Raw genomic sequence first — 69,722 nt, 5'->3', positions numbered from 1 at the left:
TGACCATGGCCTCATTGGCCTTTGGGTTCCTCATATGTAAAGAGAAAAGACCAGAATCTGACCAATGTGCGTCAAGGATTTTTCTTCCAAGAAAAAGGACTCTTGGCCTGAAGGGGGAAAAATGAGCCAAGTGTTTTTAGAAAATGAAGACATAATTTTTGTGGGAGGGGGGAATGCGCCTCCATCAACAGCACACCTAGTGTGATGGGATGCGTAACTTCCCTTCTGGTGTGATCGGTGTTGGTGGTGAGAGCAGGGCTGTGTGTAGAACTCACTATAAGCCAAGTGTTTTTCGTGTGTGAACTCATTCATTCCTCACCTCAGTCCTGTGAGGGAGGGAGGGCCGTCCCCATTTTACCGGTGAAGGAGCCAAGACACAGAAGTTCTGTAACTGGCCCAAGGCCACACAGCCAGCAGCAGGAGCGTAGGATCCGATCCCGGGCCCTTGGGCTGCCCCCCCCCCCCCGCCCCACCGAGCTCGAAACCACCAGAGCCACAAGGCAAGACACCTCTCCTGTCCCCCAGCCGCACCTAGGCCTCCCTTTCTGTTTGTGAACGTTGGGATCGGAAGTGTGAGAAAGTGACTCGAAGAGTTAATCATTCATAAGAACTAACTTTTCTGGAGATGTTTGAGTTCTCCTGGGAGATTCCGGACAGCGGGAATGGATGTAGGAAGCAGATTCCCAAAGGGAGCTGTTTTGGGGCAAAGCTCCCTTCCCAGCAGCCTTAAATCACATCCAGTTGGAAGCCGGCCCCTGAAGGTGGCTTTTTAATGAAGTCTGAAAATGTGTTCAGTGTTATGAAACAGGAAGCCCATTTACTGTGGGCATGAGGAACGTGCAGTTGCTCCCGAAAGCATAGCTGGGTCATGGCTCCCCTTGGCCACTGAGGAGACACCCCACCCCCTTTCACGTCTGAAGGCCATTTGTCACTTTTACAAGCTGCTGAGAGACCTGGGCCCCTTCCCTCTCATGCCCTACTCCAGCCCAGTACTAGATCTCTTCCCTCCTGGAAAGCCTACAAAAAAAAAAAAAAAAAAAAAAGGAAAGAAAGGAAGGAAGGAAGGAAGGAATGAAGGAAGGAACAAAGGAGAGAGGAAGGAAGGAGGGAAAGGAGAGAAAGAAAGGAAGGAAGGAGTGGAGGAAGGAAGGAAGAAAGAGGAAAGAAAGAAAAGAGAAAAGAAAAGAAAAAAGAGGGAAAAGAAAAGAAATAGGAAAAGAAAAGAAACTGTGGTTTGCTTTTACATGCCTTTTAAATATAGTACCTTTCCTGAGAACGTAACTCACAGACCATGCGATTTACCCATGAGAAGTATACAATTTGAATAAAATACACAAATGTACAGTTGTGCAGCCATCAGCATGGGTAAATTTAGACCATTCTCATCACCCCTAAAAGAACCCTGTGCCCCGTGGCAGTAACCCACATCTCTCCCTAGACCCTGGCAACCACCCAGCTACCGTCTGTGTCTCCCTAGATTTGCCTGTTTTGGACCTTTGGCAAAGACGAAGGCAGACAGCAGGGGCTCCTCTGTGACTGGCTGCTTTCACTTAGCATGTTTTCAAGGTCCAGCCACCGTGTGTCGTGCGTGTCAGTCCGTTGTCTTTCCTCCTGGTCAGGTCGTCTTCCGTTGTCTGGCTGTGCAGACAACTCATCAGCTCATCCGTACTGGGATGGTTTCCAGCTCGGGGCTGATAGGAATAATGACGCCACGAACATTTGTGTTCAAGTGTTTGCATGCACGTGTCTTTCTTTCTCTTGGGGGGACACCTGTGTGTGGGACCACTGGGTCATACGGTTACCCTGTTTAACTTTGTGATGGTCCTCAGAGCTAGTGCTTCTGTCCCTGGCTCAGCCATGCCCCTCACCCAAGCCCCTGTTCACTTCTGGCTCCTCTTTTAAACCACTTCTGTGGTTTTTTTCCCTCTGTAGAGCTCACTACAGTGATAATTAAACTATTAAGTTATTAGGTTGGGTTTTTTGTTTGTTTGTTTGTTTTTTTAATGTTCGCCTTCCCCACTGGACCATGATGTGGAGGGTGGCCCATCTACTCACCAGACTGTAGCGTGGTGTCTGGAATAGAGTCAGGTCTCAGCCACTATTTGTTTAATGAATGAAGGCATTTGGACAGCGTGGTCAGCGAGAACCTACCCAGAATGTCTTTACGGTTTCGACAGAGGGTAACCCCTGACTCCTACGGGTCCAGAGAACGTGCCTGTAGCTTGAATTCAGGGAGGAAGACAAAGCACGGACGTTAAGTTGTATGCTCTGTGCTTGGAGAGTCTGCGGCTGGAGTTCTTCCTCATCTGTTCCCTGGGATCTCCTAAAAGCAGTCCGGTCACCGGCCGGCCGGCCGTGGTGCCTGGCAGTGTCCTGCCTTCTGGGGCACCAGCCGGCTCCCCAGAGGAGCTCTGCTAAGGTCTTCAAAGCAGAGGACCCACGGGAGTAGAAAGCGGTCAGGAGGGGCCCTTGGCAGTTTGAGTGAAGCCTACTGTGTTTCTAGTTAATCATTTACCTGGAAGAGAATTAGAAGAGGAAAACTGTTCATCAGTTTCCTGCCTGCCTTCCTCCTTCCTCCTTACCCCCTTCCACAAAATCAAGCAATAGAACCCCCGTAGGGGAGGGACTTTGTTTTGTTTTCCCCTGTATCCCCAGCACTTAAGAACAATGCGGGCTCAGAGGGTGCCACCATGTGTTGGAGGGAAGGAGGGAGGGAGTAACTGCCCAGAGCACCTCCCGGGGGAGCGAGGGCAGCCCTGTCTTGCATCTGGGGTGAAGTCTGTGTGCACCCGTGTTCCTTCCTGTGCCCTCCCCACCTTTAGCAAGCACAGGGTAGCATGGCAGCAGCCCGGGAACCGACTTTCTCTCCTGGGCACCATCACTGCCCCCCCACTTTGGTCACCTCCTCCCCATACTGGCCCCAGGGAATGGTGGGGGCTGAGGAGAGACTGGAAACCAGAGCCCATGCTTCTTACCCTCCTTGCCAGAAACTTCCTGCTGAATGAACCGTTTGTTAATTCCTTTGGTGGAGGGAGGAGAGGGCGAGGTTTCATTTGTGGGGCCTCCTGGCAGGTCTTGCCCCTGCTGCTTGGCTGTTAACCGGCTCGTGTTCTCCGGGGCCCCGGGGACAGGGCAGGGATGGCTGTGGTGTCTCTGCCACCGGCCTGGCCCCTCAGCTCTCTGCAGAGGCGCTGCTTGGAGGGAGACCCGGGGACCTTGGCAGCCATGAGGGAGCACGTGTCCGCGGGACGGGGCCTCGGTGGGAGCACGGGGAGGAAGATGCTCCAGGGGCGGCTTCTGAGAGCACGTCCAGGCCCCGGTCAGTGGATTCAGCTCCACAGCTCGACACTTCTGTGATTCAACCTTGCAACAGCTCTGAGGGAGTGTGATTGACCCTCCTTTTAAAGAGGAGGAAACTGAAGAGTCTAGCAATTAAGCTAGAAAGTAGCAGCGGGCAGATGCAAGATGAAATCTGTAGATTCTGAGCCCCTGGGTGGCTCAGTCGGTTGAGCGTCTGCTCAGGTCATGATCCCAGGGTCTTGGGATCGAGTCTCACGTCAGGCTCCCAGCTCAGCCGGGAACCTGCTTCTCCCTTTCCCTCTGCTGTTCCCCCTCTCTTGTTCTCTCTTTCTCTCTCTCTCTCTGTCAAATAAATATCTTAAGAAAAAAAAAAAATCTGTATATTCTAGAGAAAACCTTTTTCCACTTTTATTTTTCTCCAATTTTTCGTGACCTTACTAACGACTTCCCCCTCGTCGTTAAGTAAGTGTTCAGTTTCCTCAGTGTCAAAGGGGAACATGATCACAGAACATTGAGTCCCCAGAAACCTGTATTTAAATATTTCCTCCTCATGCCTGTTAAAGCAAAAGTCCAGAGGCTCAAGGAAGTTAATCCGTGGCCCTAAAGAAACAGAATTGTTCACATTTTCTCCTCTTCGATTGTCAGGGGAGGACTTGGGCGCTGCTGGCTGCTGTCATGCGGTGGAGTGGTGGGGAAGCATTTCAGACAGAGGTAGAGTGTTGGAGCAGGTGAACCTTCGGTGTCTTTCTGACCCAGGGGTACTCAGGGGCAGTCGCTTTCCCCAACCAGGCCGACATTTAGTGATGGCTGGAGACACCTGGGGACGGGTGGCCCTACAGTGCATCTGGGACAGCCCCCCAGAGCAGAGAATCATCTAGCCCTTAAATGCTTCGGCTCAAGGAACTTTCTATAAGGTGGTAGAGGTAGGTTTCGAGACAGGGAGCAGCTGGAAGACAACAGATCTCCAGATTTGTCTTGCGTCCTTCTAGAAGAGACAAATGCATCCTTCTAGAAGACTTTGGGGTAAAAGTTCCCTTGAACCCCAGCTGCTTCCTATGACCTAAGCCAGGATTTCTCCTCCCACAGAGGCTGACGCTCGTACTTTCACTGGCGACGCTGATAGCCGCCTTTGGGTCATCCTTCCAGTATGGGTACAACGTGGCCGCCGTTAATTCCCCTGCCGAGGTAGGTCGCTGGGGGGAGTGAGAAGCAAACCCCTCACCCCTGCCAGTGGGTTGGGGGTTTGGAGCAGCTCGTGCCTGGAATTGGCCTCTGGGGTGGCGGTCCATGCACGCTGGGGTGCACGGTGGGCCCTCAGGTCACGGGGGAGGGAGATACCCACGAGACACAGCGCAGGCCCGAGGGAGTGACTTGTGGGCACGTGGGGGTGAGCCGGGTGCCTGGCCTTGGCTTCTCATGACAGTCAGACCTGGCTCTTCACCCAGGGGCTGGCCTTGGGGGTGCGGGGGGGGTGCTCTGGTCTTCCCCAGCCTTGCACTCTCCAGAGGAGTCTGGAGGGTCAGAGGTCGTCCAAAGGCCTAGAACACTGGGGTTAGCTACGTCCTGGGCAGGGTGCCTATCAGAGGCCTGGCATCTCCCCGCGTGGGTGCCCCTGCTAGCTTCTCTTCGTACCACTCTGTCCCTCCTCCCTGCCACTCACTAGTGTCGCTGTCTGTGTGCCCAGGTCGTCCACTGGGGGGCCTGACAGCTCACGGTGCGCTTTCTGCAAAACCGGGTCAAGTTATTTTGGTGCTGTCTTCTGCTTTGTTCTCCAGCTCATGAAAGAGTTTTATAACCAGACCTACTATGAGCGCAACAATAACTACATAAACGAGTTTTCCTTGACGTTGCTGTGGTCTGTGTCTGTGTCCATGTTCCCGTTTGGAGGCTTCCTTGGCTCCCTCATGGTCGGCCCCTTGGTGAATAAATTTGGCAGGTAAGGCCAGGTGAATTTCCAGCTCCTGAAATCCCCAGACCCCATCCATTCAAAACCTAAGCCTAAAGCCAAAATCGGTTTTTTTGTTGGTAAAACTAGGTAATAACCGGTGTGATGATTTCTGTTTTCTAATAGGGTCTTAAGAAGACCCGATGTTGACCAAGTGTCTGGGGACGGAGGCAGGGTCTAGAAGTGGGTGTGGCGGGTCTTGGGCTCTGGGGGCAGGTCCAGAAAGACCAGAATGTACTTCCCAGCCCCGGACTCGCTCCCTCTCTCTGTTCTCCTGCCTTGCCAGGTATGTTCCTTACCAAAATCAAAACAAGTTCTCTCCTCGTGTGTGTGTGTGTGTGTGTGTGTGTGTGTGCGCTTTGAAAGGATTCAAACCCCAGGTAACAGGACCACGATGTCAGTCCCAATGTAGGTCACAGCACAGTGTTCTCAAACTCTGCTTCCCAAACAAATACAAACTCACTGCTCTGTCCTTTTACCTTGGGATCAAGTAATACTCAAAACTGAGCCCAAATTAAATTCCCATAAAACTCTGAAATGGCTGCGATGACTGTCAGACCTTCCAGGGCGAAACCACATGGTCCCGGGGCAACTCTCACTTGGGGTGTTGTGAACGTCAAGGGCAGAGCTCCTATCTTTGCCCCTAATTCTAGTAGCATTAGAGGTTGTATATTTGATTCCAAAAAAGGTCCTTAAGACATCACACTCCCTCGTGTAAATTCCATGGGCATGAGAAAGTGGCCTTGTTACTCGTGGTATATAAGAGCCCCTCCCTGCAGCCCCTTCCCTTGGCGAACAGGCACACAGGCTAGGTGAGGTCAAATCATCTTCTTGGCCACATATCTTGTTAGCTTGAGAGTCAAGGCCAGAACCCAGCGCCCTCTCCAGTACTTTTCAAAAAGAGCCCCAGATTAGAAACATCCAACCTCTGCTTTGGGATCTAAGATTCTGAGGTCTTCCTGGGAGGTTGGTGTTGGACCTGGCAGTTCCCCCTGCCGGCCAGAGCAGCAATCAGGTCACAGATCTGCAGGCCAGGTCTCCTGGAGTAAAGGACTGGGGTCCATGTTGATCCGTTTGGTCCAGATGAAGCCCAGCTGTCTGCTTGAGAACATGATAAAAATGCTGTTCACTTGCTTGTGGTTTCCTTGTATAACCGTAGCAACTAATAATTTATTGACGGGTTCCTGTGTGCCAGGCTCTAGCCTTTGCTTGCGTTTTTAGAGTTTTCAGGGTTTTGGTTTTTTTTTTAAGGGTTTTTAGTTCCTCCAGTCCATACAACAGCCCCATCCCCTTTTTCAAAATGGGAAAACAAAACAGAGAGATGCTGTCCCTTAGCCAAGATTATACAGCTGGGAGGAAATTCCATCTCTGGGCCTGTCCAGGCAACACTGTTGTATCGGGGGAGTTTCTTCTTGATCTGTTGCTTTATTGCTTAATCACACACATAGTATCTTTTTCATACAAGATGTTTACATGTTCAAGTGGTCAGACTTAAACCCTCATTTATGGTTTTTGCCTTTTGTGTCTGAAGACAGCCTTCCCTACCTGCCTGGAGTCACAAAGATAGTCTTCTGTCATTTAAAAAATAATGTTACAGTTTTGTTTTTCCCAGACAGATGTGGCATTTTAACCCTGAAAGATTTTTCTGTATGCTGTTGAATTCAGTCTGCTAATATTTCATGTACGATTTTCCATCTTTGTGATACCCATGAGGTTGGCCCTATACATTTCTTCTAATGTCCTCACCTGATCTGGTTTCAAGATTCTACTAACATCCTGCAAGTTGATGATTTGAAAAACCCTTAAGTGTATTGTAGTGTTCGGTTCTTTGCCTCTGCTCCCCGTGACCGATGCGCTCTGCACTGTGGTCATCTCCATTGGCTCCCACGGAGACTGTGCCTCGGCCAGGCTGTGCCCTTGACCCCTCTCCGCCTTCGATCACAGACAGAAGCAGCAGCAAAGCCCACTGCTGTAACTGGCCAGACGCTTGGTGAACATCTGTTAAACGAATGAATGAATCCTCTGCCCGGACTAACTGACATTTCGTCCTCTCCAGGAAAGGGACTTTGCTCTTCAACAACATCTTCTCCATTGTACCCGCGATCTTAATGGGGTGCAGCGAGGTTGCCCGGTCGTTCGAGATGATCATTGTGTCCAGACTTTTGGTGGGAATATGTGCAGGTAAATAATGCTGGGCTGCGCTACTGCTCTTGGGGAGGAGGGGCAGGTGCTGGGATCTGGACCATTCTGGGGCCACTGGAGCACACAGGCGCAGCAGAAACTGCTTGTTCCTCCGCCCTGAACTAGACCCCGGAGCCTACACTGAGTCTCAGATGTATTCAGGGACAAGTGTCCCTGTGCCACTTCCTGCAGAGAGAGCCCTTGCATGAAGGAGAGACATACAGGATCCTGTGCAGAGGTGGGCTTCCATCTGGCCCTTCGTCTGCGTTTTCTCAACAGCAGGCGGCCAGTGAGTGGGCGGTGACCCCTGATTAGTGAGCAGCACTTTTTTTTCTAGACAGACTAGACAGTGTCATGTGTCATAAAGATAAGGATTGTCTTCTGGAACTTCTGCTTCGCTTATTGGTAATGTATGAAAATCAGGCTGCAGTGTCAAACGTGTTTCTGTATTTTTTACTGTGGGTCATGGCTAGAAAAGCATAACAGTCTAATGGACAAATCCCTCCTAACAAGAGCAGGAAGGTGAAGTTTGCAAAGGGCTCTTCAGAGGTCCTTTTGCACTTCCTCCTCCCTGGCCCACCTGTTGCGCAGAGTAAGGACTGGCTGGGGTCTCTCGCCTTGCAAACCCTCCAAAGCCATCCTTGAAGTCTGCGCTCCCCCATCATTGCTTCCGACCAGAGAGATGGGGCTAAAGCCGTGCTTGCGACCTTCGCCTGACTTGGCATTCTTCTGTAGACTGTAGTTCCCAGGCCTGGGGGTTGGGGGCGAGCAGGACTCCCACTCTCGGAGCCGTGCACTTTCTGGGTGGGCCCCCAGGGTGAGCACCCCCAAGATGCCGCATCCTGGGCCCTTGCCAGCAACCCCACACCCAGCCCTGGCAGTGCCAACGTGTCTCATTTTCTCCTTCCAATCATGGGGCTAGGGGTGGACGGATATCTGGGCCACATGTCAGCAAGCCCCTCAGTGGGTACTGGGGACAGTGGGGGATGCAGCAAGGACCTGGTGTCGGGGAAAACGGCGAGGAATTGAGGGGCCGGAGAGAAGAAGAGGAAAATAAGATCCTTGAAGAGAGGAGAGGTCCTGTGGTGGAGAGAGTGATGGGCCCTGGGACAAGCTTCCCTCCGCTTCCACCGCCGAGCCCCGAGGGCGCCTGGCCTGACTCCCCCGCAGCAGGGCTGGGCTAGTGATTCTGGGAGGCACCGGCTGTGGGCAGGTGCAGGCAAGCACTTTTCTGTGGACCATCCAACCCTTTAGGGTTAGTTCCAATGGGGAGCTATTAGGCTCCAATAGATAACAAATCACAAAACGCCCACCCTTTTGTCTTAAATAAGCAGGACTTTCAAGTCTGCGGGTCTCAGAAGTTTTGGCCTCAGGCCCTTCTTACCCTCTTAAAATCACTGAGGCTCCAAAGAGCTTTTTACTCGTGTGGGTTGTATTGGTCAATATTTACAACTTAGAAGTTGCAACCAAGGGGCACCTGGGTGACTCAGCCGGTGAAGTGTCTGCCTTCGGCTCATGATCCCAGAGTCCTGGGATCGAGCCCCATGTCCTTGCTCAGAGGGGAGTTTGCTTCTCCCTCTCCCTCTGCCTCTCCCTGCCCTGCTCATGCTCGCTCTCTCTCTCAAATAAATAAATAAAAATCTAAAAAGAAAGAAAGAAAAGACTGCAACCAAGATATGTTCACTTAATTCATTTAAATGGTGACCAGAAGCCCGTTATAAGAGCTATATATCCTAAAACCAAAACACTTCGTGAGAAGAAGGGTATTTCTTTGCGTTTTTGCAAATCTCTTTAATGTCTGGCTTCTCCAACCTGCTTCTGTATTCCAGGGGCTATGGTACCATGTCCCACGTAGCCTCTGGAGCGCTGCACTGTGTGCTCACGGGAGAAGGAGAACGAACCGGGCACTATCTCGGCATTCTTAAAAAATGCTTTTGATCTCACAGGCCCCCTGAGAAGGTGTCAGGAGTTTCCTAGGTCCTCAGATCCCATCTGGCTCTCACGTCCTAACCCATTCACGGTTCCCATTCACGGTTCGTTCTTTCACAGAGCTCCCGAGATAGTCAGGAAGCTGAGCGAGCCAGCAGCCAGCCGCTCAGACATCCTAAAAAGGAAGGGATTGACTGCTCTGCCAAAGAGGGTACGGGGACAAAGGGGATACAGGGACAGACAGCGGGACCTGAGACTCGCTGGCTCACCGTCAGCTCACGTGGCAAGAACACCAAGTGCTTTCTCCAAAGGGATTTCAAACGTAAAAGCCACCTTCTCCGACTCGGTCCCAACAGGCCCGCTGGGATTGCCCACTGGGGTCACTTTTAAATCAGAACGGGAATTGCTTTCCACCAGCACAAAGGGGACCCCATCCTTTCACAAACCTCCTGATGTTTGCCTCTTGGTCTTTTGTCCCTGTCATGGGAAGTACTTGTTGCTGAGATGTGGGGCCCCCCCCACCACCGCCAGGCCCTGACTGGTGACCACGGAGTCCGCCCCTCGAGGGCCCCTGCTTCCTCCCAGTCCTCTGGGCACTAGGCCTGCGGGGTCTCCCCATATACATACCCCACCAGACTTCTCAAGGCTGCTGTAAAGACGGCCTCTCTTTGCTCTGACAGCTGGGAAGGGCCAGTGTGAGTAGCAGCGAGCCTCTGCTAAACACCGAGCAGATATCCTTGGGCAGAATTGCCAGGCTTGAGCCCTTGGCTCTCAGACGCTCCCTCCTGTCTGGATGTCATCCAATACCCACACACTGCCAGCAGCTCCGACCTCCACACACCGCCACACTGTTCCCTCCACCTCCCCACGGCCGGAGCCCCCTCAGACCCACGTGTCTTTGAACCCCAGCCTGACTCCTGACAGGGTGTTCAATACTGGAACTCGTGACCACCCACCCAACCTCCGTCCAAGATTTTCAGCCTCTTGTTGGGCTTCTGGGAGAATTAGATGGGATGATCTATGTGCAAATACTTCCAAGCCTATAAAATCTAAGTCCCACCTGTTCTTCCTTGTTCCAGTAAGACGAGAAAATTGAACAATGGGCGTTCGGAAGTGGCAATTGTCCCCCGATATACATTTGCGATTTTGATGCTTGCAGATAGATGGAGTTGGTGGGCAGGGGTCCTGGGCCCCATCAGAACAGCTTCCCCCAAGGAGCCAGGGGAAGAAGGTGCCAGACCACACCTGGGCTTTTCTTCCCTGGCACCAAGCCAGCTAAGGGCAGCCCAAGGGGTCAGGCCACCTGTGTCCCCTGGCCCCTGTGACGAGTTGAGAAGCAAGGCTGCTTGTCAACAAACTTCCTGGGCTCAGATGATCCTTTCTTCCCTTACAGTTTAAAGGACGAGGAATTAAAAGGGGTTTGCTTACTCTCGCCGTTTGGAGACGGAAGTTTCTGCCCAGCTGCTGCGATGGCTGGATAAGAATAGAGTGTGTTTGGAGACATATCTTGTCCCTGCCAGACTTAATGTTTCCTGATGGTGTTTTTGCTTCAATCCCCTGCCAGGTCTGTCTTCCAACGTTGTCCCCATGTACCTGGGGGAGCTGGCCCCCAAAAACCTGAGGGGAGCTCTCGGGGTGGTCCCTCAGGTCTTTATCACCGTCGGCATCCTCGTGGCTCAGATCTTTGGTCTCCGGAGCCTCCTGGCCAACAAAGAAGGTAAGGTCCGGCCGCCCCAGACACCAGGCCTCCCTCTGCAGCGACTGGATGCTTCTGCGAGCTCCTTTCTCCTCTTGGGTCGGCTGGCCAGGCTCACCACGCTGCCCGGCCCCACGGTGCTGGCGCAGTGTTTGCACAGAACGGGCCCTCAGTACATTGGCGGGGACCGTGTAGCTGACATTTCCCAGTCCCTCAGAGGACATGGATGAGGGGCTTTGGAAGGAGCGAGAAGGGAGAGCCATTGCCTGACTCTCTCCCAGCTTCCTCGCTGGCTGGCCACACAGGGGCCCAGGACTTGGCGGTGACGGCCACCATGGCTCCAGGCTGTGTGCTTGAGGTTTCCTGCCGCCAACTCTCCAGCCTCCCAGCAACGCTGCTGGGGGGGGCACTGTGATCGTCCCATTCCACAGGCCAGGAAAGGGGGGGTCAGGTGGTGAGCTGCAGGGCCGGCCCCCACCCGAGATCCTGACTGGAGCCAGTGACTGCACCTGCTATGTCCCTCCTGGAGAGCCCACGCCCAGCACATAGTAGGTGCACAGTCACTGGTAACTACACTGCTTCTGCATGATAACCCCTTCAGGTCTCAGGGTTCGATCCTCAGAAAGGGAGATTGCCCTTAACAGTCACACCAGCCAGAATGTAAAATGTGCTTATTGTGGGCCAGGGCCCAGGTCTTCATATTATTTCCATTCAATCCTCCAAACAACCCTTTAAAGCAGATCCTGGTTTTATACCCATTTTACAGACGTGGAACCTGAGGCACAGAGAGGTTGGGTAATACGTCTAGGGTCTCCTTAGGATGTGTGTCCAGGTGGCTTGGGCCGAGGTCCATGTTTAATGGACCCCGGCCTGCCCCCACCCCCACTCCCCGTACTGACATTCATCAGCCCATCCTTGCCTCTCCCTGTAGCTGTTTACCATGTTTTGCAAAGACCGAGTCAGTCTTCTGCTTCTGGCTGTCATCCGCACGGTGCGGGGTCCAGCGTCAGTTTCTGCCACCGGCTCCTGTCGCGGTTTGCTTCCTTTCCCCTGCGGTGTAGAATTCTGTTTTGCGACTACACTGTGCTTCATGTATCTGTCTAGCATCGCAGACATTGGCCTTGTTTGTGGTTCTCATTTCTGGGGTCACTGTGGCTCGGACCGGTCCAGTTCAGGTGTCCCGGGGGGCCCAGCAGAGTCTTGGGCACGGGAGGGGTCCTGTGTCACCAGCTCTGGGTCTGGCCCTTAAGGAAACTAGTCTGGGACAGAGCGGCCAGCTGGGGTCCAGGGCAGGGGCGTGGGGCTGGGGGCAGAAGGCAGGTGACTTGGCCGGGGCGGGCGCTCACGTGGGCACTGGCTTCCCCGCAGGCTGGCCCATCCTGCTCGGGCTGACTGGGATCCCAGCGGCCCTGCAGCTTCTCCTCTTGCCTTTCTTCCCCGAGAGCCCCCGGTACCTGCTGATTCAAAAGAAGGATGAGGCGGCTGCCAAAGACGGTACGGCTTTACTGTGGCGGTGGGGGGGGGGGGGGGCTTTGCGGGGGGGAGGGACAGGGGATGGAGGCCGCAGCGTCCCAGCTCCGGGAAGTTGGGACCCCCCGAGCCCACCCCCCTGCTCCCCTCCCTTAGCGCTGAAGAAGCTGCGGGGCTGGGACGACGTGGGCTCGGAGATGGAGGAGATCCGGCAAGAGGACGAGGCGGAGAAGGCGGCAGGCTTCATCTCCGTGCTCAAGCTGTTCAGCATGAGGTCCTTGCGGTGGCAGGTCATCTCCATCATCATCCTCATGGGCGGCCAGCAGCTGTCGGGGGTGAACGCGGTACGGGGGCTGTGGGGCCGGAGCGGGCAGCCGGTGTCATCGCGGGGCTCGCCGGATCACGGGCGTTGCCCCGAGGTCCCCACCAGCCTCTGGGGGTCCCTTCCAGATCTACTACTACGCAGACCAGATCTACCTGAGCGCAGGGGTGAACCATCATGACGTCCAGTACGTGACTGTGGGCACCGGGGCCGTCAACGTGCTGATGACCGTCTGTGCCGTGAGTCCCCGACAGCCACCGGCGATGGAGACATCTGAAGAGTTGGGGGAGGGGGTCCTAGCTGAGGAAAGAGCTCGATCTGAGGTGCCTGAGGTCCTCGTCTCCCGCCTCTGGACTTCTGTCAGATGCCAGCCTGTGCATGCCACCCCCAGGATGGAGACCCTGCCCCCTGACTCTGGAAGCTTCCGCCGTAGGGAGTGCCTCCTTCCCAGTGTCTGACATTTGGGGCTCTTCCTGTGCCAGGGGCAGATGACACCGCTGGCCTGGGTGGTGTGGCGGCTGCTGGGGGACATAGCCCACCCGCTTCTCCTCACAAATGCCCCTTCAGAAGAGGGAGTGTGGGGGCTTCCTGTGAAGGCAGCTGTAGGCAGAGGTCTGCCCCCCTTCTCTGGCGGACCTCCTGGACCTCCCGGCTTGCCCTGTGCCCCCTCCCTTGCAGGTGTTCATAGTGGAGCTCCTGGGGCGAAGGGTCCTTCTCCTCCTGGGCTTCTCCATCTGCTTCACCGCCTGCTGCGTGCTGACGGCCGCTCTGGCCCTGCAGGTGAGGAGGGGGCTTCTGTCCACCCCCTGCACCCTCGCCTGCATCCCAGGGAAGAAGAGCGGAATGACCTTTGAGCAGCTGCAAGGAATCAGATGCCTGGGGACCATCAGCCCCCCATCACCCTCGCCACAAAGCAGCATAGAGCCCACGAATGGCTGGTTGTCCGGGGGCATCCGAGCGGGGCTGCCTGTTGGAAGAGCCAGGAGCCTTCCTATCCCAGCCCCCGGAGAGCCCCTGGCCCTCTGGGGACCAAGGTTCCTGACGTTCCCCATCTCCAGTTGTCCCTGCTTTGCCGGCCGTGATCCCCCCTCTTTTCTCCCCACAGGACACAATATCCTGGATGCCTTACGTCAGCATCGCCTGCGTCATCTCCTACGTGGTCGGACACGCCCTCGGGCCCAGTACGTACCCCAGTGCTGGCTCTATGCTGTCCTGGTCTCCTTTCTTGCACCATCAGCCCTAGAAACCTCTGTTCCCTGGAGAGACGCCTTGGAGGGTGGGATGCAGCCCCAGAACGGCTTCTCTCCCTGCCTTCCTATCGCAAAGGGGTCTGGACAGAGCATAATTAGAGTGAGAGCAAAAGCAGCCTTGACTGTGTGGGTTGAAACAGGGGCTGGGTGGTTGGCCTAGAGAAGCTTACGGGTGGTCACAGGCCCCTTTTCGGGACGTCACGCAGTGTCACCCGTGGTGCCCAATTCCTCCTCTTGACCCTCTCCTCCTGCTTTGCCACCAGCTCAGGAGTTCCCGAGACACGCTGCCCCTTAGGTCCCGATGCCTCAGGCCACCTGACATGGCAGGGGCTCCGGGGCCGTTTGTGGGCCTGCTCTGCTTGCTTCTGGAGAAGACAGCTCTTCTTCCTCTCCCGCTTTGCCCCCCCAGGTCCCATCCCCGCGCTGCTGATCACCGAGATCTTCCTGCAGTCCTCCCGGCCGGCCGCCTTCATGGTGGGGGGCAGCGTCCACTGGCTCTCCAACTTCACCGTGGGCTTGATCTTCCCATTCGTCCAAGTGAGTGTGCCCCGGGGGCCCCAGATGTGCAAATCCTCGGCAGTAAGGGGAGAACCTTCTCGAGCAAGTGAACCCCGATCCCCTTCCCACAGGTGGGCCTCGGACCTTACAGCTTCATCATTTTTGCTGTGATATGCCTTCTCACCACCATCTACATCTTCCTGGTTGTCCCTGAGACCAAGGGCAAGACATTCATGGAGATCAACCAGATTTTCACCAAGATGAATAAGGAGTCGGAGGTGCACCCGGAGAAGGAGGAACTGAAGGGCTTCCCGAGCTCCGCTTCGGGGCTGTAGCTCAGAAGAGGAGCTGATAAGCGGGTCTGAGTGGAGCGTCCCTCCTGCGCTTTCTTCCTGACCACCGGGTGTCCGTGAACATCTGAGGACCAGCCCGGGGTGGAACGCAGGCCCCCCCGGGACCGTCCAAAGCGCTGCTTGTCTCTCTCCACATTGACCCACCACCAACCCCAGCTCGCAATGAGCAGGCGCCCTCGCCGAGCTGGGTTCGCCACTGGGTGGCCCCTGATCACACCAGCTCTTACGACCAAAGTCATTACTGGGGCGGCAGGACGGAAGGAACCCGATCTGCCAGAGAAACGAACTCTTCTGCAGTCCCACGGGTCTGCTCGGGACCAGAGGCAGTCTTCCTCTTGCCGTATCCATCTCCAGAAACACCAGCCCTGGAAAGTGTGATGTCCCATGTAATGACGTCTAAGAAGCTGGGACAGGTTCCCGCGGGGACTTTACCGGAGTTGGAGATTGTTAATCGTGAACTATATTGCTGGAGGACAATAGCGTTGCCTCTGTGTGCTCAATAAAACACGTATGACCACTTCTCACCAACACCTGCTTCTTCCCTGTGGGGAGTCTGTGCCAAGGCGTCAGCCGCTCCAGGGTACGGGTCTGTCCCGGGACCCCGCTGCCTGGAACAGGGCCTGGAGTGGAGGGGGCCCGGAGACCGTATTTGCTGGAAGAAGGGAAGCAGCGAGAGCTGAGGCGGTCAGAGAGTTGTGATCTTTTAAAATTTCAGATCCAGGCTCCTCTGCTTGTCTTCAGGTACATAGCGAACACCGAGGGGCCCTGAAAGTGAGACCGGGACGGGGGCACAGGAGAAGGAGGGTTGCCTCCCCTCCCCGACTCCCGAATGTACGGCAGAGCTGGAGGCTTCTCGTACAGGGGTGTGCGTGTGTGTGTGTGTGTGTGTGTGTGAGACAGGATGTGAGCTGCTCCTGGCTGTGAGGGAGGCAGAGCCAGGGGCCGGGTCGGACAGAGGTGGGGTTTAGGAGCAGCCTTAGTCAGGGTAGAATGGGGATCCCACTGGTGATGAATTAAATAATTCAAAAGAGTAGCGAGGGCCCAGAACCCCTGCCAGGGTTGGACCACCCTTGACCTCCTGCTGCAGGGGCCTGCCGTGCCGAAGGGGGCCGGGGAAGCAGCCGCACATGTAGGAGCTCTCAACATAGGAGCCGTCCAGCCGGGATGTCAGGATCCAGGAGGTGGGAGCTCCTGTCCTTGGTTCTGCCACTTGGTGATGGTGCGACATGGGCTCTTTGCTGGGCTTTCCTGCACATTAGTTTCCTCTTCTGTTAAACAGAGCTAATGATAAGTGTCTCCCATGGTTACGAGGATGAGGGAACATGTTCGTGGTGTTTAGATCAGCGGCTGGCAAGTGTTATGTACTTAGTTATTTTTAAGAGCTTGAGAATGAGCATCAATCTTGAGGACAAATAAAGCCATAGGTAGGAATGCAGCGAGAGACCACTATCCATGTATAACTGGGATTAAGCAATTAAGTAAATGGATGGCACGTGGTGGGAGGCTTCTCACTGGTGCAGATAAGCCAAGACACGGAGCCCAGGATAATCCACATGGCCCTAGATGAGCTTGGAGATCCTGGTATGAGCTCACGTCAGCTTAATACAGACAGCTACCTACAGAAACAGGCTACCTGGGGGCTCAGTTGGTTAAGCATTTGACTCTTGATTTGGACCCAGGTCATGATCTCAAGGTCATGGGATCGAGCCCCGCATCAAGAGCCCCCTTAAGATTCTCTCCTCCCGGGGCGCATGGGCGGCTCAGTGGTGGGTTAAAGCCTCTGTCTTCAGCTCAGGTCATGATCCCAGGGTCCTGGGATCAAGCCCCGCATCGGGCTCTCTGCTCAACAGGGAGCCTGCTTCCCCATCTCTCTCTCTGCCTGACTCTCTGCCTACTTGTGATCTCTCTCTATGCCAAATAAATAAATAAAATCTTAAAAAAAAAAAAAAAAGTCTCTCCTCCCCCGCCCCCCCGCCTCCTCTAAAAAAGAAGCACTTGCAGACATGCGTGTTTCCATGGGTTAAGAACCACAAGAGGGAGGCATGGGCCCGGTGCTGGCTGCACGGGAAGGAAGGTGTGGGATCAGGGAAGAACGCAGGGTCTCCCCCGTGCCGAGGAAGCAGCAGGAAAGGGAAGGATGGACATTCAGGTGAGCACAGCACACGGCAGTGTTTAGGGGAACTGCGGGTCGGCCAGCAAAGCTGGAAAGGTGTGGGTCCTCATGAGCCAAACTGAGTCTGAACGGGGTGCTCGACACAACCTGGGCCCTGGGTGATTGCTGAGTCCGAGGAAGGGCTGTGGCAGTACTAGGGACTGAGGGAGGGGGACTTGGGTAGGCGGTCAGTTGGAAAGAAATAAGGGGGGCCCTGCAGAGCCAGCAGCGGTCCGGCCGAGACGTGGGAGAATTCAGAGACAGACCTGTAGGATTTAGGGACCCCTCAGCCCTCACAGGTGAGGCACCTCCCACCCTGCCAGGTTTCTGAAACACCAGGAGTGGAGGGGGTCGGGGTGTGGAGCGGCAGGCTTGGGGCGAAGACAGTAACGTTTTTGGACATGTGGAGATGGAGGAACTCATAAAATACTTGAGAAGTGTCTAGAAGGACATGAGTCATTGTGGCTTTGGAGCTTGGGAGAGAGAAACCACAGTCACATAATTATTATAGTATATTGATAATTGTTGTCTTTTATTGTTAATTTCCTACCGTGCCCAGTTTCTAAATTCAACTCGATCACAGGTGTGTATGTATAGGAGAAAACATAGTGTTCCCAGGGTTCGGTGCTATCCGCAGTTTCGTGGGGGCTGGGAGGGGATCCCCCATGGATCAGGGGGAACTACTGTATTCCTTGCTTCCTCCCTTCACAATGCCCTTTGGAGTGTCTGTTTTATACATGAGCAGCACTTAAATAAAAAATAAATATTAAAAAAAGAAAAAAGAAAAAGGGTATGTGCTATGGCAAGTGCTATGAAGTGTGTAAGCCTGACAATTCACAGACCTGTATCCCTGGGACTAATACAGTATATGTTAATTTTTAAAAATTTATTAAAAAATAAATAAATATGCATACACTGGAGGTTGGTGTTCAAAACTTTGTTACTGATGGAATAGTCCTATGGGCAAGGTTCGGATACCACAGGGGACCCATCTGGCCACCAAGAGAAGCAAAGATGGAGAAGAAAAAGCACTTGGGAAAATTGGAAAGTGTCAGGAGGTTGGAGGTTCTTTGGATGCTGACCAAGGTCAGTCAAGGGCAGGGCAATTAGCAAGTGAGAGCGATGGGGGTAAGGAGGGCTTCGGGGCTCACTAAGTGTTTTCTGAGTGGCTGAGTCTTGCTGGGAGGAGTGGAGGTTCTGAAGGAGCAGAGCACAGCTGAGCTGACTGGGGAAGGAGCATCCTGCAGAAAGGTCACCAACCCCGGGATGACGAACGCTCTCGTGACTCCATCAGGCAGGTGGCAGGTGGCTTTCACCAGCAGGTTCACACTTCTGGATTTCACAGAGTAAAATTGAGGATGAAGGGTGCCTGGCCGGCTCAGTCAGTAGAACATGGGACTCTTGATCTTGGGGTCATAAGTGTGAGTCCCACATTGGGCGTGGAGATCACCTAAAAATAAAATCGTTATGCGTGCCTGGGTGGCTCAGTCCGTTAAGCATCGTCTTTGGCTCAGATCATGATCTCAGGGTCCTGAGATCGAGCCCCATGTCGGGCTCTCTGCTTCTCCCTCTCCCTCTCCCTGCTGCTTCCCCTGTTTGTGCTCTCTCTCTCATAAATAAATAAATAAAATTTTTAAAAGAAAACCCACATCTCGGTAAATAAATAAAATAAAATAAGATCTTTAAAACCAAAATTCAGCTCTCAGCCCAAAGGCTCCTCCTCAGAGACACAGTCCCTGTGGACCCTACTGAACCCGACCCCTCGCCGCCCACTGGCTTCTAGCCCATCGCCCGGTCTCAGTCCTCATGACATTATTGTTATTTGCATTTCTCATATGTGTGCAGTTTGCGGGGGGTCTCCTCTCACTAAAATCCAAGCTCCATGAGGACAGCAGGCTGCTGGACCTTCATCCTTGAAGCAGCCCCACGTGGCCCAGGGCCAGTCATAAAGGAGATGCCTAGACCGGTCCCCCAGGAGGAAATGGGTATGTGGGCAGCCGTCCTCATCCCCCAGTCATCTGCCGCCTCCAGCTGGGCTCAGCCTGGGCTCCGCTGCCCCCCATTTTCAGGGGCCAAGACTGGCCCCCCCATAGTCCCTGACCACAGCCCCATCTCCCACAGAGGCTCCAGCTCATGCTGGTGCTAGTGACTCTGAGTACAGCCTTCGGCTTGGCCTTCCAGTATGCTTACATCATCATCATGGTCAACACACCCAACAGGGTGGGCACAGGGTGGGTGGGAGGCAGCTGCCATCTTTCTTCCAGCCGTACGCCCCTGGATGCCCACCTCTGGAGACCAGGGGCTGATTAGAGTTGCTTCTCCCCAGAGTGTCATCCTTTCCAGGTATATTGGGACAGAGGGGTCGAGGAGAAGTAGATCTGAGTTCCCCATCTGTGGCTTTGAGCCTTCCTCCCAAGTGCCCTTCCCCTGGGAAGGCCACTTGCAGATGGCAAAGAGAAAGGGGTCAAGGAATGAACCACGGAGGTTCAGGTTCCTCTCTGAACCATGGAGCATCAAGGGTTTGGGACCAGGATGAGGGGAAGCAAAGGAAAAGGAGAAGGGGTCCGTGTCAGATGGGGAAGATCTGGAGGGCAGAGTGTCCCCAAGGCCTAGTAGGACATACGAGTCAGGGGGGAGGGAGAGCCTCTGCTGGTGAGTCTAGATGAGGAGTGAGAACTGACTATGGCTTTGGCCTCATGGAGGACATGGATGACCTTGACAAGGGCAGCCGAGGTGAGAGCGGGAGGCCAAAGCTTGACCAGATGGGTTCGAGGGACAGTGGGCAGGATGGAGGACGGACAGCGAGGACAGGAGGCTGTTTGCAGGAGTTTTACTGCATAAAGGGATGAGGGAGTCGTGTTAGGTTTTATAGGGCAGAAGTCTTGTTTGTGTACTGAGAGGGAGTAGTCAATAAAAAAAGGAAGGAACAGTGATGCGGAACACGTAGGGGACAACTGCAGGGAGAAAGTCTACGAATGGTCTACTACCATTCATTTGGGTATATGAGCTCTGCCCTACTTTTATGATGTCATTCATTTATAGCTGTATTTTATTCACAAATGCTTCATAAGGGGCACTGCCCTAGTGGCTCATGGCGGGTGTTAATATACACACAGTGATCTTTTCTCAGTCATGAATGCACCATCACCATATCACACTGCATAGGTCATCTCCACAACCGATGAGGAAACTAAGGTTTATAGAGAGGTAGATCCCTTGCCTAGCGTCACACAATTAGTAACAGCATTTCTTGTTTTTTTTTTCTTAAGCATGATTATTATTTTTTTAAGATTTTATTGAGAGAGTGGGGCGCCTGTGTGGCTCAGTGGGTGAACCTCTGCCTTCAGCTCAGGTCATAATCTCAGGGTCCTGGGATCGAGCCCCGTGTCAGCCTCTCTGCTCGGCAGGGAGCCTGCTTCCTCCTCCTTCTCTCTGCCTGCCTCTCTGCCTACTTGTGATCTCTCTCTCTATCAAATAAATAAATAAAATCTTTTTTTAAGAAAAAAAGATTTTATTGAGAGAGAGAGAGAAAGTGAGCGTACAGGGTGGGAGCAGGGAAGGAGAGGGAGAATCCCAAGCAGACCCCCCGATGAACAGGGAGCCCAATGTGGGGCTCGATCTCACAACCCTGAGATCATGACCTGAGCCCAAACCAAGAGTCAGACACTCGAATGACGGAGCCGCACAGGCATCACTAACAGTGGCTTTTTAGCACTTTTTGTGCAGTCTGGCTCCTCGTCTCACCCCACATTATAGTAGGCTTTAACAACAGAGAATCAATTTTGTCCTGGGGTACTGGCAGAAACAGCCTTCAGTACAATGACAAGGGGCAGCTGAGAACATTACATCGTCATCTCTCCTGAGAAGCCCAGTGTTCTTGGCTGCAGAGGGAGCAATGTTTTCCAGGTCTTAAAGTCAATATGAGGTTTCATCATATAAACTACTTGGGGAGACACAGAACATTCAGATCCCGATGCTCCCATGCTCTTACATTCTGTCCGTGTTTCCTCTCAGTAGCTTGCTGGGGTCGTTGATAGTTGGCCTGCCAGTTGACAGGTGTGGCAGGTAAAGATGTGTTGCTGTCACTTAAACCACACTGTTCTCTAGCAGTTGTGCTTTTGGTGGGGGGTTGGTGTGATCTTGGAAATCAAGAAGCCTGAAGTCTAGTCCCTGCTTGGCCTCAGACACCATGTCCTGGAAGCAAGCCCTTGAATTTCTCTGGATTTCTCCCCATGTCCCTTGCACAGAACAGCATTCCCTCCATCAGCCGCCCCATGGAGGCAGCACAGCCTTGGAGAGCAGAGTGCTAGGTGGCACTTAGTGTATGCCTTCCCAGTGCTTCCAGCAGGTGTTCAATAAGTGCTTGACGACGGGGTTGAATTCCTGGCCAGGTGCCCAGGGACTCTGAGCTGTAACAGCCCCAGCCCCTCCCTGGGCGGCCTCAGCAGCATTGTGGTTCCGAGGTTTGGGGTTCAGACTGAATCACTGCACATGCCCCTGTCTCGTGCCTCGTGTGAGAATGAACAATAGTTCTTTGTACTTTGCTTAATGCAGCTGGGGCTGCTGCAAGGACGTGACTCTGCAGATAAGGAGGGATCCTAAGTCAAGGTTCCCAGAAGGAAGGGCGTGAGCAGAGATGTCAGGGGAGGCACCAGGGCCTTCCCTTTGGATCCCACTCTTTGTTTTTGTTTTTTCAATACTTTATTTTTTTAACATTTTTGAAAGATTTTATTTATTTATTTGACAGAGACACAGCGAGAAAGGGAACACAGGCAGGGGGAGTGGGAGAGGGAGGAGCGGGCTTCCCCCTGAGCAGAGAGCCCCATGCCAGGTTCAATCCCAGGATCATGACCTGAGCCGAAGGCAGACGTTTAAGGACTGAGCCACCCAGGCGCCCCTTAAGATTTTATTTTTAAGTCATCTCTACACTCAAACGTGCGGCTCAAACCCGCAATGGCAAGATCAGGATCACAGGCTCTCCGGACTGAGCCAGCCAGATGTCCCTCCATTCTACTCTTCGAGGTTCACGATCACACTCGGATTTGATGTGCCAAGGTTGGCAGTTCTTAGGAGGGAGTAGAAAGTGCTCTAAAGAAAACTATTATTTAACAAACCACGGCCATTCGATTCTCACACATAAAAGAAAACATTGTCAATTGAAAATTAATTCTTTATCATAGCAGGGCCATAGGACCTCTTCCTCTAAGCACCTGATTAGCAATCTGCCCGATGTTGTGAACTTGAATGAAGAAAACAGGCAGCGTAGTGTAATGATTCCGTAACCAGGTTTCTTTGTCATTCAGGCCGCGCTGGTCCCAGCTTCACCAAGAGTGACTGAGCTGCTCTCGAAGCCCAGGCTTGGCCACCGCTCCCTTGGCTGAAGCCCACGGTCCCAGACCGTGGGATCTCGGTGATGGTCTCATCACTGCTCTCATTTTACAGTTGAGGACCCTGAGCCCCGAAAGGGCGGTGGCGTCAGCCTCGTCCCTGTGGGGTCTGGACAGCCCTGAGCCGAGCTGAGGCTCTCTGGTGCTCGGGAAGGACGCGGGGTGGGGCAGGCATGTGTGGGCTGTTGGTTCCCTTCCGCCCAGTGCTGGCTGGTCACCTACTCTCAGGGTTCGGGCCCTGATGGCAGTTCTCACGGGGGTGTGGCCACCACAGGTGGTTGAGAAAACCGGTGTGCATACCTGGTAAGCCTTCAGTGTTGCCTAGCAGGTGGTTTTTGCAGCAGGAGGGGTTCCTAGGTTTCTGCTTGGAGACACCCACACATACACACACACACACACCCACTCCCAGCAGCAGAGCGCCCCCCTCCACCCTGCTGCTGACTGACTCAACGCACCTGTGTCCATCAGGGTCCTGACGGTTCTCGAAGGTGGCCAGGGAGTGGGGAGACCACAAAGGTTGGTGCAGAGCCCACCGCCACCCCGCGGCTGGTGCTTTCCCTCCCTTCCTGACCTCCTTTGGCAAGACCTGCGTCAAAGCTGGGGGCGTGGGGTAGGCAAGGACGCCACTGTTGCGAGTCAGCATGGGGCACGGAATGGTCTGGAAGGGGGTGGTGGATCCTGGGGGCAGCCAGGGGACATCCAGCCCCAAAATTTGTTTTCAGACACTCCCCTTCACAGATTCGTGGCTTTCCAACCTTGAAAGGGGTCTTATAGATCATCTAGTCCAACTCTGCCTCACATCTGCTGTGGGAGTCCCCTGTTTGGCATTCCTGATGCCCTGCCTCTAGCCTAGTCTCTCTTGAATACCACCAGTGATGGGAAGCTCCCTATCTACCAAAATGGCCATTCCTTTCTCCTTCCCTGCTGTTTCCAGTTAGCACCAACTGTCACCACGCCCCGATACCCCACTCTACCCCCCAGGTCACCCCAAAGTTCCCTTCATGGGACTTCTGCCCACTGGTTCTTGCCAGCCAGCAGCCTCTGTCAGGCCCAATCCCCCCGCATCGATAGTGGCCGACCTGGAGAACCTCGGGTCAAGGGAGCTTCACCCACCTCAGCGCCCTGCTCTCTGAGCCCTGCTGTCTTTGGAGAAAGGGAGCTCCGCTGCTCAACAACCTCCAGCCATCATCCCTGCCATCCTGATGGGAGTCAGCTCTGTGGCCAAAGCTTTTGAACTAATCATCTTTTCTCAAGTGATGCTGGGGGTCTATGCAGGCACCTGGGGTAACAGGTGCAGCCCCAAGGCCACGCTCAGGTTCAGCCATGGGAGGAAGGGTATAAGTCCTATGTACCCTGCTCCACAGGCCAAGGCTGGAAGCAGGGGAGCCAAGGGTCTTCTGGTCACTGCAAACCTTGAGCCCTCTTGCCTTCCTTGATGTAACCAGACCTCCCATCAGGGAAGGAGTTCTAAAAATACACTTTGCCTGGAGGCATAAATAATCGATAAGGTTTGACATGGTATCTTCTGAGGTGGTTGTACAGTTTACACCGAGGAGAAAGGGCTTCGAGCAAAAGGAAACCAAATTTGAAGCCTCGGTCAGCAGGGGAGGAAGGTTTCTCTACTAGAGTGGTTTTTTCTATTTAGAAAAAGAAAATGACACAAGTCATCTGTGCTTTAGAAAAATCAGGAAATAAGTCAAAGCAAAAGGGTTGTCTTCAAGTCCTGCTACCCAGGGACACACTCCTCATGGGCGACAGGTGGCCCAGGCTCTGCTGCTGGGAAGGAGACATTGCGCTCATGACACCCTGGTCTGAGGATCCTGCAAGGGTTTCCTTATCAATGCAGGTGACACCGCCCACATGGCCCAGTGCCATCTCCATGGAGGGGAGGTGGGGGTTCCATGAGCTGCCCGGCAGCCAAGGCTGGCACCGTGGGGAAGCTGAGGGTGTAGCAGATGGGACTGAGCCGCAGCCCGGGCTCTGGGTCTCGGGAGGCTGGGACTGCTTTTCCTCTCTGATCTTTGTCTTGCTAGAACCAGGCATCTCCTACAGCGCCTTCCCAGGCCCCTGGGCAAGGTGGCTGCCAAGACCCTTAAGGGCACTCTGGGAAACTCAATGGACGTTCTTGTCATCTCGGGACTCTTCCTAGCCCGGATCTTCTGGCTGCCGGCCGTCCCGGATAAGCCCACAGGTACTGCGACCCGCCAAAGTCAAAGGGGAAGTGGGTGGCCAAGGCGTTCAACTGTGCCAGGTTACTGGAGGACACCCATGAGGCTGCAAGGTGACCTCTGGTTGTGTGATGAGCAGCTTGGGGGACGTGGGTGAGGAGGGCAGCTTTGGTGAGTGACACGGACAGACGATGCCTGGGAACAGAAGGGGGAGACTTGGAGACAAGGGACGCACAGCTCAGGGGCTCTGCCGTAGAGAAAACGGCAGGCGGGGGCTGGAGGGAAGAGGGTTTTCCGGCAGGAAAGAGGCAGGGTGCTTGGCCACCAGCGAAACAACCTGGGCCGGGCCTGGCCGTGGGTGCAGGGGGAAGCGATGGTGGAGGTGGCCCTTGGACGTTTTCTTCTGGTTGCTTCTATTTCCTCAGGAAATAGGAGGCAAGGCCGTTGTGGGTGGGGTGGGGGGACAAAAAGCTACAAGCACAGTGGAGGGAGGCACCTAGGTGGTACAGTGGGTTAAGTATCTGCCTTTGGCTCAGGTCATGATCTTGGGGTCCTGGGATCTTGGGGTCCCGGGATGCAGTCCGGGATAGAGTCCTGGTGCGGGACTCCGTCCTAGGACCCCTGGTGAGAAGGGAGCCTGCTTCTCCCTCCTCCTGTCCCCAGCACTCATGTTATCTCTTGCTGTCAAATAAAGTCTTAAAAAAAAAAAAAGCCACAGTGGGGTTTGTTTTGTTTTGTTCATAAACATTTCAAATTCCCCCAATTCCACAGTTTCCTAGATGTGTGGATTCACCACCGGAGACTTGGAAGAGACTCAGAACCAGTAGGTGCTCAGTTAAAGGTCATTAGTGGTAAGGACCCCCTAGCGCTGTGCGTATGATCTTCAGCCAGAATCCGGGAGGGGGCCATCCCCGACAGGAGTCCCTGCCGCCCTTCTCCTCACCCCCCACCCCCCCCCCTGCCCCACAGTGGCTCATCTTTGGTCCCGGAGACACAATGCCCAGAGGTTAACCGTCTGGGCCTGGTCCCCATCCTGGCTCCCAGGGCTTCCCCGATCCCTGGCAGCATCCCGTACCCCAGACCTTCCAGAAGGGGCTCCCATGCGCTGGGCCCACGCTGCTCCCAGCCCCAGCCTCCCGGGAGGCTTTTGGGAAAAAGACGCAGCTTTCTTTCTTTTAGGGCTCAACCTTTAAATTATGTGATTATGAGGAAAAATGATGCTCTTCCTGCAAAGTGAATTAATAACACCTTTTTTCAACTATAATGATTTTCTACAATTTAAAATGTGGAGCTCCTTTGTGGCTGGGTCTCAGGCAGCCCTGTTCTGTCAAGGACTGGGTCCCTGCTGCCCTTGGCTCTCATGGTTGAGGGGGTGCAGAATGCAGGAGGTGGGGGGGGGGACAGTGACTTTGTGAGAGAGATCCGGACACAGGGAGGTCCGAGGGAGGGCGCCCAGTGCCTCCAGGGGCTGCTCTGAAAGGTGACGAAGAAACAGCTCGGCAAGATGGGGAAGATTCCAGCGGCTCTGGAGGCTCACCGGCTGCCCCCTCAAGCCAGCAGGTGGCCCCCGACTGCACCCAAGCAGAGGACCTGCCACTGCTGGGACGGGAGAGGCACTCCAAGACACAGGCACCTGTGCGGCAGGGTGGAGGGGCCCTGGTACTCGTGCATTTGTGGCAGCTCGGGGGCATGGTCAGTGGAGATCACAGTCAAGGTCAGAATGAGCCTCAGGGTTGGTTGGTGTTGAGGGCTGGGAGCTGGGAGCTGGACACAGGTGGGTGCAGTTGTGACTGGCGGGCACCATCACAGTGTTGGGGACCCAGTTGGGGTCAAGCGAGCATACCCCAACGAGGAGAACCGTGGGCTGTGGCCAGAGGTGGGCCAAGGTCCTGGGGAACAGCCCCTGCGTCCTGAGGGGGGGTGAGCTGCCATCAGGGGTCAGCGACGTGGAGGACCGGGCGGAGAAGGCCAGGGCGGCCTGACTGTGCTCAGCTTCCTCCCGCTTGGGTCTCCGCATCTCTCTGGGATCAAGGCGCTGCTTGGGCGGTGAGGGGCGGCGGGTGCACCCAGCAGCAGGTGCGGCGGGTGAGCAGCAGGGGTGAGGCCTGCGGGGGCTGCCCGCCCGTCTGTGCAAGGCTGGCCTGAAAGCCATCTGATTTCATCACACCCGCCAAACGCTTCCTGCACCCCGCTGGGCAATACGGTTCTGCGCTCTGGTGCCCTGTGGCTGGGATTCCTGTCCCCTGCTGTACGGGTCCCCACCGCAGGGAGGAAGCCGGAAGGTTCTGTCTCCCAGATCCGCCTCCCCGCAGGCCTGCTTTGCTTTTCTCTGGCGACAGGAACCTTTTCTTTCCTGCTCAGTCCCCAAAAGCCCCCAATTGTCCTTGGCAATTGTCCTCTCCCTGCTTCTGCAGGAGGCCCGCTGGGCTGGAATGAGCTGGGGGGTCAAACAAATTTCAGGCTCCCGGGGGAGGGTGGTTCGTTGACACAGCTTGGGTCAGGAGCCCTCCATGGACTCACGCCATATGGCCAATGGTGGCCGATGGTGGCCTCACCACCAACACGGTTCTTTTGCCATGACTCCATCCGTGGTATGGCAGGAAGGGTGGAGATCTGGAAAGAAGAGGGAAGAGGGTCGCTTCCAGAAACACTCCAGGCTGTTTGGGTAATCCAGCTGGTGTTCAAGGAGTGCGTCAGGACGAGGTGGCATCCGGCCTTCGGGGACTCGAGGACGTTCCTATGTGACGTTAGGAGCGGCAGACAGCCCGGGCAGGAGCCACCAACAGCACATGTGGCCTTCAAAAGCACAGTGTGCGCCCATGTCCTGGGGGCTGGGCCGGGGAGCACTGAGCCCCGGGTTGGGGGACCCCAGACCGAGGGGTGAAGAGTCCATGGAGAGGCCTGAGATGTAAAGGAACAAAGGGACAGAGCGGTCTGGTTCGGCTCCCATTTCTTTCTTTTCTTCCTCTTTTAAAAATTGTATTTATTTTTATTTTTTAGTTAACATACAATGTATTATTGGTTGCAGGGGTACAGTCAGTGATTTGTCAGTCTGATATAACACCCAGTGCTCATGACATCACGGCCCTCCTTAATGTCCATCCGCTGGTAACCCCCAGCACCCCCCCACGCCCCTCCCCTGCAGCAGCCTCCAGTTTGTGCCCTGTGATTAAGAGTCTCTTAGGGTTTGTCTCTCTCTCTGATTTCATCTTGTTTCTTTTTTTCCTCTCTTCCCCTATGATCTTCTGCCTTGTTTCTTAAATTCCACAGATCAGGGAGATCCTGTGATAATTGTCTTTCTCCAATTGACTTATTTCACTCAGCATAATACCCTCTAGTTCCACCCACGTCGCTGCAAATGGCAAGATTTCACTCTTGTTGGTGGCTGCATAGTATTCCATTGTGTATATATACCACATCTTCTTTATCCATTCATCTGTGGATGGATATCTAGGCTCTTTCCATAGTTTGGCTATCGTAGACATTGCTGCTATAAACATTGGGGTGCAGGTGCCCCTTCAGATAATTACATTTGTGTCTTCAGTAAATACCCAGTAGTGCGATTGCTGGGTCATAGGGCACCTCTGTTTCCAACTTTTTGAACCAGCTCCCATTTTACAGAGTCAGATCTGGGGCTCAGAGGGGTCACTGCTGTCACTGGGGGCCCAGGCAGAGCCAGGCTCCACCCCAGACCTCCAAACTCCAGATGACAGCCCTTCTTCCCCCCCCCCCCCCCGCACCCACCACCTCCTTCCTGTCCAGGCTTTCAAGACTGTTGTCAAGTTGGGAAGGGTAAACCAGGGACCTGGGCCTTTGGGCCTCTCCTCACGACCCCTGCACCCTTGTTTTAGAGCCATGACGCAGACATGATCTATGTGTCTGTGGGTGTAGAGGCCACTCACCCTGGTATGTAACAATGGGTGTTGCCATGGTCAACGCAGTGATGACCGTCATCTAGGTGAGTGACCGGGAAGTGCCCTTCCCCTTGCAGGTCTCCGAGCAGGGGCCCAGCAGCCACACAGCAGCCCCAGGAGTCCGTGGAGAGGTATGGTCACACTGGTCCTGAGGTCACTTGAGGGGTGTGGACTCTGGGACCACTCATGTGACCTTGACCAAGCCACTTCACCGTCAGATTCAAGTTCTTCCTTCATAGAGTGGTTGCGGTGTTTCCATTACTCGCTGTACTGATGTGGGAGTGATTGATTGTTGCAGTAAAACTTATCTGAGTTTTATATGTAACAGGTGAACCACTCACACTGTGTATGCTGTGTTAGGAAAGCAAGGCAATCAAGGAACGCTGATTCAAAAGGTTAGGTGGCCGTGACCCCAGTGCTCCTCTCTCTAGAACCTCTGCATGGGTCTTATTGTTTTGGTTGCCTTCTTGAGTTAGCTGTGATTAAGTTAAAGGTATTTTAGAAAGTTATTTTTTACTTTCCCGTATTTTCCCCAGAGCGAGTTTAAGCCCCAGTCAACTTCCAAGGGATGTAAGGAGGTGGGAGAGAAAGGGTTATGGGAGGGAGAAAGGAGGGGTCAGGCCGGGATCCCCCCCCTTCCTGGAGTCCTTCCATCCACCTCCCACCTGCTGACTCCCCGGTGTCCCCTTCCTCTGGGTGGAAAATGCCCTCTCTTTGGAGCCCTCCCCTCTAGGAGATAACCAGGACCCTCTGCCCACCATCCTGCCCAGGACCCTCGCCTCCCTGGAGTCCTGGGTTCTGGCCTCAACTACGAAGCTGGTTTTCTTTCTCTAACATTTTATGCAAACCAGGGTTGACATTTTGCACCTGCTAGGCCCTCGCTGAAGGGCAGCGGTAATCCTTATCTGTAGGGCTGTTGGGAGGGTTGGAAGTGACCATGAGGGCCTGGCACTGGGTTGACCCTCTGGGGGACACTGCTGTTGATGCTGGGGGCAGGCTTGGGGTAGAACTGGAAGCGTTATGGGAACCAGAAGGATGGAGGGAAGGTTAGCTGGAAAGAACAGGGCTCAGGCTTGGACTATTCAAGAAGGAATGTGCCTATCCTGGAAGTGGAAAGGGGGTGTGTGGGCTGAGTGGGACCAGCACGATGGGAAGCCAGACTCCAACGGCCACACTGTGAATCGAAGCAGCAGGTAATGGGGGGCTCTTTTATAATACAGGTTTTAGGATCATTCGGGAATGGGGAGGCCGGCCAATCAGATGACCGTCACAGCTCCCAAGAGAGGGGACCTGTTCTAGTTTCCATATTTGATGCTTTGATCTCCTGGGGCCTTACTAACCCCAGAGGGTCGGCCTCTGCCTCCCACAATTAGCCAATTTCTAGAAAGAGTGAACAGCTTGGCCCACGAGTACACCTTCTGTAGGAAATCAGTCATTCGGGAGCCCACAGCCCAGGCACCTCTTCCACTGGCTCTCATGCTCTGGGCCATGACCCACCGGACCTAACCACCCCAGGGCAGGTTCTAGATGGGGGGTGAAGGAGGGACAGCCCCTGCACCCCCAGAACCCGCTGAGATAGTTCAGACCAGCCAATGTTTGACCTGCCTTCCCCTAGAAACCACAAGAAGAGCTCCTGACTACGTTTCTAACCCCTCACTCGCTCCCCCCGCCTCAGCCTCCTCACCAGCCCGGTGCCTCCCAGTGTGTTCCTACGTGGGGAGGGTGTGGGGGTCGGGAAGAGGAGAGCTGGCTGTCTGTGGATCACAGGAACAGGGAGGATGGTGGTGTCGAGTCTGCCCGCACCAACATCACATTCCTGGCACGACAAGCAGGCACGATCCTCTACGGGCCGCAGGGCTTAGGTCGCGTAAGGAGCTGCTGGCGGAGGGAGCGGAGCCAGAAGCCTCTCGGAAGCCCAAGAATTCCAGGCGCCAGGGCCATGGGGGCGCCTGACCGTCCTCCCTTCCCCTGCAGGCTGGCACTGTGGGGCTGGTCCGCTCGGTGGGGGAGCACGCAGCTATGGGGGGACCCTGGAGCCCCCTAGACCGGGTGGCCCCCGCACCCCTCACATGTGAGTCGTCTGTGATGCCCCGACCTGAGCCGAGGCTGGGGGGGCTTCACCTACACACACGGGCAAACTGGGGGGTAACTGACGCTGTGACCATCACATGAAGGCAAAACAAGAAACATTTTCAGTAAAATACGTATTTCTTTTTCCTTTGAGATGTTATTCATTTATTTGCGAGAGAGAGAGAGAGAGAGGCGCACACAAGCAGGGGCAGAGGGAGAGGGAGAAGCAGGCTCCCCGCTGAGCAGAGAGCCCGATGCGGGACTCGATCCCAGGACCCCGGGATCATGACCTGAGCCGAAGGCAGACACTTAACCGACCGAGCAGCTCTCTCTCCCTCACCGCCTCCGTCTGTGGCTCTGTGTCTGGGGGCGCGGCCCCTCCAGCCCTAGCCACCTCCTCTTCTGCTTCTCCTGCTCCCGCTCACAGTTGTCTGTGGAAACGTGAGTCGGAAGCCTCCACTGGCTCTTCGTGCCCGTGTCACCCAGCATGTCTCCCCCATTCCGGAGGCTGCCCTCACAGCCAGCTGTCGCTCTGTCTGTGGGGGTGGTGGTCTGCCCGCTCTCTTGGGGGTGGCTTCTAGAAGGATTCTGTCAGGGAGCATAGAGCCCGGTCCCACCTCCAGCCCCTGCGGATCATCTGACTTGGGACGCTGCTTGATCCCCGAGAGGCCCAGTGTCCCTGTGGTCTGCGTTCGGGGTCTCTGAGCTCTGATTTCACATTTGTGGCATTGAACAGGTAACAGCCTCACTCAGAAGCGTGCCGTGCATCGAGTGGCCCGACGGCTGGGAAGGGCAGACGGCAAACCCACGGTGGGCGCTCCTACTACCTTGTTCTCAATTAGGTGAGGCATGGGAAGCCCTCTCCCCGGACAGAGAATGCTGGGCGTCGCTCCAGGCCCCCATCTTCCTCTCTCTCTTGCCGCAGAGCCCCCGAAGCCCAAGCGGGTGCTCAGAAATTCGGTGCGGCTCCTTCTGGTGCCGGGGAGGGGGGACCGGCAGGTGGACTCATCTGTGCACAGGGTTCTTGGCCTTGAGCTCTCAGCAGTTCCAGGCCAGCCCCGTCAGGCCCAGACAGCCCTGCCTGTCCCCACAGAATACGGTCCCTGCTCCGTCTTACCTCGGCATCTCCCGTGCGTTCACCTACATCGCAGGACGTTCCCTCGGGCCCTGAAACCCTGCACACCCACCCATCTTCCAGACCTGGCACAGGGCAGGTGCTCGGGAAATCCTGGTTGAATGAACGAAGTCCTCAGTCCGTGGTGCTTGTGACACTGTCTCTGCTTTTCCCTTCGCTCCCACACAAGCCCCGGCCCATACCTGAAGGCTCAGCACAGTTCACCTTTCCCTTGAAGACCGTTCCAATTCAGGCTCGTTCGTCAACACACATTTACCAGGTGCCAACCTGTGCCACAGCTGGGCTGGGGCTCCCAGGGATGCCCAACCAGGAGATGATCTGCAAAGAAGGAGCTTGTGCCAGCCAGATCCCCCTGGGGACACCTCAGTTCACAGCCAAACCCTCTACACACCTGCCGTAGCCTCCAGCACCCCCCCCAAGTCCCCGTTGTCTTTGGTCCCCGGACCCCCGGTCACAGTCTTCGGTGCCCCCATGTCCACATGCTCACAGCCTCAGACCTTCCCCTCAGGAGCCTCCAGACTCCGGGCTCCCTCTCCCTGTGGGTCCTCCTGAGGATCAAACCCGGTTCTCTCTGCCAGGGAGAAGGTATTCGACTCCTAAGACCAGAACATTCCCTGCAGAATCTCGGTTTTGAAGGAGCTGTTGGAACACCAGAACGTAGGGACTGATGCTTTCGGCACACGGGGATGGAGAACCACCTTGATCGGTGCTGCCCCAGGCCCTGGGATACAGCCACGTTCAGGAGAGTCAAGTGGGGTTTTCGGCCAGGAGCCTTTCCGGCGAGCCTCAAATGTGGAGGCGGGGGGCCCAGTGGGAATAACGCTGGTGAGTGTGTCAGGAACCTGCGTTCCGCCCCTTCATGTCTGTGCTTTCTCCGGGCCTCCTGGTCCTGCCTGAAGAGTGGGGCTGATCAGACGCGCCCACAGACTCATCAGACGCTGCACGGATCTGACAGGTGAGCCCCGTTCTAAAGGACTGCTTGGCTGCCAGACTTCTGGAAGGGGAGAGGGAAACCGGACAGGGTGGGCAGCACAGATAACTGCCCTCACCGTTTTGGGTCACAGAGCCCTGAAGATTGGAAGGGTCTCACACTTGACGTCCTAAGGGCAGCTCATTCTGGGGCTTTGAATTCCCGTCCATCTCCCTCCAGTGAGACTGTGCATTTCACAGTCCATGTGGCCGTATCACCGTCAAGGGTTGGGAGGTGGTTGGGGGGAGGAACAGAACATGACTCTTTTTATATATAAAGCTATAGATAGACATACAGTACATTAAACAGATATACAGCATATCAGTGGCATTAAAATTTCATGAGGGATGGTGATTGGGGGAAAAATGGGTGAGGACATTTTAGACAAAACTTAAGGAAAGAACTTTGAGAAACCCCCAAGGCAAGGGGCAAGCCGCAGGTGCCTGCCGTTCCCCATGCCCACCACAGGGGGGCAGCACTTTCCAGGCACAAGGTCCCCTCGAGCTCTGCTCCCCCTTCTCTGAGAATTTCAAACTGGCACCAGGGGAGAGTGAACTCAGTGAGACCTTGGGGCCCACCCACTGAGGTTGTCTCCATGCCGTGCAGCTGCGGGTGCACCCCGGAGGAGCCTGGAGGGATAGGAAGCAGGGTGAGAGATGTCAGCCTCTTCCCTTGGCCATCTGGAACAGACTATGCTCTGGGAGGTCTAGGTTTGGGGCCAGAGCCATCAGGTACCACGAGCCCTCGAGGGCCCTTGAGCGCCTCTCTGCTCCACTCGTCCCGTGCCCTCTGCCTCAAGGTCATCGTCTCTGTGGTGAGGACCGAGATCTTCCTGCAGTCCTCCTGGACGGCCACCTTCATGGTAGATGGGGCTGTGCGGGGGCTCTCCAACCTCACCGTGGGATTCTTGTCCTTGCCATCCAGGTGCATGGGGTTGTCCAGCAGGAAGCACGTGTTGGCAGCCCCTTAGCCCCACTCCCAGTACCCCCGGCCACCCCTGAGGCAGAAGGAGCTCCAGGAAAGATGCAACACTTCCCCTTCTGTGAATTCGATCAGGGACCAGCTCTCAGACACTTAGGCACGGCTTCAAACTCCGTAAATAAGGCAGTTTTCTACTTACCGAAGGGAGCTCCCTCGCTCAGATAATGAAGGACTAATTCATGGGGCCTCTGGTCCACCATGTTCAAAGGCAATAGAAATCAAGCCGGGGCCAGGGGAACAGGTGTCCCACCCCAGCCTCCTTCCCCTGTCCTGAGGGCGTGTACATTGTCCCAGAGAACACCATGTCCCTGTTGTTAAAGGGCTAACAAGTCCTTTTTGACATGGGGTGGGACCCAGTTTTCTAGCTATTTCCCTCCTTCAGAAGTTAAGTCAAACTGGCCTCCAAGAAACTCCTCTGTGACTCACAAAGTCCTCGCCCAGAACTATCCCTGTCACTCTTTTCCTCCTCTCTTCTCCCATTTTCCTGTCTCTTGGTGTGGGAGGCCATTGGTGTCTACAGTCTCATTCTTCACTAGAATCTATTTCCTCACTCCTGTTTACATCGATGTGGTATTCCTGAGACCAAGGGCCAAACATTTGTGGAGTAAACAGAATTTTTGTCGAGAGAAACAGAGGGGAGGTTCCTGACAAGCAAGAAGAAATCACAGATGTTGGGCTTCACATACTGTCCCTGTCCTCTAAGGAAGCGCGTGTCCCCAGGTGGTGCATTCAAGGCCTTCTCTGAGAAGGACTCTGCCCCTGGCCTTGGGGGAGGGGGAGAGCTCAGAGACTTTGGTGCCCACCTGCCAACCTTGGCAACTGGAAGACTTTGGAAACTTTAGTCTCTGATCTGGTTGAGAAGTGGTTGGCCAATCAGAGCTCCATTCTCTGATTCTACGTTAGCACCAAATCCCAAATGATGTGTGGATGCACTTGTTCCAGTAAAACTGTTCAAGCTCATGATTGATGTGGAAGCCTGAGTTCTGATTAATGCATTGGTTAGAGAATTGAAAGAGCTCGAGGCCAGGGCTCTGGACTCCACCGCCTTCCTGGGGACGTGGCATCCTCTCAACCTGTGGCAGGAGGCTGTGTGTCACCATCTAATGCCTGCACGGGCAGCTGGGCAAGAGAGGTAATTCTATGGAGCCAGTGTTACTCTTATACCAACACCAGATGAAGGACGTTACGATAGAACCACAGATCATGATCCTTTGTGAACATAGATACAAAAATATTAACCAAATTTCAGCAAACAGAATCCAATAATATAAGGATCATAAAATATCATGACCAACTGGAAGTTATTCTAGAAATGCAAGGTTGGCTTAATCCTCCCCAACTCGATCTATAAATTCAGCACAACTCCAACCAAAGTCACAGCAGGCTTTTTTAGGGAAGATAAAAATTGAAAGCTCATTCTACAATTTCCGTAGAAATGCAAAGAACCTATAATAACCAAAAGAATTTTGAAAAAGATGCAGTTGGATGATTGTATGATCTAATGTCAAGACTTACTATAAAACTATAATCAGAACAGTACATGTAGAAAATGGATCAATGGAACACAATAAAGTAAGTATCTGGAAATGAACACACATAACAACAGATTTTTGACAAAAACAATTGAATGGTGACAGGATAACAGTTATTATTATTTTTTTTTAGATTTATTTTTATTTATTTGAGGGAGAGAGAAAGAGAACATGAGCGAGAAGGACAGAGAAAGAGGGAGAAGAAGAGAAACCAAAGAAGACTCTGTGCTTAGTGCGGAGCCCGACTTGGGGCTCGATCTCACAACCCTGAGATCATGACCTAAGCCGAAACCAAGAGTTGGGAGCTCAACTCATTTTGCCACCCAGGAGCCCCATGACGGGATAGTATTTCTTTTTGTTTGTTTAAGATTTTATTTATGTCTTTTTTCAAGAGAGAGAGCAGGGGAAGAAGCAGAAGGAGAGGGACAAGCAGACTTCATGCTGAACACAGATTCCCGGGCAGGCTTGGTCTCCGGACCTTGAGATCACGGCCTGAGCTGAAACCAAGAGTCAGATGCTTAACCGATAAAGCCCCCCAGGGTAGTATTTCTAACAAATGGGCAATTATATCCATGTGTAAAAAAAATAATATCTTCTATCCCTACCTCACACCATATAGAAAGATTAACTCCAAATGGATCATAGGCCAAAGTTAAAACCTTAAACTCTGAAACTTATAGAGTAGAACATGAGAGATAAATACTTGTGAGTTTGGGTTACACAGAGACAATGCCCAAGGCACAATTCAGAAAAGTAAATATTGATACATGGAAGTGCTATGATAATGAAAAGACAAGCAGACCAGCAGAAAATATTTGCAGATCTTATAGCAAGAAAGACTGGCATCTAGATGGATTAAAATATACAGAATCCTTGAAACTCTGTAATAAGAAAACTTACAATCCAATTTAAAAAAATGGGCAAAAGATTTAGATACTTCACCAGGAGAAATAGTTCATAAATAAGCATGGGAAAAGGAGCTCAGTTTTATTAGTAATTAGAAAAATTCAAATTAAAACCATGCAAAGAGCTACTTCAACACACCTGTTAGAATGCTGGAACTCACCAAAACTGACTACATCGAGTGCCGACTGGATGTGGAGACAGGAGCCCCTGAGCACTGCTGTCAGGATTGTAAAATGGAATGACCATTTTACAGTTGCAAAACCAGTTTGCCGGTCTCTTACAAATGGAATGGTTACGTCTACAAGTGAGCCCGCTTTCCACTCGTAGGTACTTACCCCAAAAAGGTAGAACATTTGTCCATACACAGGCTTAAATGCAACTGTCCATAGCAGGTTTAATTGTAATGGCCCCAAACTGGAAACAACGTAAAAGTGTGTCCCTGGGGGAGTGGGATAAACTAGTTGTAGTATATCCATACAACAGAGTACCACTCAGGGATAAAAAGCTATGAATGATGGACAAGTGTTACAAAGGCATGAATCTCAAGGTATTCTGGTGAGTGAAAGAAGCCAGACCCCCCAAAAAAGTATGTACTGTATTATTTCAATTATATAAAATTGTAGAAAATGCAAACAAATCAGGGCACCTGGGTTGCTCAATCAGTTAGTGCCCGGTTCTTGATTTCAGATCAGGTCAGAGATCAAGCCCCTCATCAGGCTCCATGCTCAGCAGGGAGTCTGCTTGGGATTCTCTCTCCCTCTCCCTCTGCTCCTCTCTCTATCTCAAATAAAATCTTTTAAAAAATGCAAACTGATCTAAAGTTACAGAAAATAGGTCATTCGCAGCCTAGGGGTAACTTTTGGAATAATGGAAATGTTCATCATCTTGACTGCGGTAGTAAGATCCCAGATGTATGCATATCTCCAAATATCAATTTGTACATTTTAAATAAGAGAAATAATTAATAAAAGTGTTTTTTAAAATTCACATTGTCAACCACCTGTCTCTCAGCGGTTGTGCATTTGGTGGGGAATTGGCGTGATCTTGGAAATCAAGAAGCCTGAAGTCTAGTCCCTGCTTGGCCACAGACACCATGTCCTGCAAGCAAGCCCTTGAATTTCCCGGGATTTCTCCCCATGTCCCTTGCACAGAACAGCATTCCCTCCATCAGCTGCCCCATGGAGGCAGCACAGCCTTGGCACTTAGTGTATGCCTTCCCAGTGCTTCCAGCAGGTGTTCAATTAGTGCTTGACGACGGGGTTGAATTCCTGGCCAGGTGCCCAGGGACTCCGAGCTGTAACAGCCCCAGCCCCTCCCTGGGCGGCCTCAGCAGCATTGTGGTTCCGAGGTTTGGGGTTCAGACTGAGTCACTGCACATGCCCCTGTCTCGTGCCTCGTGTGAGAATGAACAATAGTTCTTTGTACTTTGCTTGGTTAACACAGCAATCTTCATGCCTAAGCCCGGGTGCTGCAAGGACGTGACTCTGCAGATAAGGAAGGATGCCTAGGTCAAGGCTCCCAGAAGGAGGGGCGTGAGCAGAGATCTCAGGGTTCTAAGTACTTGAGTAACAATCTGCCACATGTTGTGTACCTGAATGAAGAAAACAGGCAGCGTAGTGTAATGATTTCATAACCAGGTTTCTTTGTCATTCAGGCCGTGCTGTTCTCAGCTTCACCAAGAGTGACTGAGCTGTTCTCCAAGTCCAGGTTTGGCCACCACTTCTTTGCCTGAAGCCCGCGGTCCCAGAACTTGGGATCTTGGTGATGGTCTCATCACTGCCCTCATTTTACAGATAAGGACTCTGAGCCCAGAAAGGGCAGTGGAATCAGCTTTGTCCCCGTGGGATCTGGACACCCCTCAGCGTCCCTGAGGCTGACATGACTCATGGGCATCAGGAAGGGCTGGGGGAGAGGCCTCCAGGCTGGCTGATCGCATGGATAGCCGGGTTCAGACTCCAATGGGCTGTCCCCCCAGATGTGGAGCCAGGTGTCTCCCAGGCAGGCCCTCACTGCCTACTTGGTGGCTAGTCCACTAGAAAACCAGACCGCATGTCAATTAATTGCTCAGCGAGTCCTGTGCAAACTTGGGGAGGGTGTGTATTCATGGAACTCTTGGAGCTCACTCGGGGTTGGGTCTTGTTTTAGCCTCTTCCCAGCTCTGCCCGTTCAAAAGACCATGGATTTCAATACTGAAACGGACTTTGGATTCCTGGCCGGGATCCCTTGTTCACCGTTCCTGCTATTGTCATCAGGCCTCTGCTTGAATGCCTTCATTGACGAGCAGTTCACCACCTCTAAACACAGCCCAGTCCATTCCAGCATGGGCTCTGGAGCCAGACAGCATGGCTTTGAATCCTGGCTCTGCCACTCAGGAAAGTTACTTCTCTGCCTCATTTTCCAATCTGAAAAATTGGGACAGTAATAGTATTTGTATCCACCTTGTAACGTTGTTGAAAGATTCAACCTGCCATCTCAGGCACCTTCTGTCCCAGAGTCCGCCCCCAGGCCATGTCCTGAGCAAAGAGAGCCCCACGAATGAATAATGTCTTCGCCATGGTTCCCATCATCTGGAAGAGAGCCAGAGCAAAAGCCTTTTCTTGGGCGATGCAGGGTCTGTACCTACAGAGACCGGTGGGTACGAATAACCCAGTCCTGTCTTGGGGTGACTGGGAAAGGAAGGATCTGAGAGCTTTCTGAGAGGGACGGGTCAGCACCATGGGGCGGTGTGGGAAACAGGCATGAACAGGGATCAGGGCTCCTGTCAATTTACCCGACTTGGCAATTAGCCTGTTTGCGTCCTGTGAGGGGACAGAATGTGACCAACCATGAGGGTCCCAGGACCCACTTCTTGTGCCCCTGTGGTCCCTCATCCTGTTCTCAGTCTAGAAAGGCTCCACACACCTATGACTCCTAGACACATCCTTGTAATGATCTTTTTTACCCCCCTAATAATTAAAAAAAAACTTATAAATTTGCCGTATTTCCTCTCTTCCACCTCCTTCTTTGCTGAAATATTTAAGGGTAAATTTCATCCTGAAATATATTATAGATCTATAAAAAATAAAGCCTTGTTGGGACACCTGGTGGCTCAGTTAGTTGAACATAGGACTCTTGATTTCGGCTCAGGTTATGATCTCAGGATCGTAGGATCAAGTCCCACGTCGGGCTCTGCACTGAGCACAGAGTCTGCTTGAGATTCTCTCTCCCTCTCCCTAAACCCCTCCCCCTCCAAATAAACAAATAAACCTTAAAAAAAAATAAAGCCTCATTTTTATACAATACCTCTATTTCACATACCAAAATTCAAAAGAACTTCTTAATGTCACCTAATATTCCCGGTCATTAGTAAATATCTTCACATTTATGCCCCAAATATTTTTGTGTTTTTTCCTGTCAGCACCTGAAGTTGTTGGCAAACTTTTGGTTTACTTTTTTCTTCCCTTTTGTTTTTATTTTTGTATTCTTTTAACATGCACATCATGTGCATTAGAACCCAAAAGCCAGCGGAGGGCCAATTTGTGTTGAATGCCCAAGGCCCATGTTTTTATGCTTCTCCCAACATCTGAGACCTGGACCGTCAGGTTTCCTCGCCATTTCCTGTTACCAGGTGGACTTCTTTCCCGTCCTCCCTCGTGCTGAAGATCTTCTCTCCAAGGTCCCACTTTGGATAGGGGTCTCCATTCCAGGTCTCCCCCTTGGCTGCAAGCTAAGAGGAAGGAATCCTGGAGCTGCTGGGACCCACCCTGAGGAGAAGGCTTACGTGAGAACAAGACCAGCAGAGGGCAGAGCAGAGCTGAGGGACGAGGAGCTCTGTGCCGTGACATGGTGTGAGCACAGGGATCAGCGGCGCTTGAAGCCAGACCTCACCTGAGTCTTCCAGTTGGTAAACCAATAGACTCCCTTTGCTGCTAAAACCTGTTTGACCTGGATTTGCTATCTCTGGAAACAAAGAGTCTCGTATAAAATAGTTCCCTGAAGAGCAAAGCAAGTCAGAGCAATATTTCACTGCCAGCTAGAGATTTAGACCTACTCTATGAGCCTGCCCTGTCGTGTTTTCATTTTCCAAAGAGAAGCTTGTTGACCATAGAGGACTTTTTAAAAACTATTTATTTACGTGAGAGAATGAGTGAGCGAGAGAGCATGAGCTGGGGGAGGGGGAGACACAGAGGGAGAAGCAGACTCCCCGCTTAGCAGGGAGTCCAACGTGGGGCTTGATCCTGGGACTCCCAGATCATGACCGGAGCCGAAGGCAGATGCTTAACCACCAACTAAGCCACCCATGCGACCCTAAAAGATTTTTTTTTTTAACTCACAATCCTGAGATCAAGATCTGAGCTGAAATCAAGAGCCAGGCACCCCAATCATAAAGGATTTTTAATTTCTGATGGAGAACTTCTGACAAGAGCCCTACAAATTCTGTCCAGATGGGAAATGGAGTAGAGCAATCACTGGCCTAGGTTCTAGATCTTTCCTTGCTGTTTCGTACCCAAGACACCTGGAGAGTTGCCTAATGTGCCTGCACCTCTGTTCCTTGTTCTTAAATGTGCATCACACAGGTGCCACGACCATCTCAGGGGTGGGGAGACCATGTCCCGAAGGATGAGGGGAGCTTACCAGCTAGACTGGGTTGGGCGGACAGAGTGAGCAGAACATATGATGCCCTTGTACTTGTGCCTCTGAGACCCCTTCTGTGAATGTGGACCCTTTTATTCTTGACAAGGGCTAGTGGTCCCATCTGGTGTGCTTTCTTTCCTGGCCCAGTGCTCTGTTTGTCCATCTCTGTCTGCTTCTAGGACGGGTGTGCCTTAGGGCTGCCTGGCAGGCTCAGTCAGTAGAGTAGAGCATGCAGCTCTTGATCTCAGGGTTGTGGATTAGAGCCCCACGTTGAGTGTAGAGATCACTTAACAATAAAATCTTTTAAAAAAAAGAAAAGAAAAGAAAAGAAAAGTAGAAGGATGTGCATCAGCGGGCTCTTCTCATGTCTGCACCAAACCGGAGGCTGACATTTGAGTGGTCCACTGTGGACTGGTGGGGATCCCCCTCCCCTTAGCTTCCACCCACAAGCATCGGTCTGTTATGCTGTCAGGCCGGGGGTTGGGGAACTCTGGAGTAGGGGCCAGGGGGGCATCTAACACAAATTCAGAAGATGCTCAGGTCCCGACACCCAGAAACTCAGCCCAGGGGTTTTCCTTTAGTGAGGCTGCTGGGCTGCACCCAATGCACCCCTTCTTCTTGCTGACTTGTTCCCTAGGCCAGTACCAGGGGTCTGAAGGGTCAGTGAGAAAGTGGCTGGAGCACAGGACTTGGAGTTGAGTTCACACTTGTTCACTAAGAGGCTGTGTGTCCGAGCACAGTCTCTGGTCCCAGTGTCCAAACGAGGCCCGCCAGCTCCCCTGGTTGCTTCTGAGGCACAAACAAAATAAAGGAGTGTTGTGTCCTCGTCAGGGAGTGTGTGCTTGTGAAGAGCAGAAATGCAATAAAATCGGCTCCATGGAGGCCTTATGGGGAATTTCTGTGGGAGCCGAGGGCAGTAGCCCAGCCATCCCCAGCAGTTCATTGTCCACAACCCTCAGCCACACTGACCCTCCCTCTCTCTGCACAGCAGCTGTCCCTGGAAAGACCTGGTGTCTGCAACCTCACAGTCCACTTGGGGGAGGCCCGGGGCTGCCCGTGCTGGCTCCCTCTGAATGGCCTGGGCCCTTAGATGTCAGCGGGGCTCGACAGGGGCCAGCCTGTCCCTTGCAGTGGGGGGAGGCAGGCCCCTGGTGACAAAAGGGTGGATAGGAGGGGTTGGGCCTCTGGGAGGTGTGAAGGTTCTTTGCTATTCAGAAAGCAGGTGGTGGAGGCAAGAGGGACTACAGCCCAGGGCAACCCCACGCCCGCCTTCCTGGGTGAGAAAGAACAGGAGTTCAGGGACACGCACTGTGGTGGTTGTCACTGATAGGCCTATAACTTACCCTGAGACCTTTATGGGTTCCGTGTACCTCAGTTTACCAATGTGAAAAATGGGAGGGAAGATCTCCAAGGGGCCCTGCCATCTTGCAGTAGCCACTGGGGGGCAGCACCTCCTCTGCAAACACCCCCACTGGCTCAGCCCTCAGGTCCATCTTCAGCAAAACCTTGGCTTTCCTCAGTTTTCACAAAATGGCACCAACACAGAAGACTTTGTCGAAGGTTCTGGAGCTAGTGAGAGAAACATCCGCTGAGAGCACCCTGGAACAGTTAACAGGCCGTGTCTGAGGGATACTGTGTTGCTCACCACCGGTCTTGAGCACCTTGAATGCCCAGAACCCCTTATTGGGACATTGGGATCCAGGGCCCGCTAAGGGTGTTCTTCCTGCTTCTGCTCCCAGACAGACCCCGTCTCGCCCCGAGGGGGAGGCTGCCTGTGACTTTCTTCCACCGAACACATGAGGCTGGTTTGGAGGCTGTTGGAGGGGCAAATTCTCTCAGTTGTCCCTGGGATAGGAGGTGCCCTTTGGAGCCTTGGCCGTAGCCAGGAAAACACCTAGGGGGAACAAAAGTGACTCCAGCAATTTACTTATAAAAATGTTCACAAGGACACTCTGAGGGAAATAACATCCACCTGGAATTAATATCGCCTGAAGCCTTTTAAGTTTTTTTCTTGAGTGTTTTTGTTTGTTTTCATTTTTCAGCTAAATTCAGCCAGATTCCTAGTCTGTGTTGTTTGTAATAGGGAACAGCTGGAATCCTAAATGAGCAGTGAGCAGGAACACAACTAGAAAATAATATTTATAGTTCCCAGAGAAGTTGTAACAATGTCAGTGAATGATTGAAAACTTTCATTTTCAATCTTTCGATACAATTAAAACAGAATATAACTGACTAGAGAAAAGTGGAAGAATTGGTCATGCTGGAAGATTCTAGAATTTTCCTTCTTTTGTTGTGCTGCATTTTTTTCTTATTACAGAGGTGACGCTTGTTCATGAGGCGGGAAAATGTCATGCTCCGACCCACTCAAGAAGAATCTATTATTGAAATCCTTGGTGTGGAAACTTCCGGATCTCTTTGTACATGCGTGTGCGCACACACATACACGCACGAATGTCATGCCAGCCTGGTCTTCAGATGAATTCTTTAGGGTTAGACATTTACAAAATTCCCAACTTCTTGCTACGTCAAAGCTGAGCTAGCCTGATGAGCTGAAATGTACTGAAGTGTTCAAAAACTTTAATAGAAAATAATAATAATAATAATAAATAAATAAAACCCTTGATAGAAGAATTTTTACCTGCAAGTGTTGCAGAGAGGACAAACCCCTTCCATTGTCACTTCCTGGTGCCTTTATCTCTCCATCTCATTTCTGCTGCCTCCAAGGGGTCTCCATCAGGCCCAAGGTTTCCGCTTCCCCAGGAGCCCCTGGAAGGCGCTGGACAGGTCCCAGCTGGGCTGGTGGCAGGTTGGCCAGGCCGGCCAGGCCGGGTGGTTGTGGGCCCCTCCCCAGAAAATCAATTCCTGCCATCCCGCCTGCCCGGGCCTCCCTGCCTTTTCCAGCTCCCACCCTTCCCGCTGCTGTGCCGGTCCCCCCAACTTGCTCGCTTGGCAGTACCAGGAGTCCCTGCCTCCGGCCGCCCACTGCGACTTCCAGGAGCGTGGCACCTCGCCTGGTAAGGCCTTGGGACACTAGCCCGTGAATGAGTTTCTGGTCATTCCAGCGGCTTCCTGGCTAGAGTGTCCTTTCCAGAAAACAGCCAAGCCCTCCGCCCTCGGTGAGAAGCCACACTTCAGCGCTAGTGAAGGCCCGGGAACTGGAAAGAGTGGCGTTCAGTGTCCTCACGGTGCAGCGGAGTACGTTTGCTCGGGAGCAAGTGTGCCTGAAACTCGGGCTTTCGTCCTCTTGGTCATTTCCTGAGTGCTGAAAGCCGTGATATTTTTGGACCTTTCCCACTCCTGGTGGGAAAACTGCCTGATCTCCCTCCTCGCCCCAGGGAGAGGTATCACAGGACGGTGGGAAGACACAGAATCCCGTTCTATCCCTATGGCAATCTGGGCCTTAGTTTCCCTGTCTTGAATTTGGGAGTCAGAGTCCCCACCACATGGCACTGCCGTGAGGCTCAAGGAGAGGTGAGGTCTTTGGGAACTTAGGGTAACTTTCGAAGCACAACATAGATGCAAGCAACCCTCAGGACTGAAACAGCTGCAGAAGCCCGGTCAGGGCCGAGCCCCCACCAGCGTCGCTCGAGCGTCGCTCGCTGCACTTGGAGCTGTGCCCTGGGCCATTATGTGATCTGCCAGTGACCCAGGGTGGCTGGAGAGAGCCCGTGGCTCATTGGCCCAGGAATCCACTGGAGAGGATTCTAGAGACCTCCATGATTCTACCTGGGACGACAGTCCATCCCTCCTCCACAACGCATCCTTCCTAGGGCCATTCTGCAAGCTCTTCTCCCAATGCACAGATAACTCTGCCCGGAACAGGATCACACAGCAATGGGCCCAGCCCTGGGATCACCGTTCCAGGCAAAATGGTGAAGAAGCAGCCCACCACAGTGTTACCTGAGACAGCCAGTGTCATCTCAAGCTCATTGTCAATCTCTGGGGCAAAACAGAAGATGGCCTGGTGGCTTTTGTGGTGATGTGGGTGGAAGAAGCATGGCAAGAAAGAACAGAAGCCAGTGCCCCAGGGGCGCCTGGGTGGCTCAGTGGGTTAAAGCCTCTGCCTTCGGCTCAGGTCATGATCCCGGGGTCCTGGGATCGAGCCCCACATCGGGCTCTGTGCTCAGCGGGGAGTCTGCTTCCTCATCTCTCTGCCTGCCTCTCTGCCTACTTGTGATCTCTGTCTGTCAAATAAATAAATAAAATCTTAAAAAAAAAAAAGAAGCCTGTGCCCTATCTTCAGTGCAATGAGAACAGTATGTGCAAAGGCCCTGGGGTTGGAATGTATTGGTCTGTCTGAAGAACACTATAGCCTGAGCTCAGTGAGCAAAAGGGAGAGATGACATCCAGGAAGTAGTCAGGCGCCAAATGGTAGAGACCACAATTAGGGCCTTGGTATTTGGTCGAAGTATAATGGGAAACCATTGGAGGGATTTGAGTAAGAAAGTGATGTGATCAGATTTCTATTTTTAAGGTATTAAATAATAATTAATAAAGAGTAATGAACACCGTGTATCCACCACCCACTTTAAACAATACATCATCACAGACGCAAGCGAAGTCCCTGTGTTCCCCTTCCTCTACCCGTAATGAGCAGCACCACTGTTCTGAATTTCATGTTTTTCTCATGAATCCCTTTTACTATGGATTATGCCACCTCAAGATCACATATGTGCATAATTATTTTGTTATTGTTCAACTTTTTTTTTAAAGCTTTTATTTTTAAGTAATCTCTACACCCAACGTGGGGCTCGAACTGACGACCCTGAGATCAAGACTGAGCTAGCCAGGCACCCCCTGTGATTATTCAACTTTTTACAAATAATATTGCAGTATGTATTTTTCCTGCTACTTGCTTCTGTGGCTGGTGAATGTCTTCCGCACTGATACGTGTGGTTCTGGTTCATTCATTCTTTACTACTCTACCACCTCGATGATATGGAACATGATCCCATTTGCAGACATTTAAGATGTTTCCCGTATATTTCAACCACAGGTAATTCTGATGCAAACATTTTTGTTTCTGATGCACACACGCAAGCTTCTCTAGGGTCAGTACCTGCGAGTGGGATTTCTGAGTCATAGGCTATGACGTGTTCCATTTAATAGATATCACCAAGCTGCTTTCAGAGCATGGGTTCCCGTGGACAATTCTGCCAGCAGATGATAAGGATGGTCCCCCGTCCTCAGCCGTGCTTGATATTGTCAGACTTTTCGAGGCTCATGCCTGGCTGGGGGTGTGAGACGGCATCTTGCTGTGGTTTCCATTTTCGTTACCTTAATTATTAGTGAGAGCAAGTGCTTTCATGCATTTACTGGCATTCCCATTTCCTCCCCTGTAAATCGTCAGCTTGTCCCTGTTTATGATTTTTCTCATAGGTTGCTAGTCCTTTTCCTGCTGCTTTTTAGGAATTTTTTTCTGTGGTCTGTATTCCTTCCTTCGGCCCATCGTCCCCAAGCACCGTTAGACGCCAACTACTCTTCTCCGATATGTGGGGTTTCCTGCGGAGGACAAGTCCTCATGGAGCCTTTGTCTTCCCAGTGAACACCTGTCCTTCTTTCCCCTGCATTTTCCGGAAACTGCTCATAGCTACAGGCTTAATTAAATCAGGCTCAAAAAAAAAAAAAAAAAAAAATCTCCCTTGCAGCCCATTTCATTGGCACAGCTGTGTAGTCCAAGAAGCACAGAATGTTAGCTTATTTCACCCGGAGTGATATTAACACTGCTGAGTATCTCCAAAGGTGACCTGCCCAGCCCATCTGTTGGACAAAGACCTTCTCAACCTGCCACCTGCAGGTGCTAGGAGCCGGTGAGGGTCATCACCTGCGTCCACCGCTCCACTGTGGCTGCAAAACGATTCCTTTTGAATTTACGAGCTGGAACGGCTCCAGGAAGAACTTCATTCACCAACTGTAGAGGGTTGAATGGTGCCCCCCACCCCCACAAAAGATACATCCACCCAGAGACTGAGACTGTGACCTTATCTGAAAAAAAGGATCTTTGCAGATGCCATTAAGGATTTTGTAAGTTAATGAAGGATTCTGAGATGAAATCGTCCTGGATTATGAGGTGGGCCCTAAAGCTGATGGCGAGTGTTGTAAGAGACAGACAGAGGAACACACACAGAGGGAAGAGAAGGTGATGTGAAGCCGGAGGCAGAGATGAGAGGCGCCAAGCCTCGGGCAGAGGCTCCTGGAGACACCAGAGTTGGCAGAAGCAGGGAAGGGCTCTCTGGTAGAAACCAGAGGAGACCTTGGCCCTGCCAATACCTTGAGTTTGGATTTATGGTTTTTGGATCTGTGGGGAAAAAAATACATTTCTGTTCTTTCAAGCCAGGCCGCTTGGGGTCATTATCTACAGCAGCCCGGAACCCAATACGAGATTTCTCCGAGATAAAATTTGGACAGAAAAGGCAGGACAAACACTTGCTTCTTCCCCTCTATTTGTCAATTTACAGAATAACAAATGGTCCCTCTAGCGACCTCCAAAGTTGACCAATCAGTTTTCTTTCATTTTTTAGCACCATATGAGCTCCTATATTTTCTATATATTTGGTATGTTTTGATCCATTGAGTTTTAGTCTTTCTCTTGATATTTTTTTCTGCACTTAGTTTGTCCCAAGAGCCCATTCCAGAAGGCCGCTGTGTCTTTTGGGCATGACTTCAGTAGTCTTAGGTAAATTTCTTGTTTTCTGGCCTAAAACGATATCCCAGACCCATCCTATATATCCTTGCCCCAGATCTGGACTACGCATCTCCCCAGGGAGCCCTGGTTCCTCCATGTGGGAAAGAGAGAAACCACTGGCCAGGCCCAAGGTGTCCACTGATGCCCCTGCTTGTGGTTGTCTCCAGGCCTGAGAAGTACACAGGGTTGTAAAGTACAGGCCCCTTAGAAAAGACTTTAATAAGGGGCGCCTGGGTGGCTCAGTAGGTTAAAGCCTCTGCTTTCAGCTCAGGTCATGATCCCAGAGTCCTGGGATTGAGCCCCGCATCGGGCTCTCTGCTCCGTGGAGAGCCTATTTCCTCCTCTCTCTCTGCCTGCCTCTCTGCCTATTTGTGATCTCTCTCTGTCAAATAAATGAATAAAATGTTAAAAAAAAAAGAAAAGACTTTATCGACTCACGCTGATTATTTCCAATTTGAATTTACGATTACAACGTTTTTACTTAGATTTCTTTGATTTTATATTTGGATCTCTGTTTTATTATCCTGAAATTATTGTTACTGAGGGCAGAAACCTAACTATTTCTGTAAACATAGTAACATAGTGTAGCAATTACACACACACGTGGGTGCACACTCAGCTTCAAAATAACAATACTTGTACTGACCAGATACTGACAAGATTCCTGAGTACCGTTTGGATTTCTTTGCAGCCCTTCTTGTCCTTAGGACATACCTACCCCATTAGATGTGATGGTAAAATCACCATGTTTAAAGATAACCCAGAGAGGAAAGAAACAAATTAAATTTTAAAAATAAAAAATAAAAATAACTCAGAGGGGGGGTTCAGCTGGTTCAGTCAGCAGAGCATGCAGCTCTCGATCTTGGGGTCATGAGTTCAAGCCCCATGTTAGGTGTAGAGTTCACTTAAAAATAAAATCTTTAAAAGAGGGGCTCCTGGGTGGCTCAGTGGGTTAAAGCTTCTGCCTTCAGCTCAGGTCATGATCCCAGGGTCCTGGGATCGAGCCCCACATCGGGCTCTCTGCTCAGCAGGGAACCTTCTTCCTCCTCTCTCTCTGCCTGCCTCTCTGCCTACTTGTGATCTCTGTCAAATAAACAAATAAAATCTTAAAAATAAAAATCTTTAAAAGAAATAAACCTGGGGCACCCAGGTGGCTCATTCTGTTAAGCGTCTGCCTTTGGTTCAGGTCATGATGTCAGGGTCCTGGAATCGAGCCCCACATCGGGCTCCGAGCTCAGTAGGAGTCTGCTTCTCCCTCCGACCCTTCTCCCTCTCTGTCTCTGTCTCACTTTCTCAGATAAATGAATAAAATCTTTTAAAAAATAAAATTAATAAAATAATTTGGAAAAAATTCTTCTCTGTGTATGCTACCAACTCAATGTATAACTATTTGATCATTTTACTATGTTTTCACATCTTAAGTATTCTGGATTTAAAAAGATGTTTAAATTTAGTTTTGTTTTATAACGATGTAAAACGGAAGGTTCCAAGCTTAAAACTACCGAACAGGACGCCGTCAGAGAAGCCCAACCTCCAGCCCCATCCCCCACTCTTCTTCTGCCTCCCCTTTCAGATAACCATTCTAATTAATTTTCGGTTCCTTCTCCCCTCGTTTTGGAGCACAAACAGCCACGACCCCTGTCCCTGCCGGCTCGCGGTGCCCCGAGCCTGCCCACTGGGCTCCCCACATGAAGTCCTTCAACGCAGGCCGAGCACCAATCCCTCTGCGGAGGTCGCAAACCGTGGTTCTCCCGGGAGAGGGTGATGGCTTAGGTCAATGTCTGTCCTGCTCATGGGGCTTGAGTGCCCACTGCAGAAACCATCCCTCCTGTCCCATCTCTGTGCCCCAGGCCTCAGCCCCATGCCTGGCACGCGGCAGGTGCTTTAGGAAGCTTGGATAAATGAAAAGGAAGACTTCTTTTTTTTTTTTTTTTTTTAAGATTTGATTTATTTATTTGAGAGAGAGAACGCACACAAGCAGGGGGGAGGGCAGAGGGAGAGGCAGGTTCCCTACTGAGCAGGAGCCTGATGCGGGACATGATTCCAGGACTCTGAGATCATGACCTGAGCTGAAGGCAGACGCTTAACGACTGAGCCACCCAGGCATCCTGAAAGGGAAGACTTCTGTAGCTAAAGCAGCTTGGATACCAAAGACCTGGTTTCAGATCCTGGCTCCACCGTCTTCTACCCTGGAAATGGCGGGCGCGTCACCCAGCTGTCCCCCATCTTGGCTTCTGTTTCAATAAACTGGGGAAAACACAGCTTCTCTGAGGACGGCCTGGAGCGGTGAATGAAGTCAGAGGTGATGGATGACAGCGTGGGGGAACAAAGCCAGTAAAGAGCAGACAAAGGAACTGGGAAGAACATGGTGGGGGGGGCTGGGCCAGAGATGGGAGAAGCGAAGAGGGAGTGGCGAGAAAGGGCCTCCGTCAGAAACGTGCATCCGTGTACTCAAACCACGGCGATCATCGCAGTGAGCGATTGTGACAGGAAGTGGCAGAACTGGACCTGGAACCCGGCTCTAGTGACAAGGCCCAGCCACCAACTGACCCACGAGGATGAGATGTGCAGGGAGGTCCTCTCTCCTCTCCTCCCCTCTCCTCCCCATCTCTCCTGCAAGTCCGGGGTCCTATTCCTCTGTTCTTCCTTTGCTCGCCCAGCCTAGCCCAGGCTCCAGACCTCACCACCACCAAGTTCCAAGGTAAGACTCTCTTTCCTTCTTCCTAAACTTGGTCCTAGAACCCTTCCCACCTCGATCTCTGTCCCATCACCAGTGTCCCCGGGGGGAGGGCAAAGAAGGCATATTTGAAGTGGTACAAAAGAAACAGAAAAGAGAAATTTTCAAATGACCAATTCCCAAAGACATTTTATTTCACCTAAATCCCACAGGGCAGTCCGGGCTGCTTTGTAATTTACACAGATCAACATGCATGATTCGATAGGAAGTTACTTAGGGCTCCATTTCCTTTACATTTCTATTCCAATCAATTCCCATTGGTGTGGTCTAACAAACCCCTTCTCAGACCCTTAAACCACCTCATTTCCACTCAGGGACAGTGGTTTACTCAGTCTTACTCAGAAACGGGACAGGAGCCTCGGGGAGGCTGCAAATCCCGGCACCGGATTTCTTGGAAGAGCCGGGGTGGGGGAGGAGCCGGGCAGGGCTTGGGCTCAGAGGAGGGCCCTCTTGTCCTGCACACCTCCCGCTTCAAGTTCGCCATCTCTAGGATTTCTCGTTGTTGTTCCTCTTTTCAATAAGTCTTCTCAAGTATTCGAGCTTATTGTCAAGCTTATTTATGTAAAGCTGGAACTCGGGACCTAGATTATACGCTATGAAAAGAAGAGTTCATGCGGGAAGGTCAGAAGTTCGGTGGTCCTTGTGGGACAGCCAGACACCATTCCCCACACATATACTAAAGGGGGGGATTTTAGGTTCCTTAGAATGTCCTCCATGTCCTGTCCCGCCAGCTTCAAGCACCTTCCCGCTGTCTGAATTTAGGCGTGGAAGCTGCCTTAATCCAAGCGCTGACACGTCAGCGGTGGTTCTGCCCCTGGACCTTGGTTTCTCATGCGATGCTCAGTAGCCCTTACCTTAAGGCGACATGCATGTTTTCTAATAAATGAATTGCAAGACATCTATATTTGGCCATTATCTTGCTTTTGTAATCTTGCTTCTTTGCCACGTCATTCCTTATTGCTGGTGACCATATTAACCCATCGGGGGTGGGATTCAATGGAACTAGGAGGCATCAGGTGGGTGACACAACCGGGCTGGCTGGAGACCAGCGCTGCTACCTAGAAGTCTGGGTCTGAGGGCAGGGGGAGCAAAATGGTGCCCCGTTCTCTTAGCAGCAAAGGGAGGCTGTTGCTCCAGTCCCCTGACTGCGAGTGGGGGAAGAGGCCTTCTTATTATCTCCTGGGAGCTGAAGTAATAACCCTAATCGGCGAGTCTCAGAAGGGTGGGCACAGAGGACACCTAGGCGAACTGCAGCGTGGGGAATCTGGGTCGGATACACGGATATCTAGACCATCTGTGTTCCCTCCTGAGGGTGAATTGGAGCGACACTCCCCCCCTCGTGGAAAGAGCATTTGGGGTGCGGCATAGGGGAAACTATGCAATCTGTACCTGTCTACTGCAAGAGCCATAGGACATTTCATCAGGGAAAAGGGGACATGGCAGGATTAGAACAAGGAGGCAGATCAGGGGGTCTGTGTCCCTTCAGCCAGGCTGCTAGCATTTGGACCTAGTTAAGAGGATGTCGTCCTTTGAGAAAGGAATCGGTACTGTTAATATGGTATATAGTGTAATACGGGGAAATGATCATTATGACCGGTGTCCTTTTTCCTCCGTTGGTATTGTTGGAGGAGGAAACAAATGCAAGAGAAAACAATCAATGAACCAGGAAGGAAGGATGGTGAGAATCACAAATGGGCCTTTGTTGATGGGGAGGCGGGGAGCTTGTCTGGAGATTTAAAGGTTTTGAAAGATATGTATAATCAGTTGGGGTCGTACTGAGCGGGCAATATTGATTGGAATCAATTCTATCATATTCGAGGATGTAAAGGTCTCAGGAATGTTTAGTGGAAACAGACTGTAAAGACAATGAATTCAGGGAATGTGTATAGCTCACCATAATTTTACAGAGAAACAGGCAAAATAAAGATGGGGAAATTGCAGAATATTTGCCTTCTTGCAACCACATTAATAAGGTGAGACAAGAAGCCTGACCCAGTGGGCTAGAGGGTCCCAGGGAGGCTGGACTGGTCATACCTACTTCCAGCACCCTGGTGTCTGGGGCATGATCCCCAAGAAAATGTAGTAAACAATACATGCTCTAGTTAACCCCACCTTGAGGGGATGTGTGGGAGTTGGGGATGGGCTTGCCTGCACTCTTATGGGAGCGTCAGGATGTTGTTAAGCATCTTGCTCTCCTACTGGGTGTCTCTGGCCAAGACCAAGTAGGTAATAAATCATGTAACTGTCCATCCTTGTGGTCTCCTCTGTTCTACTCACTGGCATCACTGCCTGGACTGAGAAGATGAGCCACCTCCTTTGCCCACACATCCCCTGTACAGAATGACCCATCTGAGCCTCCTGCCCTTTAGATGACTGTCCCTCCCCTACTATTGCCAGAAGAGATGCATGCACCCAGAGAAGGAAGAAAACAGGACTCAAAGAATTGCAAAGGATAAATAAGAGTTGATCTTACGTAGGTGGGGGAAATTCATGAGGTTGGTTTCCACCACTCTGTTGTTCAGGGGCTGGGTCCTCCGGTAGTGATTGTGGAGGGTCTTGTTGTGGTGATCCACTATGGAATTCTCTAGCTTCCAAATCTACAGGCCACATGAAGTGAATTATGGAGGGGAAGAGGTACTGGGTGGTTTAAAAGAGCATAGTTTATTGGGTTTATTTCTATAATCCCGATGAAGTGAGTATGAGATCTCAAGTTCTGCTACATGGCAACAGAGGATCCACCCACCCATCCATCCACCCACCCACCCATCCACCCATCCATCCACCCACCCACCCATCTACCCACCCACCCATCCATCCATCCATTCATTCTTCCAACCATCTCTTTAAATTGTTTTCTGTGACTATTTGGTCACCAGTAGAAAGGAGAAAAAGAAGCAAATAGATTTGTGGGTGGGTATCTTTGAATAGTGTTCTTTCCACCTTTTCCTGCATTGGGGAAATGAAAATTTAAAGAAAAAGATCTACTCGTTCCTGAGGAAGAACATGACCCAGAAGGAAATGCCAGCTTTTCCTCTGCAACTTCAGTTACGTTTGTCCTTTCCCTAAGGCAACAAATATTTACTGTGCACCCATGCTATGCTGGGGAACCAAAGGTGGCTGACACAGCTCTTCTCCTCAAAGGACTGCAGGCCTGCTAGCATATTAAAGAGCTAACAATGTCAGTAAGTCCTTGTGTAAAGCCATTTATGAAGTTAGAATGTAAGCTCCACGAGGACAGAGGTTCTGTCCCTCAAGGACCAAGAATGCTACCTGGAGGGAGCATCCGCTCAGCAAATGTTTGCCTTCGCAATGCAGCCCTTCTTCTCTGACCCAGGTCAGGTCCCAGTCCTTTGGCTGCATCCAAGGTCCCAGGGTTCCCTGGATTCCCTGATGCCTCAACTTGCCCATCTCTGTCCAAGCACTAGTAAGGTCACCCAGGCCAGGAGGGGTGAGGCACAGCAGCCCCGGGGCAGGAAAGCACCTGGGAGCCCCGGTGCTGGCATTAAGGTGAGATGTAGGGAAGCGCTCTCGTCAGCCAGGCAGTCAGAAGGGGACCTGGGGAGGCGGTGCGGGGGCCTTACCTGTGTGCTGGAGAGCGGCACGTGATGGACCAGCACAAACCAGTGGACGTTCTCAGTGCAGGGAGGAGTGGTGAGCGACCCCCTGTAGCTGTAGTAGTGCTGGACGTCCTCGGGGAGCATGTCCAGAATGTCAACGCCACTCAGAACCGTGCTTTGTCCTAACAGAGGGGACAAAGGATAAAGGAATGTGAGGGGCCACTGATGCCCCTTGGGGGGACAGCTCAGGCTCAGACCGCCCCACGTTTGAATCTTCTGAGTCATCAGAACACAGAGGCTGATCGTTCAAAGCATTTCCCCAGTCTGCTGCTTCCTAGAAGGGGGTAAGAGCACAGACTCTGGGGAGAGACCCACTCAGATACCTCCTCCTGGCTGTTGCCTCAAAGGCAACAAGGGAATGTTCAACAGGATTCCTACGAGGATAAGGGGGAGGGGTGTGCTTATAAAGTCTGGTCATTGAACTTGAGCTTGGAAAGTCCTTGTGAGCCTGTCAACCAGTTAACAGCTAACAACTTGTTAACCAGCCAACAACTGTTGGGCAGAAGATATGCTTTATGATAAATGAGAGAAGAGAATTATGACTGCTAAGGGCTTCTGGATAAGAAATCTCAAAAAAGAACAAAATGCCTTGGTTTGGGCTCACTTAGAAATGGGTGGATAGAGAAACACCTGGGGGGCTCAGTCGGTTAAGGATCTGCCTTTGTCTCAGGTCATGATCCAGTGGTCCTGGGATGGAGCCCCGCATCAGGCTCCCTGCTCAGCAGGAAGTCTGCTTCTCCTTCTGCCCTTCCCCCTTCCTGTGCTCTCTCTTTCTCAAATGAATAAATCTAAAAGAAAGAAAAGGAAGGAAGGAAGGAAGAAAAAAAAAAGAAAGAAAGAAATGGCTGGATAGAGATGAGAAAGGCAGACTCAGAACCAAGTGGGGGTTCAGGCACCTGGTCCTGAGCATTTCCCGCCATGGTTCCCGAGAAACCAGGATCAGCCCCCGGGGGTGGGGGCTCACGTGGGGAAGGGGGGCCATGGGAAGAAGTGTTTCCACAGGGTCTCCGGAGAGTCCCAGCTCAAGAACTCATCACTGCATCTCGAGAATCCCTCTTCCATTCATGTCATGACTCTGAGCTCCTGAGCTCAGCATGATGCCAACGAAGAAACACAGAGTTGAGTTGAATTTTTTCGCTTTCCCAAAAATGCACTTTGCATTCTTTTAATGGCAAAGAGGTTACAGTTTTTACGTAGACATAAATAGACTGGTTAAACCAAGGCGTCAGAGTCTGGTAGTGGATAATCCCATGAATAGGCTAAAAAAAATTCTAAATGTTAGTGTTATTGGAAGAGCTTTCAGATACAACCTTCCAAAGGGCTCTGGAGCATGGATTTACCTTCATCCCTGTAATATAGTTAAGTGAGTCAAGAATTCCAGGACCATGGTGCAGCCACCAGGGAAAGCGATGTGATGGCAGCTTTAAGAATTAAACCTAGAATTACCATATGACCCAGCAATCCTGCTTCTTGGCTTACACACAAGAGGACTGAAAGCAGGGAGGTGAAAACAGTAAGATGCGCTGACGGTTTGGATGTGAGGGATAATGGAAAGCGGAAAATCGAGAATGATTCTGGGAGGGGCACCTGGCTGGCTCAGTTTGTAGAACATGCAACTCTTGATCTCAGGGTCATGAGCTCAAACCCCATGCTGGGGGTGGAGGCTACTTTAAAAGAATTTTTTTTTTAAGTTAAAAAAAACACAGTGATTCTGGGGTATGGGGCTTCAACAGTGGGTTGGCTTATGATGCTCTCTGCTGAGATGAGGAAGTCGGTTTAGGGACGAGCCTGGGGGATGGGTGGTAGGGAAGGTTCGGGCCATATTAAATTTTAGATCTGCAGGGCAGTATCAAGCAAGCTATTGGATAGAGGAATCCAGAGTTGAGAGGGAGGCCAGTGAGGAGAGCAGTATTGATCAGAAGCATCATTTATTGAATTGGAAAAGGAAATGGGTCTGGATCAGTTCGTAGAAACGGAAGGTCTAAGGTCCATGCATTCAAGGAAACGCCTCAAACCACAGGCCTGTGGTTTCTCTTGCTGGCCTTGCTAAGGGTCCGCAAAATAACCAGCTGGTTCTTGCGTCTGCTTTGCCTCCCCTGCCCCGTGATCCTGTCACTGCATGGAGGACCTCAGATTTTAAGAGTCCACTGTGCAGAGAGGGCAATGGAGGCCACGGGACGGAATGAGGCCCCCTGGAGAAGACAGAGCCGGCGCCCCCCACCATGAGAGCAGGAGCAGAAAGAGAGCGCAGCCGGGGGTGAGCTTGAGTGTGGGCAGAACGAGAGTGAGGTGGGATGGATCGTTGTTTCCAGGTCAATCGAGAGAAAAGAGAAGTGGCCAGGAGATCTAACAGGGGTGACCTTAAAGGGACGGTGGCTGTCAGGGTCAGCAAAGGGTGAGTGAGAAAACGGAACAGGACCACAAAGCAACGCATTCAAGAGCGCATCGAATGGGATGGAAGAGGGGAGGATGGCAAGGGGCTGGCTGGGTCAAAAGAGACTGGTGGGGTATTAGAGCACAGATCTGTGTGCCGAGCGGGGCAGCAGATGAATAGTAAGAAATGGGGGCTGCGGGACAGCAGAGGCGAGCAGGTGGAGGGACCCTAAGAGGGAGGGCTGGTGCGCGTGAGGGGAGGGCTGGGCTCGGGCGGGAGCAGGGACTCTCGCCCACTGCGACAGAGGAGGGGACGTGGAGCTAGGCCGGTGCAGATGGGTTAAGAAGATGAGTGAGGGTCTGACCGCCTTTTAGATAAAGCGGGAATAAGGCATCCGATCCACTCAAGGGGGAAGCTGGGGCGGGGGGCAGAGAGGCTTTGAGGGAGGGGAGAACACGTGAAATAAGCGTTCTGGAGCGGGGAGAAGCAAAGGCCCAGATGAGTGTTTGAGGATTTCCAGGCCGTGTTAATACATGCTCATATTTGTAGCTATGAATAAAAATAACAGTAGTTGGGGGCGCCTGGGTGGCACAATGGGTTAAGTGTCTGCCTTCAGCTCAGGTCATGATCCCAGGGTCCTAGGATCGAGTCCCAAGTCGTCAGGCTCCACGCTCAGAGGGAAGTCTGCTTCTGCCCCTGCCTCTCCCCCCACCCCCACTCATGCACTGGGGAGAACAGAAGGCCCACGGGTCGGAGGTCAAGGGACCCCCTGGATGGGCGGGACTGGAAGTCAGGGACCTGCAGTCTGGGAGGGGTGGCCAAAGTCAGAAGCACAAGCCCAGGGTATCAAAGCTGATGTGGTTGTGGCTCAGGTCACAGGCCGTAGGGGTCGGTGGCCACTCGGACATGAATCCTGCCTTCTGGAGGCAGAGGAGGGGGAGACCAGCCCTGTCCAGGCACAATGATGGGAGGGTTTTCCTCAGCCTGAAGCTAAGGAGGACATCTCTCTCTCTCTCTCTTTCTCTCTCTCTCTCTCTCTAGTGCCCAGAGTCATCACTACTCACTGGAGCTAGAGGTGAAGCGAAGATATCCCCTGTCCGTGGTCCCCTGGCTTCCAACCGTGGGAATCAACACATGGGGTTTGTGAACAGGTTTCTCAAGGGTGTTTGCAGCCTGAGCCGATAGCAGGAGCCGCTGGAATGAGAGCCCTGGCCCCCTGGCGGGGCCAGTGTGCCCCCCTCTCTGCCGATGTCCCCCTTCCAGGCCCCCTGTTCCCGCCACACGCTCCTGCCGCCGCTGTGGGCTTTCCTCACCTGGATGCCGGATGTTGTTCAGGTGGGCAATGAAGTTGCTGTAGTAAGTGTTTTCACCGTGATCCTTGACCTGGAGGAGAAACAGAGCAGTGCATCGAGTGGAAAGGGGACCTCCGTCTGGTAATCCCGTGCTTTGGTGTCCCTGCTGACTGGGCAGAGCCCGGGGGCAGGGAGGAGGCAGCCGGTCTGAGCCCCAGCTGTGTGGGGACAGACCGTCGGGTCATTCTTTGCCACCAACTGCCTGGGCTCACTGGTCTCTTCCAGGGAGACAGGACGGAATCATTGGGACAGCTTCCAGGGAAAGAGCCTTCTCAAGGGTGACCGGTGAGGCCCTCAGGGCATGGCCCAAAGTCACTGTCACCATCCTCCAGGGACTCTGTTTGGGCGGGCTTCACCTCAGGCCAGTTCCCTGTGATGAGGGGGGCTTGGTCCCATGTGCCTGGTTCCTCATCCTCGGGACTCCTGCCTGAGCCGGGGACAGCCTTCTGTCCAAGCCAAAACTGCTCCAATTCCGCCCCCTGCCAGGTCACCACTGTTTTGTGTGAGCGTTGACTCTTCAGAAGTCAGAAAAATTACTTTTGGTGAAAAAGGTGAATTTCAATGGTTCTTTTCAGTTGGTGGCGTTGGTCTAATTCTTCTTCCGCTGTGTATGAATTCCGATTTCTTGGATCTATGACCGCCACTCGCTATTTGTTTTGCTAGGTCCCTCGTGGATTTTTGTTCCTCTGTTCCACCTTTTGTGTGAAACAAATAACTTCCATGCACCATTTAACCATTTTTAAGTATTAATGGTTGTTTTAGTGATTACAGCTGTTCCCCCTTATCTGAAGGGATTGCATTCCAGGACCCGCAGTGGATGCCTAAAACCATGGGTAGCGCCAAACCCTGTAAATACTACATGTTTTCCTATACATATCTGTGGTAAAGTTTACTGTATGAATTAGACGCAGTAAGAGACCAACAACAATAAACTAATAATCAAATAGAACAATGATAACAATATACTGAATTAAAAGTTACATGAACGTGGTCTCTCCCAAAATCTCTTGTTGTACTTCACTCACTCTTCTTGGGATGATGCATTTGATCAAATGCCTGCGTGACAAGGTCACAGGGGTGAAAGACGCAGGCGCTGTGACCTAGAGTTAGGCTCCTGGAGTAAACATTACTAGAAGGAACATCTCCTTCTGGGCTGCACGTGACCACGGGTAATTATCACCTGGGAAAGTGAAACCAGGGACAAGGGGGGACTACTGTTCAATATACAACTTATCACAGCCTACCTCAGGTTAGTACTAACTTAATTCCTATAAAATATGGGGACTTTGTTCCAAGCTAGCTCCATTTCTTTCTATTTTCCTCACTTTTGTCATTGACATTACATCTACCTACATCGTAAACCCAACAATAAGTGGTGTAATGATTGCTTTCAACAATCTGATGGGTTTTTTAAAAGAAATCTTTTAAAGACAAGACAAAAACATTTGTAGACAGTCTTTTATAGTTACCATTTCCAGCATTCTTCGTTTCTTTCTGCGGATTTGAGTTACTGTTTGATGTCATTGCCTTTCAGCCAGAAGGGTTTTTGGTAATATTTCTTGTAAGACAGATCTGTTAGCAATTATCTCAGTTTTTCTGTGTCTGGGAATGCCTTTGTTTCGCCTCATTGTTGAAGGATGTTAGTTGGATTAGGATTCCTGGTTGACATTCCATGGCCTTCTGATGACTTGTTTCTAATGAGAAGTTGGCTGGTAGTTGTATGTCAATATCCTATTTATAAAAAGTCCTTTTTGTCTTGTTGATTTCAACAGTTTGACTCTGATCAGACAAGAGCTTTGTTCAGTTTCCCAGTTTGTAAACTATTTTTTTTCCCATCAAATTTGGGGAAAAATGGGACCATTATTTCTTCCATTTTTTTTTCTTTCACTTTCTTTCTCCTCTCCCAGATTCCCACTATGTATATGTTGGGCTGTGTGATCTTGTTCCCATGAATCTCTAAGGCTTTGTTCATTTTTCTTCAGTGTTTTTCCTTTGTTTCTCAAATTGAATAAATTCTTCAATTTATCTCCAAATGTACTGACTCCTTCTGCTGTCTCACCTCTGCTTTGAGACCATGTCGTGAATTTTTCATTTTATTTATTATATTTTTCAACTCTAGACTTTCCACTTGTGCATTTTTGTCACTTCTGTTTCCCTTTTTTGAGTCATTGTCATTATACTTTCCTTTAATTCTTTGAACACAATTTCCTTTAAGTTCTTGAACATGTTTATGATGGTTGTTGGGAAAGTCCTATCTGATAAGTCCCTGAGTCCACTCACAGTCATTACCTGTTGGCTGCAGTTTTTTCTCTTAAATGTGGATCATATTTTCCTATTTCTTTGCATGTCCAACTTTTTTTTTGAAAACTGGACATTTAAGTAATATAGCATGTAAATATGATTTCTGATTTTTTAAAAATTCTTTTGTTTGTTTGTGTATCCGTTTAGGAATTTCTTCCGCTTCGTCTGCAAGATGGGTCTCCCCAGCCACACACAGCAGCTGATGTCTTGGCTCTGTTCTTAAATCTTATTCCTAGGGCCCTCTAGGAACCACCTATATGGTCAACATAGCTTTGTGGTCAGTCAATGATTTTAGCAGAAGTTGTTGTTCATACGCCTCAAGCCCATCATGTTTGCACCCTCTGCTGCTGGATCTGGACGAGCTGCAAAGCACATCCAGAGGTCAGCCAGTTAGCGGGTCAGCCGCAACTTTCACTTTCTATTACCTTTGCTGATAGATCCTGGGGCATGGGCTTTCAACTCACCCTCCAAATCAAGTGAGTCATCCACCCCCAGGCAGTAAGACTGCTGGGTCCCCTGTCCAGCCTGCTCCAGGAAAACGACCTTGCTGACCAAGCTGGAGGTTGGGGATAGGAAGAGCCCCACGGTTCTAACTCAAAATTCTAGCCACTTTTCAGAAACAAATGCCTTGCTTTGTTGTTTGACTTTGGTCCAGTTCCAGAGCAGAGATATGGTTGGTTTTGGCCATTTTATCCAACTTAGCACTTGTTGGGGGAGACTGAATTCATGACCATTTCTTGCCACCTAGCCACAGGTCCTGCCCTCCAGACCTTCTGAGAAAAGTGGAAAAGCAGGTGTTGATTTACCTGGCAGGTGGCCAGCTTCCCCTTCCCCTCTAGCCAGTTTATGTTTGGCCAACCAGGCTGTGATCCCAGCTCCTTTAAATCAGTTGTCCCACTCATCCAAGGTCCCCGAGATTGGGGACACAGAGGGAACACAGTGACTGTGAGCAAGGGCTTCACTGAGTCAGAGTTGTTTTAAGAACGGTGAGCTCAGTAGCAGATGAGAAGGGAAGACCCTTTGTCTACACCTGATGCTTTGGACACCAGTCTCTGATGTCACATGTGTCACTTCAGCCTACCTCAATGAGGGCTGCCAGCACAGCCAAGCCGTCTGGTTCACTCTGCGCTCTGTCGTAGCTCTCGTATTTAGAATTGTAGTGAACAATGTGAATCTGTGGGAGCAAGAAAGGGTAAGTCAAGGGTGGTCCCTACAGACTTCATGTGCTTCAGGTGTTCAGGGAAGAACGAAGAGAAAGGTGCTCTCTACCCAGAGCCTCAGCCTGTCCCTTCTAAAAACTCTGACCTCCTTCCCTCTGGGTATGAGATCTATCAAGACCAGAAAGTTCCCCAATGGAAAGAACATGAGTGGGATTCTGGGGAGATGGCAATTCAAGGGCATTTCCCTGACCCCACCCTCCAGGCAGATGAGCTGGCAGTGTCCAGAGGGCTCATCTGAGGTCACTGGGTTCTCCTGTGGTCTCCCAGGAGTGGGCATGAGATACCGTGCTCTGGAGGACACTGTAAACCATGGTCATCTTAAGGACGGATCTATGCAAGAGAGAGAACCCTGAAAATCTAACACACAGACATTCAACTGAAACCAAGAGGGCTTGCCCCATGCTGTGGGCTGTAAACTCCTGCCTTGCACTGTGCTTTCTGTGAGAGCGGGGACCCTGCTTGAACCCCTGACATGTAGCAGAGATCACTAAATGGTTGTGAACGAATGAAAAAAAAACTCAACTTAGGGTGACTGGATGGTCGTCACCATGCAGTCTCCTTGGCTGCTTTCATAAGGAAAGTGATTGTGGGATTGGAAAAAAGAAAGAGGACCTGGCTGGGGTCCCCAGATTACCTCCGCCACAAATCGGATGCCGTCGATGGTGTGCTCGGAGCCACTGATCTCTGAGGACGCTCCACCCCAGTGGAAATGCATCTGCTCTGCTGTGTACTGGGTGCCGTCTGGGGCCGTCAGGCGCATGGTCGGGGGCAGGCTGATCTGCACTGGGAGAGAAGACGAGAGAGGGCTGCGGCCAGTGCACACAGGCACGGGGGGGTCCGGTCTACCGGCCAGGCAGCTCCCCCGCTCCCCTGCACACTCATGGAGCAAGCCAAGACCACGCCGGCTTAGGGTGCCCTGAGCAGGGTCGCCCACGGGGAGCGGGTGACCGGCACACAGGGCAGGCTGGGAGAGCCCGGCTGGGCAGGCGCCTACGTCAGGGCCCACACCCTCCTACCCAGACTCGGGGGTCAGGGGCAGGACCACCGGGGGAGGCGGTGGCAAGGCCAGCTTGTCAGCCCTAGGGAAGGAGGATGCCCTAGAAAATATGGCCAGTGGCTGTGGAAACCAGAATCCTGCTCTCCGCTTCTGACCAGTTTTGTGATTTGCCCACAGCATAGGAATAGGAAGGGGGGTTGGGGGACCTCTTGGGACTAGTGTGACGACTTTTATTCCCAGAGCACTGTTTGTGAAGCCAAGATGAGGTGTTAAATATCATCATCCTGGGTAGCCTTTTAGGAATAGCTCAACTGAGCTCCTTGCTCAGTGGGGAGCTGCTTCTCCCTCTGCCCCTCCCCTGGCTCGTGCGCTCGCTCTCTCTCTCTCTCAAATAAATGAATAAATAAATGAATAAATAAATAAATAAATAAAAGAACAGCCGACTCCATTTCATAAAACCCCTGTAAGCTTCAGTGCTTTTATGGACGAGGAGGCCAACCTGGAGAGGGGGAAAGCCTTCCCTGCTCAGAGGTACAAGATCATACGGTGGGTGGGAGAGGGCAGACCGGGCCAAGAATGGGTCATGGCGGGGACAGGATGTCACCATTACAGGCCTTCACTTCTCTTTGGAAGACAAGAGACCACATTCTGCAGGAAGTCGGGAAACACACAGACCCCCGGCCTGGGGTTTAACTTGTTCTCATCAGTGGATGCGTTCAAGTGTTAAGTTCTTGCTGACAGGAAAATGGGCCACTCTTCCCACTTCCTCCTCCTTCACGGTGCCCTACAGATTGGCCCCAGGGAGGTCCCTCTGGTCACCTAGCTGCTGTTGTTTGCTTCACCAGCTCCAGCCTCAGAGACATTCGAACATTCTGGAATGAGCCAGGGAAAAGAGAGGCTCCAGAGAGTGAGAAGAGAGTGATGAAGGAAAAGATCTATGAGGATATACACAATTTAGGTCTGGGACAAGGACAAACAACATCTATTCTGTTAGCCGCGTCTTCCTATTGATAGTCATCAAAGAAGGGTGCCTGGGTGGTTCAGTCATTAGGCGTCTGCCTTCGGCTCAGAGTCATGATCGCAGGGCCCTGGGGTCGAGCCCACATCAGGCTCCCTGCTCAGCAATGAGTCTGTTTCTCCCTCTGCTGCTCCACCTGCTTGTGCTCTCTCTCCCTCTCTTTCTCAAGTAAATAAGTAAAATCTTTTAAAAAATAAATAAAAGCTTCTATCTTGTAAAAGACACTATGAGGAGACTTAGAAGATAAGCTTCAGACTAGGAGAAGATATTTGCAAAAGACACATCTGATAAAGGACTCCTAGCCAAAATATACAAAGATCCCTTTAACACTCAACAATAAGAAAACAACCAACCTGATTAAAAAAATGGGCCGGAAACCTTAGCAAACACCTCACCAAAGACACACAGGTGGCAAGTAAGCAGGTGAAGGGAGACTTCACGTTGTACGTCATCAGGGAAATACAAATGAACAATAGTGATACACCACGCACTTATCAGAGCAGCCCAAATCCAGAACACTGACGACAGCAAATGCTGGGAGGATGTGGAGGGCAGGAACTCACTCAGGGCTGGTAGGGGTGCAACATGGTACAGTCACTTTGGAAGACAAAGCTAAACACAGCCGTACCATCACATTCCTTGGTCTTTACTCAATGGTAAAACCAAACTCTGCACATGGATGTCTATGACAGCTTTATTTGTAATTGCTGAATGGTGAACTTGAAAGTAGCCAAGATGCCCATTCAGTAGGTGAATGGATAAACTGTGGTCTATCCAGACAACGGAAAATTATTCAATGCTAAAAAGAAACGAGCTATTGGGTGACTGGGTGGCTCAGTCGGTTAAGCCTCTGCCTTCAGCTCAGGTCATGATCCCAGGGTCCTGGAATCGAGGCCCACATCGGGCTCTCTGCTCAGTGGGGAACCTGCTTCCCCTCTCTCTCTGCCTGTCTCTCTGCCTACTTGTGATCTCTCTCTCTCTGTCAAATAAATAAATAAATAATCTTAAAAAAAGAAAGAAAGAAAGAAAGAAATCAGCTATCAAGCCATGAAGAGACATGGAGGAACCTTAAATGCGTTACTAAGTGAAAGAAGCCAATCTGAGAAGGCCAGGTGGCCTGTGTGATTCCAACTCTGTGACATTCTGGAAAAGTCAAAACTACAGAGACCATCAAAGGGTCTGTGGCTGCTGGGGTAGAGGGGGAGATGAACAGGCAGAGCACAGGGGATAATTAGGGCCATGAAAACACTGTGTATGATTCTGTAACAATGAATACTGTCATTCTACATTGGCTCAAACCCATAGAATGTGTAAGACAAGAACGACCCCTAAGGCAAACTCTGGACCAAATTATGCTATGTTGAGGTAGAGTCATCCTTGATTAAAAAAAAAAAAAAAAAGTATTTTTCTGGGGGACCTGTGTAGCTCAGTTGGTTAAGCAACTGACTCTTGATTTCGGCTCTGGTCATGATCTTGGGGTTGTGGGATGGAGCCCCGTGTGGGGCTCCGTGCTCAGCCCTGAGTCTGCTTGAGATTCTTTCTCCCTCTCTCTGCCCCTCCCTCTGCTCACTCTCTAAATAAATAAATAAATAAATAAATAAATAAAATCTTTAAAAAAAATACCATTCTGGTTAGTAATATGGATAATGGGGGGACAGTGTATATGGGGGCAGAGTGTATATGAGAAGTCTCTGCATTTTCCTCTTAATTTTGCTATGCACCTAAGACTGCTCAAAAAAAATGAAGTCAATTAAAAACACATATATATAAATCCATATAATGTACATATATACATGTATAAGTGTGTGTATATATATACATATATATATATTAGGTTCCAAGATCTAAAAGGTAATAAATATTTAATCAAAGTCAAAAGTAATAAATGTTTAATTATATCATATCAACTTTCTTGTTAAACTTACTCATCAAAATGTTATCAGATTTGAAAATCGGTTGAGTGGGGTGTTGTTGCCTTTTTCCTTCAGGAGAAATCTTGAAGCTTGGAGCTTGCTGACAATGTAAAGCCAATTGTAAAGAATTCTAAAAATCTTTCAAAATACTTGACATCAAAAAACATAAGTAATGGGAGCTGTTTGCGTGCTTTCTCATAGGTTTGACATGATGTGGGGTAGACTGGGGACCCTACAGGCTTCCAGCCTCTAGAGAGCCCAGTACAGCCCATAGGAGGAAGGTCCAGGGCCTTCTCCAAACTGGGAGGAGGGAGCCGCTGGGAGCCCACCCCCACCCCGGGAAGCTAGGACCTTCCTAACACATCCCCTCTTCTGAGTTCTCAACACAAAGCCCTACCCGGCAGGTGTGCAACGGAAACGGTCCATGTTACCAGTGGGGGTTTTCAATTGTTCGATACTTCTGGCTGCCTGTGCTGGTGGGGTCAACCCAGCTTCCCCCCTGCCTTCAGTTGCTACCTGTAGCCCCTCTTCATCGAGGGCAAGGACTGGAAGAAGGGCAATTTCAGCGATTGACAATGTATTTAATTATTACTGTTTTAACAAAGAAAAGGAGTCCTTAAGAAAAAGCCTGAGGTCAAATTCTTAGATTTCAAATACTGAAAACTGCGGGTCTAATTATCCTCTTGGAAGAACCACGAGACTTAAGGTTCCCCTAATCTGGCCCAACCATTACTGTAATTATTAATGTTCATGTTGGTGTGAACCAAAATAAATGTTTATTGAACCAAAAAAACGGGGGAAGGGGTTTGCAACCTGACAATTTGCTGGAGGCTTCAGAGAGAAACTTTGGAAGTAGGAGCTTGACATTAAAGATAAAATCAGGCTTTCATGAATTATTTGTGGAGTTCAGGGATCCAGGCCACATGTGCCTGAGGGCTTTTACGGCTCTTCACTCTCCTGGGTCTACCAACCCCATCAAGGGCAACTGCTTTTATCTTCTCAATTGTGCAAATAGGAGATCTAAATCCTGTGACCCCAGGCACCTATGCGGGTGGGCAGTAAGTCGGCCTAGCCCAGGAGGAAGTGAGGAGGGGGGTGTCCAAGGAGGAGGAGGAGGAGGAGGAGGACTGGTCGAGGAATCAGACATCGAGGGGCAGGGAATGGCCTGGGTCCAGCTCAGCCGCCAGAGACCAGGTGACCTTAAGTCCTTCGGCCTCCCAACGTCCTCATCTCCAGCCTTAACAATGACCCCTGCCAGGGGTGGGGGTATCATGAGGCTCAGAGGAAAGGGGCCCACTTGGAAAATCAAAAGTATGTTCAGTAAACACAAAGCAAGGATTTTCCAGTTGTCCAATCCAGGCTTCTGAACTGGGGGTGGTCTACAAGACCCAAGTCAACCTTTTCCTGTCTGACCTCTACCTCCTCCCTAGAAGAGGACCCATTCAAGACCCCAAGAGTCTCTTTTTAAAACCTTTGAAGGATGCCTGGGTGGCTCAGTCGATTAAGCATCTTCCTTTGGCTCAGGTCACAATCCCAGAGTCTTGGGATCCAGATCAGGCTCCCTGCTCATCAGGGAGCCTGCTTCTCCCTCTCCCAATCCCCCTGCTTGTGTTCTCGCCTTCTCTGATAAATAAATAAATCTATCTCTAGAAAAATAAATAAGACCTTTGAGAAATCCTGGGCCCTCCTGTCAGGCATTTTGAGCCAATCAGACTCAATGCAGAAAATATGGAAAAAATCAGACGAGGGCACAGATCCCCGAGGGCAGGCGGGTCCCTGGTGAGGGCAGGCTGGTCCCTGGCATTGGCGGCACAGACTCTGTGGGCTGGATTTCCCAGGGCGGGGTCGGAGTGAGCTGGGGGAAAGGTCAGCCTGCAGAAGGAAGGATCCAGCCAGGAATTGAGGCCAAAGACTGAGCACCATCCCCCCCACCATACCGTGCACAGCTTGGAGTGGGGACCACCACCGTCTTTGGCCTGCAGCACCCAGCCTGCACTCTGAGTATCCAGCGGGCTGCTCCGGCATCTGGCACCTGCTGCTAGGGCTGAGTGCGGGGAGGGGGGTGGGGGACAGCGTCCTGCCACCTGCCCCTTACCTGTGTGGCCGTTGTTGATCATGTGGAACTCGTCTGCCTGGACCCCGTAGCCTGTCAGGTTCAGAGCCGTCAGGGAGGAGTTGTAATGAACTTTTCTCCTCTGCAGGTTGATGGGGGACTGTCTCCTCGCGCCGCAGGTGGGGTACTCCCTTGGCCAATGCAGTTCATCCAGCGTCCCCTCTGTGACAGAAGAGAGCCAAGGGGGTCAGAGTTGGAGGGGCTCAGCTCACCACAGGGCCTGCCCAGCGGGAGGCCAGGATCAACGCCAGAGGTCTACCTTCTAGAAAGCAGAGCCTGACCCCTAGAAGTCAGAATCTGCTCCATGGAACCTGGTGTCTCAGGGACTTGACCTGGATTCCAAACTCCCCTGTTGTCACTGGCACCAAGAACAGTTGGTGTTTGGAAAACAATAAAGGTCTTTAATATATAGCTTTTTAATATATTTTTATGTTTATATTTTTATATATGTTTATATTAAATATATTGTATATATTATATAAAATCTATTAAATCTATATTATATATATAACATATGTTGTATGATTTATATTTTTATATTATATATATTTTATGCAATATATATATTTATATTTTTTAATATTTATATTTATGTAGCTTGATTTTCCCCTGGAATGGGGATAAATGCACTAGAAGTCTCCTCGGGGCTTGGTGTTACTGAATTACTCTCAGGGGTCCTGTCCCCATTTCCTTCTAATGGCGCAGTTTTCCTTCCCTTCTCCCAACAATCATGCAGCGCCCTCCCCCTCTGCAGCCTCCCCCCGCCACTGTTTCCTTGCTCCAGCCCCTTGCACTGGGTCTCAGTAGGGTAGAGACCCCCCGGTTGCCTACACCTATAGATTCAGGACAAGAAGGTAAAGCATCAGGTTCAAAGATGACCAAAGTGATTAGTTGAAAAAAACCAAAGTAAGGAAATGTCTCATTTTTAAAGTGGGTGATAATTCTAGGGAGAAAAGGAAGAAAGCTAGTTGCTATAATGGGCCCACACCTTTGCAGTCGGGAATCCAAGCTCTCCCGCCGTTAGGGAGTAGTGGTATGGCTAATGCCTGGCTTGTTTTAAGGAAGGTGTTTGTTTTGGGGTCCCTCACAGCTACTTGGTTTTACAATCAACAGAAAAGTCAATTTTTTTTATTTCTCTGCTCTTCTTGATTTAATGCCACAAACCAGTATTTAAACAATTCTTTCCCAGAGGTGGGATGCCAGTATCGAGGCCAGTGGCCCCGAACACAGCGCCTGCAGGGATCAAGAGGCTTTAGCCTGTGTCCGGTAGCCGTGTTGCAGATTTCTCGAGGATTCCTAAAAGGCCTTTGAAGTAGCCTCCCAAGTGTTGCTGGGCCCCTGACGGCTTTCAGGAAGGCCTGCGGTCTCACAGGCTGGGCTGAGCCTGGGAAGGACAAGACCTGCCTGTTGGAATTCTCTCTCTGGCTTAGCCTTCTGAACCACCCTTAGTACCAACGAGCCACACGAAGCAGAACCCCAGGGCCTCCACGGCTCTGGCTACGTGTGGCCTCCTCTGCTCCAGAGCGGACCCATAGACCACAGCTGATCTCCCTGCCCTCTGACGCCAGACTCTCTGAGCCACCCATGATGTCCCTAATTCTGCTGCCCTTGACTCAACAAGACACGCATCCACCATGAATATATGCTTCCCTTGGGGTCCAAAGCTGGTGGGGGCACCGTGGGGAGAGTAAGTCAGTCAGCAGCCCTGAGAGTCCTCCAGAACCCGATCCCTGGGTGCAGTGTAGGGAAAGGGGGGCAGGGCGGGAGCTCTCTTCACCACCCCATGGGAGGGGGTGACTCGGGTCCAGATGTGCAGATCTGGACCTTAGCAAGGTCATGGCTACTGGGAGGTGGCAGCCCCGGGAGCCGTGCAAAGGTGCTGGGTTCTCAGGAAGTCAGGATGTTCTGGGTAAACTTCAGACCATGAACTCTCCAAGAAGAAAGCTCCACAAATCCGCACGCCCTCTGCGAGATGGCAGGGAGCCTGTTCTAGCAACTTCCTCCTCCACTGCAGAGCCCGAGAAAGCAGAGGGCTTCGCAGTCAGAGGCAGCAAGCAGGCTCTCCAACCAGGAGCATGGCCAGGAAAGGTTCTAAGGCAAAAACACCTGCAGGGGAATCTTGGGCACCCCCCACCAAGACCTGGTTGTCCAGGAAACGAGAGCAAACTCCCTTTGTCCCCGATCAGAGGTCTGAGTTCCACACAGTCTCCTGCTCTCCGTAGGTGGGTAGGGCAGCTTCCGCAGGGTTGAGGGTGACAAGGAAAGGCACAAACCCGGGGGGGGGCGGGGGGGCGCTTACCTGAGTAGGTCCACTCAGACCCGTGCTGGGCCTGGGCCCCCAGGAGGAGCAGAGCCAGCAGAGCTACCAGAGCCGTCATGGTGCCACGGGTCTGGAATCGCGCTGATCCTGGGGCGCTCTTCTTTTAAAAGCTCAGAAACTGTAAATAACAATTTACCCAGTCTTGCTGACTGACCCACCCTCCGCTGCGCCCACTGAAACAATAACACCTTCCCACAATGGTCCTTGTGACTCTGGTGACGGGCCAGGTGACGCGCGCTCGCCCAGGCCCGCTGGTGTCATCGCCACGTGTCCTGAGCCCACGCTTGGGGTTGTTCCACGTC

General features: G+C 51.7%; 2 protein-coding genes across 2 annotated transcripts in view; one reads left to right on the top strand and one right to left on the bottom strand.

Annotated features, from left to right (window-relative positions):
- LOC116871021 (solute carrier family 2, facilitated glucose transporter member 5) overlaps positions 1-15,003 on the top strand; it is a 16,988-nt gene extending 1,985 nt beyond the window's left edge. The window contains exons 2-12 of the mRNA XM_032863327.1: positions 4,387-4,485; positions 5,076-5,236; positions 7,302-7,426; positions 10,920-11,072; positions 12,420-12,545; positions 12,678-12,865; positions 12,972-13,082; positions 13,522-13,623; positions 13,949-14,024; positions 14,503-14,630; positions 14,723-15,003. Of these exons, the coding sequence (XP_032719218.1) occupies positions 4,387-4,485; positions 5,076-5,236; positions 7,302-7,426; positions 10,920-11,072; positions 12,420-12,545; positions 12,678-12,865; positions 12,972-13,082; positions 13,522-13,623; positions 13,949-14,024; positions 14,503-14,630; positions 14,723-14,926 (1,473 nt within the window). The 3' untranslated portion in view covers positions 14,927-15,003. The remainder of the gene's footprint in view (positions 1-4,386; positions 4,486-5,075; positions 5,237-7,301; positions 7,427-10,919; positions 11,073-12,419; positions 12,546-12,677; positions 12,866-12,971; positions 13,083-13,521; positions 13,624-13,948; positions 14,025-14,502; positions 14,631-14,722) is intronic.
- Positions 15,004-50,681: 35,678 nt separating this feature from the next.
- CA6 (carbonic anhydrase 6) lies at positions 50,682-69,515 on the bottom strand. Its single transcript, XM_032864027.1, has 8 exons — positions 69,400-69,515; positions 67,083-67,262; positions 61,694-61,842; positions 60,921-61,013; positions 57,500-57,569; positions 53,777-53,934; positions 52,669-52,792; positions 50,682-50,788 (listed from the first exon to the last, which is right to left on the bottom strand). The coding sequence occupies exons 1-8, from the start codon at positions 69,476-69,478 to the stop codon at positions 50,682-50,684; spliced, it is 960 nt and encodes a 319-aa protein (XP_032719918.1). The 5' UTR covers positions 69,479-69,515.
- Between the last annotated feature and the right edge of the window lie 207 nt (positions 69,516-69,722).

Source organism: Lontra canadensis, unplaced genomic scaffold (genome assembly GCF_010015895.1).
Source record: "Lontra canadensis isolate GAN:19392208 unplaced genomic scaffold, GSC_riverotter_1.0 scaffold25, whole genome shotgun sequence".
Lineage (NCBI taxonomy): Eukaryota > Metazoa > Chordata > Mammalia > Carnivora > Mustelidae > Lontra > Lontra canadensis.
This window is presented reverse-complemented; position numbering and strand designations above follow the sequence as displayed.

Excerpts from the sequence above, each read along its gene's own strand:
- CA6 (XM_032864027.1), bottom strand. The coding sequence starts at position 69,478 with ATGACGGCTCTGGTAGCTCTGCTGGCTCTGCTCCTCCTGGGGGCCCAG. Across the intron at positions 61,014-61,693 it reads GCATCCGATTTGTGGCGGAG|ATTCACATTGTTCACTACAA; the intron begins GTAATCTGGGGA and ends TTGCTCCCACAG. Across the intron at positions 52,793-53,776 it reads TGCCGCTCTCCAGCACACAG|ATTTGGAAGCTAGAGAATTC; the intron begins GTAAGGCCCCCG and ends TGTGGCCTGTAG.